The sequence below is a fragment of the Pezoporus flaviventris genome, unplaced genomic scaffold (assembly GCF_033815535.1).
Source record: "Pezoporus flaviventris isolate CSIRO_AGI_PZ_B2104156 unplaced genomic scaffold, CSIRO_AGI_Pfla_v1 ptg000034l, whole genome shotgun sequence".
Taxonomy (NCBI): Eukaryota; Metazoa; Chordata; class Aves; order Psittaciformes; family Psittacidae; genus Pezoporus; species Pezoporus flaviventris.
In genome coordinates this window covers 2765322-2835129 of record NW_026892582.1, presented here as the reverse complement: position 1 = coordinate 2835129, position 69808 = coordinate 2765322, and the positions used below count along the sequence as shown (strand labels likewise).

Genomic DNA, 69808 nt, shown 5'->3' with positions numbered 1-69808 from the left:
AGGGAAGGGAAGGGAAGGGAAGGGAAGGGAAGGGAAGGGAAGGGAAGGGAAGGGAAGGGAAGGACAGGCAAGGCAAGTCAGTGCAAGGCAAGGCAAGGCAAGGGCAGGCAAGGCAAGGGAAGGCAAGGCAAAAAAAGGTAAGGCAAGTCAAGGCCAGGCAATGCAAGGGAAGGCAAGTCAAGGGAAGGCAAGGCAAAGAAAGGCCAGGCAAGGACTGGCAAGGAAAGGCAAGGCAAGGCAAGACACGCCGAGTACGGATAAGGCAGGTTAAGTCAGGTCAGGAAATGGGAAGGCCTGGCCAGGCCAGGCCAGGCCAGGCAAGGCCAGGCAAAGCAAGGCCAGTTAAGGCCAGGCCAGGCAAATCCAGGGAAGGCCAGAAGGGCAAGGCAAGGCAACGCAAGGCCAGGCAACGCAAGGTAAGGCTAGGCAAGGCATGGCCAGTCCAGGACTGGCCAGTCCATGCAAGGCCAGGTAAAGGCCAGGTAAGGCAAGGTAAGGAAAGGCAAGGCCCGTAGAGTAGTAGCAATGCAGGACAGGCAAGGCCAGGACAGGCAAGGCCAGGACAGGTAGGGCCAGGTAAGGAAAGGCCAATGCAGCCAAGGGCAGGCAAGGGCAGGCAAGGCAATGCAAGGCAAGGCCAGGCCAGGTCAGTCCAAGCCAGTCCAGGCCATGCAAGGCAAGGCAATGCAAGGTAAGGCAAGGCAAGGCAAGGCCAGATAAGGCAAGGCCATGCAAGGCAAGTTAAGACAAGGGCAGGCAAGGCAAGTCAAGCAAAGCAAGTAAATGCAAAGCAATGCCAGGCTAGACAAGGCCAGGAAAAGCCAGAAAAGGCCAGGCCAGGCCAGGCAAGGCCAGGGGAGGCCAGGCCAGGGATTGTCTTGCCTTGCCTTCACTTGCCTTGCCTTCACTTGCCTTGCCTTCATTTTCCTGGCCTTGCCTTGCCTGGACTGGCCTGGCCTGGCATGGCCTTGCCTTGACTTGCATCGCCTTGCCTTGCCTCACCTCGCCTGGATTGCCCTGGACTTGCCTTTCCTGGCCTGGGTTGGCCTGGCCTTATTTTGCCTTGACCTCCCTTGCCTTGCCTTGCCTTGCCTTGCCTTTCCTGGCCTTGCCTTTTCTGGCCTTGCCTTCCATAGCATTGCCTTGCCCTGCCTGGCATGGAATGCCCTTGACTTGCCTGGAATGGTCTTGCCTTGCCTTGCATTGCCTAGCCTGTCCTGGAATGGCCTTGCCTTGACTTGCATCGCCTTGCCTTGCCTTGCCTGGCCTGGATTGCCCTGGACTTGCCTTGCCTGGCCTTCCCTTGACTGGCCTGGTCTGGCCTTGCCTTGCCTAGCTTTGTTTTGCCTTGCCTTGCCTTGCCTGGCTTGGCCTGGCCTGGCCTTGCCTTTTGTGGCATGGCCTGGCCTGGCCTTTCATATGCTGGCCTGCCCTTGCCTGACCTGGCCTTACCTGGCCTTACCTGCCTTTGCCTGATCTTACCTGGCCTTGACTTGCCTTGTCTTGTCTTGCCTGGCCTGGCCTGGCCTTGTTTGTCCTGGCCTTGCCTGGCCTGTTTTTGCCTGGCTTAGCCTGGCCTTGAATTGTCTGTCCTGGTCTTGCCTTGCCTTGACTTGCCTTGACTTGCCTAGCCTCACCTTGCCTTGCCTTGCCTTGCATAGCCTTGCCTTGCCTTGCCTTGCCTTGCCTTGCATAGCCTTGCCTTACGTTGTCTTGCATTGCCTGGCCTGGCCTTGCCTGGTCTGGTTTTGCCTGGCTTAGCCTGGCCTTGAATTGTCTGTCCTGGTCTTGCCTTGCCTTGCCTTGCCTTGCATAGCTGTCGTGGTTTAAACCCAGTCAGGCAACTTGTTCACTCACTCCCAGTGAGTGGTGCCGGGCTGACAGCAATCGAGGCCCCCCACCCTCCACCGGGGCTCTCCCCTTCCCCGCTCCCAGAGGAACGGGGAGGAGGATCAAAAGGGTGCAACTCCTACCGGTTGAGACAAGAACAGTCCAGCAACCAATGTACAACACAAATCACCACTGCTACTACCAACTACAACAATGATAAGGGAAAATAACAAGGGAAGAGAATACGATACCACCGGCCAAGAAACGAGTCCCACCCGGAAGCCGGTGTCCTTCTGGGTAACTCCCAGTTACCCCCCACCCCGGGCATGACGTGCTGTGGTATGGAATACCTCCTTGGCTAGCATGGGTCAGGCTCCCTGTCTCTGCTTCCTCACAGCTTCCCCTCCTCCCTGGCAGAGCATGAGCCTCACAAAGTCCTTGGTCAGGGTAAACATCACTTAGCAACAACCGAAAACATCGGTTTCACCAACATTGTTCCCAGGCTGGAAGTCAAAACACAGCACTGCACCAGCTACCATGAAGGAGAAACATGACTGCTACTGCTGAACCCAGCCTGCACTGGCCTTGCCTTGCATGTCCTGGAGTGGCCTTGACTTGCCTGACCCTGCATTGCCTATCCTGCTTTCTGTCCTGACTCTTCTGCTGAGGGAGCAGAGTCCAAACGTTCGTGCTTAACTCACTCAGCTGCTGCTCAACCGAGAGTGGGCACAGGAGATATTGGATTGAAATGGACTTTTACGAGATAAAGGGAGGAGTGAGAGCATTGTGTGTGTCACCTTTACAAAGCTCACTGTGTGCTGAAGATGCCCAGCACCTGCTTTCTGTCCCGGCTCTTCGGCTGCAGGAGCAGAGTCCAAATGTTCGTTCCCTGCTCTCATGCTGATCAGGCTAAACCAGGCACAGGAGATTTTGGATTCAAATGGACTTTTAGGAGATAAAGAGAGGAGCGACAGCAAAGTCTGTGTCACTGTTGCAAAGCTCGCTGTGTGCTGAAGATGCCTAGCAGGAGCTTTATGTCCTGGCTCTTCGGCTGTGGGAGCAGATTCCAAACTTTTGTGCTCAACTCACTCTGCTGCTGCTCAGCCTGGAGTGGGCACCTGAGAGGTTGGATTCAAATATACTTTGAGGAGATAAAGCGAGGAGCAACAGCAATGTGTGTGTCACCCTTGCAAAGCTCACTGTGTGCTGAAAATGCCCAGTGCAAGGTTTATGTCCTGGCTCTTCAGCTGTGGGAGCAGATTCCAAACGTTTGTGCTCTACTCACTCTGCTGGCGAGCAGTCGTGAGTTGGCATAGGAGATGTTGCATTGAAATGGAGTTTAAGGACATAAAGAGAAGAGTGAGAGCAGTGTGTGTGTCACCTTTACAAAAGTCACGGTGTGCTGAAGACATCCAGCACCAGCTTTCTGTCCTGGCTCTTCGGCTGTGGGAGTAGGTTCCAAACGTTCATGCTCAACTCACTCGGCTGCTGCTCAGTTGAGAGCAGGCACAGGGCATATTGGACTGAAATGGACTTTTAGGAGATAAAGCGAGGCGTGAGAGCATTGTGTGTGTCACCTTTACAAAGCTCACTTTGTGCTGAAGTTGCCCAGCACCAGCTTTCTGTCCTGGCTCTTCGTCTGTGAGAACAGAGTCCAAACGTTCGTGCTCTACTCTGCTGGTGCTCAGCCTACAGCAGGCACTGGAAATGGATTCAAATGGACTTTTAGGAGATAAAGCGAGGAGCAACAGCAATGCATGTGTCACCATTTCTAAAGCTCACTGTGTGCTGAAGGTGCCCAGCACGAGCTTTCTGTCCTGGCTCTTCAGCTGTGGGAGCAGATTCCAAACTTTTGTGCTCAACTCACTCTGCTGCTGCTCAGCCTAGAGGGGGCACTGGAGATGTTGGACTGAAATGGACTTGTTAGGACATAAAGAGAAGAGTGAGAGCAGCGTGTGTGTCACCTTTACGAAGTTCATTGTGTGCTGAAGATGCCCAGCACCAGCTTTTTATACATAGATAGATGATAGATAGATAGATGATAGATAGATAGATAGATAGATAGATAGATAGATAGATAGATATAGATAGATAAAAAAACAAATGAATGAATGAATGAAGGAATGTGAATGAATGAATGAATGAATGAATGAATGAATGAATGAATGAATGAATGAATGAATGAACGAGTGAATTGAAAAGAAAAAAATCCCCAGATTCAGCAAAGGAAATAAATGGACAAAGGAATTAAAGGTTGAATTAACGAATGTATGAATCCAAGAAACTTGTTAATGAATCAATTGGGAGGGCGGGGTGGCAAAGACCTAAATGCATGTCGGGACAAGGCGGGAAGCAAAGGCCCAGAGGCAAGCTGGACGCCACAGAACGGTGAAGTAGGTCCCAGGAGAAAAAAAAAAACAACATTCGTGCTCTACTCACTCTGCTGCAGGACGTCTAGGAGGGGCAAAAGAGAAGCTGCCCACAATTGGACTTTAAGGAGGGAAAGCGAGGAGTGAAAGCAATGTGGGTGGCACTGCTGCAAAGAACACTAGGGAACTCAACAGAAGGCTACATCTCCTGCTCCCACATTGGAGGTGGCAGGCCAGAAAGCTGGTGCTGGGAATCACCTGCACAGAGTGAGCTGTTCTCCAGTGTCAGTAATATGGCAATGTGCACAGCCTTTATAATGTAAAGTCCCTCTTCCTACAGAGATTCTTTGATGTTCCTTTGCAAGATCCAGGCGCAGCACTTACAGACTCCAAACATCCAGCTAATGCACACAGATCTGAGGAGCCAGAGCAGAAAGATGCTATTCACAGAAGCAAGCAGGGATCTCTGCAGCAGTGTCACCAGCATGTCAAGTCACCCCAGGTTTCCTGCTCCAAACAGTAGAGGGAAGGCTCTCAAAGTGAGAACATGCAGCTCTGCTTCTCCAGTGGAGGAGCCAGAGTGGAAAGCTGCTCCTTGGCATTAGAAGCAAACAAGCACCACTGCAGCAGTGTCACCAGAATTTCAAGGCATCCCAGCTTTCCTGCCTAAAACAGTAGAAGCAAGACTTTGGAACCTCGAACATGTAGCTTCCGATTCTCCAGTGGTGGAGCCAGAGCAGAAAGCTGATCCTGGACATTCAAATGAAGGAAGGCTCCATCCCCTGCTCCCAATGTGGAGGTGGCAGGCCAGAAAGCTGGTGCTGGGATTCACCTGCACAGAGTAAGCTGTGCTCCAGTTTCAGCAACATAGCAAGGTGCACAACCTTTTTAATGTAAATTCCGTCTTCCTAAAGTTCCTCTCTGATGTTCCCTCGCCAGCTCCAGGCACAGTGCTCACAGACTCAGAACGTATAGCTAATGCATACAGATCCGAGGAGCAAGAGCAGAGAGCTGCTCGTGGTCATCAGAAGCAAGCAGGGAACTGTGCAACGGTGTCACCAGTATGCTCCTCAGCTTCCTTTCTAAAACAGCAGAAGCAAGGCTCTCAAAGTGCGAACAGAAAGCATCTGCTTCTCCAGTGGACACATTGCTGTCGCTCCTGGCTTTCACACCTAAAAGTTCATTTGAATCCAACCTCTCCGGTGCCTGCTGTCAGCAGAGCAGCAGCAGAGTGACTTGAGCATGAACGTTTGGCCTGTCCTTCCACAGCCGAAGAGCCAGGAGAGAAAGGTGGTGTGGGGCTACTTCAGCACACGCTGAACTTTGTAAAGGTGACACACACACTGCTCTCACTCTTCTCTTTATGTCCTAAAAGTCCATTTCAAACAAACATCTCCTGTGCCCACTCCTGGCTGAGCAGCAGTAGAGTGAGTTGAGCACAAACGTTTGGACTCTGTTCCCACAGCTGAAGAGCCAGGACAGAAAGCTGGTGCTGGGCGTCTTCAGCACACAGTGAGCTTTGCAACGGTGAACACACATTGCTGTCACTCCTCACTTTATCTCCTAAAAGTCCATTTGAATCCAACCTCTCCAGTGCCTGCTCCCGGCTGAGCAGCAGCAGAGTAACTGGAAACCGGACATGGGAGGAGAATGTGGAGGAAGCTGTGTGGGTCTAACCAATACTGTTGTGCCTAGGAGGAGTGGCTGAATACCACTCCTATATAAGTGAACTGCGTCACAAATAAAGTAGAAGTTTGCTTATCACCCATATTGGGTTGGCCTGTCTGCTTCTCCTCGCCGCTTACAGACACACACACACTGCTCTCACTCCTCTCTTTATGTCCTAAAAGTCCATTTCAATGCAACATCTCCTGTGATCGCTCCTGGCTGAGCAGCAGCAGAGTTGAGCACAAACATTTTGAATCTTCTCTCACAGCCAAAGAGCCAGGACAGAAAGCTGGTGCTGGGCATCTTCAGCACACAGTGAGCTTTGCAACGGTGACACACACATTGGTGTTGCTCCTCACTTTATTTCTGAAAAGTCCATTTGAATCCAACCTCTCCAGTGCCCACTGTCGGCTGAGCAGCAGCAGAGTAGAGTACAAACCTTTAGGCTCTGCTCCCACAGACAGGTAGGGATAGGCTGGAGAGTAAGGAACTCTGTCTGGAGACAGGTGGTCAGTTAATAGAGTTTGTAGGTCAGGGTCAGAGGGAGAACAGCAATGGGAGACATTACTGTTGTGATCTGTCACAGAGTGCCTGATCAAGAGGACACTGTGTATGGAGTGCTCTGTAGACAGATAGGAACAGCTTCATGCTCGCAGGCCCTTGTCCTCATGGGGACTTCAATCATCCTGATATCTTTTGGAGGGACAGTACAGCCTGGCACAAGCAATCAAGGAGGTTTCTTGATTGTGTGGAATACAACTTCTTCTGCAAGTAATAGAGGAGCCGAAAAGGAGAGGTGGCATGCTTGACCTCCTGCTTACCAACAGGGAGGGGCTGAGTTGGAAATGTAACACTCCAGGGCAGCCTTGGTTTTAGCAATCATGAGATGGTCGAGTTCGAGATCCTCAGGACAGTGAGAAGAGCAATCAGAAAACTCACTGCCCTGGACTTCAAGAGAGCAGACTTTGGCCTCTTCAGGAACCTGCTTAGTAAGGTTCCATGGGATATAGCCATAGAGGGCAGGGGGGCCCAAGACTCTTGGTTGATATTCAAGGATCACCTGCTACAAGCTCAGGAGTGTTGTGTCCTGACTAGAAGGTAGTACAGCAGGAGGGCCAGGAGACCTCCATGGGTGGATAAGGAGCTGCTGAGGAAACTTAAGAGGGAAAAAAGAGGCTTATAAAAGGCAGAAGCAAGGACAGATGGCCTTGGAATAATATAGAGATGCTGTCTGGAAAGCTAGGGGCCGCACTAAGAAAGCTAAGGCCCAGTTACAATTAAACTTGGCTAGGGACGTGAAAAATCCAGGAAATGATTCTATAGGTACATTGTGAATGAAAGACAAACTAGGGACAACATGGACCCTCTCCGGAAGCTATCAGGAGAACTGGCTACCCAGGATTTGGAGAAGGCTGAGGTTCTTAATGACATCTTTGCCTCTGTCATCACTGGTAAATGCTTCAACCATACCACCCAAGTCTTGGAAGGCAGACACAGGGACTGTGAGAATAAAGACCTTTGGCCCACTGTAGGAGAGGATCTGGTTCTAGACCATCTTAAGAACCTGAACGTGCACAAGTTCATGGGAGCTGATGAAATCCATCTGCGTATCCTGAAGCAGCTGGCGAATGAAGTTGCTAAGCCACTGGCCATCATATTTGAAAAATCATGCCAGTCAGGTGAAGCTCCTGACAACTGGAAAAAGGGTAATATAACCCCCATTTTCAAGAAGGGGAAAATGGATGACCCAGGGAATTACAGACCAGTCAGTCTCAGTTGTGTGCCTGGCAGAATCTCGGAGCAGATTCTCCTGGATGGCATGCTAAGCCACATGAAAAACAGCAAGGTGATTGGTGACAGCCCAGCATGGCTTCACTGCCTGACCAGTTTGGTGGCCTTGCATGATGGGGCTACGGAACTGATGGACAGGGGTAGAGCAGTTAACGTCATCTACCTGGACTTGTCCAAAGCATTCAACACTGTCCTGCATGACATCCTTGTCTCTAAATTGGAGAGACATCAATTTGATGGATGGACCACTCGGTGGATAAAGACCTGGCTGGATGGCCACATGCAAAGTGTTCTGATCAACAGATTAATGTCCCTTTGGAGACCAGTAATGAGTGGTGTCCCTCAGGAACTGCTGTTGGGACCGGTCTCGTTCAATATCTTTGTCGCTGACATGGACAGTGGAATTGAGTGCACCCTCAGCAAGTTTGCCAATGATGCCAAGCTGTGTGGTTCAGTTGATACACTGGAGAGAAGGAATGCCATCCGGAGGGACCTTGACACGCTTGTGAGGTGGGCTGATGCCAACCTCATGAAGTTTAACCATGCTAAGTGCAAGGTCCTACACCTGGGTTGGAGCAATCCCAGGCACAGCTACTACCGATTGAGTAGAGAAGGGATTCAGAGCAGCCCAGCAGACAAGGACTTCGAGGTGTTGGTCAGTGAGAAACTTAACATGAGCCAGCAGTGTGTGCTCACAGCCCAGAAATCCCCCATGTCCTGGGCTGCATCAAAAGCAGCATGACCAGCAGGTCGAAGGAGGTGACTGCTCTCGTGAGACCTCACTTGGAGTATTGCGTGCAGTTCTGGTGTCCTCAACATAAAAAGGGCATGGAACTGTTGGAACAAGTCCAGAGGAGGCCACGAGGATTATCAGGGGCTGGAGCACCTCCCTTATGAAAACAGGCTGAGAAAGTTGGGGCTGTTCAGCCTGGAGAAGAGAAGGCTGCATGGAGATAAGGGTTGAGGGCTGCCTTGGTTGCAGCGACCACGAGATGGTGGAATTCAGGATCTTGTGTGGTAGGACCAGTAGAATAGCAAGTAGAATTGCAACCCTGGACTTTAGCAGGGCAAACTTTGGCCTTTTCAAGCAATTGCTAGGGGAAATCCCATGGGCAAGGCTGTTTGAAGGTAAAGGGGCCCAAGATAGTTAGTTGGCATTCAAGGATTGCTTTTTCTGAGCTCAAGATCAGAGCATCCTGACACATAGAAAGTCAAGGAAGAGGGCCAGGAGACCTGCGTGGCTAAATAGGGAATTGCTGGGTATGCTCAAGTGGAAGAGGAGAGTTTACAGGTCATGGAAGGAGGGGCTGGCCACTTGGGAGGAATATAAGGCTGCTGCTAGAGGATGTAGGAAGGCAGCTAGGATGACTAAGGCCTCCTTAGAATTAAACCTGGCGAGAAGGGTCAAGGACAGCAAAAAGAGCTTTTTCAAATGCATGGCAGATAAAACTAACACCAGAGGCAATGTAGGCCCACTGATGAACGGGATGGGTGCCCTGGTGACAGAAGATACAGAGATGGCAGAGTTACTGAATGCCTTTCTTTGTCTCTGTCTACTCTGCTGCAGGCAGTCCTGTAGAGCCCTGTACCCCTGAGACCTTAGATGAAGTCAGGTCAACGGAGCGGTTTGCCTTAGTCGATGAGGAATGGGTTAGAGACCAGTTGAGCAATCTGGACATCCATAAATCCACGGGCCCAGATGGGATGCACCTGTGGGTGCTGAGGGAACTAGCGGAAGTCATTGCTAGACCACTCTCCATCATCTTTACCAAGTCTTGGGAAATGGGAGAGGTGCCTGAGGACTGGAGGAAAGCAAATGTCACTCCAGTCTTCAAAAAGGGCAAGAAGGAGGACCCGGGTAACTATAGACCGGTCAGCCTCACCTCCATCCCTGGGAAAGTGATGGAACACCTTATCCTTGGTGCCATCTTAAGGCATATCAAGGATAAGAGGGTTATGAGGGGCAGTCAACATGGCTTCACCAAGGGGAAATCATGCTTGACCAATCTCTTAGCCTTTTATGAGGAAATAACACGGTGGATGGATGATGGCAGAGCGGTGGATGTGGTCTACCTTGACTTCAGCAAAGCATTTGACACAGTCTCCCACAGCATCCCCACAGCTAAATTGAGGAAGTGTGGTCTGGATGATCAGGTAGTGAGGTGGACTGTGAACTGGCTGAAGGAGAGAAGCCAGAGAGTTGTAGTCTATGGGGCGGAGTCTAGTTGGAGTCCTGTAACTAGTGGAGTGCCTCAAGGGTCAGTACTGGGACCAGTATTATTTAATATATTCATCAATGATTTAGATGAGGGAATTGAGTGTACTATCAGCAAGTTTGCTGATGACACTAAGCTGGGAGGAGTGGCTGACACGCCAGAAGGCTGTGCTGCCACCCAGCAAGACCTGGACAGGCTGGAGAGTTGGGCAGGGAATAACTTGACGAAATATAACAAGGGAAAGTGTAGAGTCCTGCATCTGGGCAGGAACAACCCCAGGTTCCAGTATAGGTTGGGGAATGACCTGTTAGAGAGCAGTGTAGGGGAGAGGGACCTGGGGGTCCTGGTGGATGACAGGATGACCATGAGCCAACACTGTGCCCTTGTGGCCAAGAAGGCCAATGGCATCCTGGGGTGTATTAGAAGGGGGGTGGTTAGTAGGTCAAGAGAGGTCCTCCTTCCCCTCTACTCTGCCCTGGTGAGACTGCATCTGGAATATTGTGTCCAGTTCTGGGCCCCTCAGTTCAAGAAGGACAGGGACCTGCTGGAGAGAGTCCAGCACAGGGCAACTAAGATGATTAAGGGAGTGGAGCATCTCCCTTATGAGGAAAGACTGAGGGAGCTGGGTCTCCATAGTTTAGAGAAGAGGAGACTGAGGGGTGACCTTATTAGTGTATATAAATATATAAAGGGGGAGTGTCACAAGGATGGAGCCAGGCTCCACTCTAGCAAACAATGATAGGACAAGGGGTAATGGGTACAAACTGGAACACAAGAGGTTCCACCTAAACTTGAGAAGAAACTTCTTCTCAGTGAGGGTGACAGAACACTGGAACAGGCTGCACAGGTAGGTTGTGGAGTTTCCTTCCCTGGAGACATTCAAAACTCACCTGGACACATTCCTGTGTAACATTATCTAGGTGTTCCTGCTCCAGCAGGGGGATTGGACTAGATGATCTTTTGAGGTCCCTTCCAATCTCTAGCATACTCTGTGTGTCTGTGTGTGTGTGTGTGTGTGTGTGTGTGTGTGTGTGAGATGTCCTAGCAGCCTTCCAGTATCTGAATGGGGCTTTCAAGGATGCTGGGGCGGGACTGCTCTTTACAGACTGTAGTGATAGGACAAGGGGTAATGGATTAAAACTTGAACAGGGGAAGCTTAGATCAGATATAAGGAGAAAGTTCTTTACTGTAAGAGTGGTGAGGCACTGGAATGGGTTGCCCAAGGGAGTTGTGAGCGCTCCAACCCTTGCAGTGTTCAAGGCCAGGTTGGACAGAGCCTTGGGTGACTTGGTGAGGTGTCCCTGCCCATGGCATGGGGGTTGGAACCTGATGATCTTAAGGTCCTTTCCAACCCTAACTATTCTATGATTCTATGATTCCTCTTCCAAATGAAGGGAAGAGTGGCCATAGTCGAATACCAGCTGGTTTTTGAAAGGCCCAGTAACCGGAGGCAAAGGCTCCAGCAAGGGTACACTGACCCAGTGCGATTGCAAATTTCACTAGCCAGAGAAAGACAAAGGCATCAGCTAACTGGAAGATGATGTATGTACAGTACAGGCTTTGTCCTCCATAAGAAGCAAAGGTACACCAAGCACCTGGACACAATTAGTCACCTTGGTTGTATATATAACCCCCATTTCAAGAAGGGGAAAATGGATGGCCCGGGGAATGACAGACCAGTCAGTCTCACCTCTGTGCCTAGCAAAATCTTGGAGCAGATTCTCCTGGATGGCATGCTAAGGCACATGAAAATCTACAAGGTGCTTGGTGACAGCCCAGCATGGCTTTACTAAGGGGAAATCCTGCCTGACCAGTTTGGTGGCCTTCTATGATGGGGCTACAGAACTGATGGACAGGGGTAGAGCAGTTGATGTCATCTACCTGGACTTGTGTAAAGCGTTCGACACTGTCCCACACAACATCCTTGTCTCTAAATTCGAGTGACATCAATTTGATGGATGAACCACTCGGTGGATAAAGAACTGGCTGGATGGCCGCACACAGATAGTTGTGGTCAATGTCCGGCTGGAGACCAGTAACGAGTGGTGTCCCTCAGGGATCGGTGTTGGTACCGGTCTTGTTTAACATCTTTGTCGCTGACATGGACAATGGGATTGAGTGTGCCCTCAGCAAGTTTGCAGATGACACCAAGCTGTGTGGTTCGGTTGATACACTGGAGGGAAGGAATGCCATCCAGAGGGACCTCGACACACTTGTGAGGTGGGCTGATGCCAACCTCATGAGGTTTAACCATGCCAAGTGCAAGGTCCTGCACCTGGGTTGGAGCAATCCCAGGCACAGCTACAGGTTGGGCAGAGCAGAGATTCAAAGCAGCCCTGCGGAGAAGGACTTGGGGGTGTTTGTTGATGAGAAAATGAACATGAGCTGGCAGTGTGTGCTTGCAGCCCAGAAAGCCAACCGTATCCTGGGCGGCATCAAAAGGAGCAGGACCAGCAGGTCGAAGGAGGTGATCCTGCCCCTCTACTCTGCTCTTGTGAAACCTCACCTGGAGTATTGTGTGCAGTTCTGGTGTCCTCAACATAAAAAGGACTTGGAACTGTTGGAACAAGTCCAGAGAAGGGCCACGAGGATGATCAGGGGACTGGAGCACCTCCCGTATGAAGACAGGCTGAGGAAGTTGGGGCTGTTCAGCCTGGAGAAGAGAAGGCTGTGTACAGACCTCATAGCAGCCTTCCAGTATTTGAGGGGGGCCTACAGGGATGCTGGAGAGGGACTGTTCATTAGGGACTGTAGTGACAGGACAAAGGGTAACGGGTTAAAACTTAAACAGGGCAAGTTTAGGTTGGATATAAGAAGGAAATTCTTTCCTGTTAGGGTGGTGAGGCACTGGAATAGGTTGCCCAGGGAGGTTGTGAATGCTCCATCCCTGGCAGTGTTCAAGACCAGGTTGGATGAGGCCTTGGGTGATATGATTTAGCGTAAGGTGTCCCTGCCCACGGCAGGGGTCTGGAACTAGATGATCGCTAGGTCCTTTCCAACCCTAACGATTCTATGATTCTATAAGGGAAATAAAAAGGGAAGAGAATACTCATCGCTACCCAACCCGACCAAGCAGTGAGCTAGCCCTTCCAGGTAACTCTCAGTTACATCCTGGGCATGGCGTGCTGTGATATGGAATACCTGTTTGGCTAGTTTGGGTCAGGTGTCCTGTCTCTGCTTCCTCCCGGCTTCCCCTCCTCCCTGGCAGAGTATGAGACTCAGAAAGCCCTTGGCCAGACTAAACATTTGAGCAGTAACTAAAAACATCGGTGTTATCAGCGCTGTTCCCAGGCCAAAAGTCAAAACCAGAGCACTGCACGAGCTACTAAGAAGGAGAAAAAAATGACTGCTACTGCTGAATCAAGGACAGTATCCACCCCTTATTCCATACCATTCACCTCATGCTCAGATCCCACATTTTCAATATACCATCACTCTTACATATATATATGCATTCACACACACACACAAACAGAGAGAGAGAGAGATCATTCCTTAGTGCATGGACCAATCGCTGTAAAGCTGCTGAGTCCATTTGGTCCATGATGTCGGGTTCTATCCCTTCTAACAGTCTTTTGGGGCAGGAGAGGCTGTGTGCAGTGTTGGATCGTTGCCTGCTGATGCTGATTCTTTCTTTACTGCAGAACTCGTCTGGTTTCATCAAAGTTCATTCTTGGGATGATGGTCGGAGGGAAGTCAGGGCCAGTCACTGGTGACCAGAAGACATCTAGTTGGTGAGCTATAGAAGTATTACATAGCAAGCAACAGCATACAGTTGAGTTCATTGGCTGTTTTCCCCTAAAATCAAATCTCCTTGAGGTATACATCTGACTTCCCCATCTTCCCGCATTACCCACCAAGTATACCTTGGTCCCTGAGCAAAAGTAATCCCATGAGTGTGTTTGCCTTTACCTGAAGCAGGAATAACCCAGACTATCTTCCCAAGCAAATTCTTCATGTGCACCACAGGAACTTTGTCCCCCTCTACAGCACGTAAAAGTTCTGACTGGGCTGGACCAGCCCTGTTGGCAGATCCTCTGGTGTTGACCACCAGTGTGTATCCCAATGATTGAAAGTTCCACCACCCATTGCTCTCAGTGTCCTTCGTATCCCTGACTCCAAAACCCAAGGGGTCGACCTCGAGTCTCCTGGAGCTTTCTGCCAGAGGCTCCAGGTAGGACCGTTCTCCCCAGCTGTGGTGTACAGTACATTTTTTACATCTGGCCTGGTCCGGATTGGTCCAAGGTCTACTGCATGAACTATCTCTCATTTGATTTGCTCAAAGGCTTGTTGTTGCTCAAGGCCCCATTTTAATCATTTTTATTCTGGGTCACATAATAGAGAGGGCTTACAATCAAATTGTAATTTGGGATGTGCATACTCCCGAACCCCACAGCACCCAAGAAAGCTTGCATTTCTTTCTTATTAGTTGGTGGAGACATTGCTGTTATCTTGTTGATCACATCTATGGAGATCTGGTGACATCCATCTTGCCGTTTTATTCCCAAAAATTGAATCTCCTGTGCAGGTCCCTTGACCTTACTCCATTTCATGGCAAAACCAGCTTTCAGCAGGATTTGGATTATTTTCCTCCCTTTCTCAAAGACTTCTTCCTCTGTATCGCCCCACACACTAATGTCATCAATGTATTGCAGGTGTTCTGGAACTTGCCCCTGTTCCAGTGCAGTCTGGATCAGTCTATGGCGGATGGTAGGGCTGTGTTTCCACCCCTGGGGCAGTCGGTTCCAAGTGAACTGGACATCCCTCCAAGTAAAAGCAAACTGTGGCCTGCACTCTGCTGCCAAAGGAATTGAGAAAAATGCATTTGCAATATCAATCGTGGCATACCACTTGGCTGCCTTTGACTCTAGTTCATACTGAAGTTTTAGCATGTCCGGTATGGCAGCACTCAATGATGGTGTGACTTCATTTAGGCCACGATAGACTACTGCTAGTCTCCACTCTCTGTTAGAATTTTGCACTGGCCATATGGAGCTATTAAAGGGTGAGCAGGTCCTGCTGATCACTCGTTGACCCTCAGGTCTATGGATCAGTTTATGGATGGGAATCAGGGAGTCCCGGCTGTTGCAGTATTGCCGGCGATGCACTGTTGTCGCGACTGACACTTGCTGTTCTTTGACCTTCAGCAACCCCACAACAGAAGGATCCTCTGAGAGACCAGGCAAGGTGGACAGCTGCTCAATTTCCTCAGTCTCCAAAGCAGCAATACCAAAAGCCCATCGGTACCCTTTTGGGACTTTAAAGTACCCTCTCCTGAGGTAGTCTATGCCGAGGATGCATGGAGCCTCTGGACCAGGCACAATGGGGTGCTTTTGCCATTTCCTCCAAGTCAGGCTTATTTCAGCCTCCAGTACAGTTAACTCTTGGGATTCTCCTGTCACTCCAGAAGTATAGATGGGTTCCACCCTTGACAGCTTGATATCAGGGTACACTGTGCACCGGTATCTACTAGAGCCTTATACTTCTGTAGGACTGATGTGCCAGGCCATCTGATCCACACAGTCCAGTAAATCCGATTGTCCCCTACCTCCACCTGGCTGGAGGCAGGGGCCCTCCAATAGTCATCACAACGTTGGACACTTAAGTCTTGTAGAAAGGGATTATTCTTCTTTATCACAGGAGCTGGAGTAAAATCAGCTCTTCCACTCCATCTGGGAACCTGCTCACCAGAGACTGAAGCCACAGCTTTCATAGGATGATCAGCCTTGACCCTTGTTCTCCTCTTCAATTCACACACCCATTCCTCCAAAGCTGAAGTAGGTTTTCCATCCCACTTCATCATGTCTTCTCCATGATCCTGCAGGTAAAACCATAGGGTGGCCCATGGCGTATACCTTCTATATCTTCTCTCTCGAACAATAGGATGCCTTTTGTTAATAGCTGAGACGTGTGTTGGTACACGTGAGGAGCTGGATAGATCAGATAGATCGTCTCTCAACTGTTTGAGATCCTGGGACAGTATTTCCACAGCTGAGAGGATGGAAGGGGTGAGATTGTCTTCGAACTCTCGGAGTTTATGAATCATTTCATCCACTGTTAGTGGTACTATGTCATTCCAGGTTACTGTTGCCAATGAATGGGCATATGATGACTGTGCATTCCGTCTGAGTTTTCGCCACATGGGCCATGTACATTCGACTTCATCTGGATTTAAGGGTATATCCCCATTATTTGGCTTGATGTTCCGAGGTCAAGAAGTCACCTCTTCTTCTTCTCTTTCGTCATGTGATGATGACTCCTGATCAGATGCTGGCCCGGGTGGTGAGTACATTGTTTCTTCATCTTGCTTCAACTTTCTTGCCTCTTTTTTGCTTTTCCTCTTGTGTACAGGGGCAACTGATATTGGTACAAATTGGTCCTCTGGTTTAGCTGCAGTGATTATCACTGTGGTTTGAGTAGCGACTGTACTTCTTACTGGGGGTGGTGTAGCTGCTGTGCTTGGAGCTGGAGTAGCTGCGCTGTCTGTTGCAGTCAAAGTTTGAGTAGTGACTGTACTTGTCACTGAGGCTGGTGTAACTGCTGTGCTTGGAGCTGGAGTAGCTGCACTCTCTGTTGCTTTGCCCTCAGATCCAGGGACATTTTTTTTCTTTTGAAGGTGCTGAATAGTGTTGAACTAGGCCCTGTAAGCATAGGCCAAGCCCCAGCACATTGCCATGATTTGTCTGTTTCTGGTATGGCCAGAATGACTGCACACCTCATTTAAGTGTTTTATTAATTTTTCTGGATTTTGCACTTGTTCAGTGGTGAAATTCCAAAGCACTGGAGAGGCCCACTGACCTAGATACTTGCCCATACTATCCCACACACCCTGCCACTCATGGCTGTCCAGCCTCGGGGAAAATCTCTTGGTCCTCCTATATCATTGTCTAACTCCAGACAAGGCCCAAACCTGACTGCTTAACTCTTGAAATCAGATGAAATGGTCGTGGGTAAGACACACTATGTATGTGTGCCAACAGCAAACAGGTCTCAAGGGTATTTAAAGGCCATTCAAAACCTTCAAAACTCCCCAAAGATGCTGTAAATGGGGGGGGGAGGGCTGGGAGGGTAAAAGACTGTCTCCTTCACAGGTTGACCACCCAAGAAGGAGAAAAAAGATGTGTAATTGCTAAGCACTTCTATTATATAATCTCCCAAAGTATAAAGGTGGTGACCACACTGGGAACATAAGGCAGATCAGTTTCATGATCAATGATTTTATTGTATTACAAATCATTACCATAAAGTACAATGAGACAAGAACCTTAGCCTAGATCAACACTAAGACAGCAAATACCAGCTGTAAGTAAGGTACAACATACTGAAACTGTGAGATCAGGAACAACAACTTTGAGAGCCAATAAATCAGCATTGTGATGAGTGGCTATTAATCCCAAACAATGAATGCTTATCACAAATACGATTGGACACACTCTGGTCAGATCTGTTGTTATCTCAAGCCTTTGTGCCCCACCAAGAAGAACTGTCATGGTTTAAGCCCAGGCCGTAAGTCAGCCATGCAGTCCGCTCCCTCACTTCCCCCACTTCTCCCCCCTCCTCGCTCCCAGAGGGATGGGGAGAAGAATCAAAAGAATGTAACTGACTCCCACAGGCTGAGATAAGAGCAGTCCAGTAACTAAGGTATAACACAAACCACTGCTGCTACCACCAATAATAATAATGATAAGGGAAATAAAAAGGGAAGAGAATACTCATCACTACCCAACCCAACCAAGCAGTGAACTAGCCCTTCCAGGTAACTCTCAGTTACATCCTGGGCATGGTTTGCTGTGGTATGGAATACCTGTTTGGCTAGTTTGGGTCAGGTGTCCTGTCTCTGCTTCCTCCTGGCTTCCCCTCCTCCCTGGCAGAGTATGAGACTCAGAAAGTCCTTGGCCAGACTAAACATTTGAGCAGTAACTAAAAACATTGGTGTTATCAGTGCTGTTCCCAGGCCGAAAGTCAAAAACACAGCGCTGCACGAGCTGTGCAGGAGAAAAAGGAGAAAAAATGGCTGCTACTGCTGAATCCAGGACAATTGCCCCAAGGCTTGCTTGTTTACAAAGCCTCATAGCTTGTTCCCAGAGTGTTTCTCATGCAAATCCTATTGCCTTCACCTCCCACAAATTCCTAATCCCTTTCTTTTTTAGGGTATCAGTATGGTGGGGAATTGTTTGAGATGCACCTAGCGACAGCAGTACGTTGATATTGAAACACCTGAAAATAACCCTGACAGAACATTTGATAATTAGTTCTAGTTTCCAAAAAATACTTAAATTCAACCTCACACTCAAGTCAAAACAGAAGTATTTTTGGAGCTTCATAAAGGTCATCACTGTGCCAAAGGCAGCCAAGCCTCTGCTTTGAAACCTGGCTGGTCTTTGTGAAGTTTGAGGCACAGCTTTCAAATCCTTCTGCTGCCTTTTGAGAACAACAAAAATAGAAATCCTCCTGAATTCAGGAATATTTTCCCAAATACACCTGTATTTCTGCATCTTCCTTTCTCACCCAGTAAACAAAACTGGTTGATACTCCCCTGCTCACAGGACACTGCAGGAAAAAAAACTGTTTTAAATCTCTAAATTGCTTGAGCAAAGGAGTCTTAGCTGAACATGAAGCACTATTTTCAGATTTAACACAAGGAATCATTACTTAAGATAGGCACATTTTCTCATATTGCATTTAATAGCGATTAAGATATACAATTATTACAGCTTTCACAGCAGGAAGTATTTGTAACACCTACCTCTGGGTCATAAGTCAGGTTTGCATACTTGAAGGGTGTTTGATTAGCCATATAATTAGCCATTACATGACAGGTTCTCCTGATGCAGCCAGAAAATTGAATGAGGTATTTTCAGGAGGAATCACAGAGCTGTTTTGAGCAATGCAGGAGTCTGCAGTGGGTAACCACGAGCTCTAAAGCACTTGTGCAGGCAACAGAAAAACTGCTGTTGCTATGCAGAGATGTGTATGAAGAGTCACAGACAAGACTGAATACTTTCATTACTTACAGAACTAAGGCCGACTTCATCCCAGAGCTGTATAACACGGCCAGAATGGGCAAGGGGAATAACCTTTAAGGTTGACTCAGTCTCTCCTGCACATCTACCTCTGACAAGGCACATTATGCAGTAGTAGCTCTTTGAGAGTCTGAATTTTGGAGTAAGTACACACAGAGCACAAGGATAAATCAGCACTGTCCTGCACAGCAATAACTGACCCTCCTGGCATGAGAAAGAACAATTTGTTTGCAAGAAGTGAATGTCCCCTTTCTGACACCTTACCAAAGCCTTGCCTTTCTGGGAACAGACAGTAGCTGCTGTCAGGCAATTTAGAGGACTCAGGGCACTCTGTGTTCTCTCACTCCTTTCCTACATTATTCTATACAAAACACATGTGGAGCCCACCCAAGCTAAATGAGCAATCATTAACATCAGGTCTATAAAGCATACAGACAAGAAAGGGCATATTCACTCTTTGCTGAGGTTCCTTTTTCACCCCTTGAAGCCAAGCTTATGTAGTACAAATGACCTTGTATGATTCTTTGCCTTGGCATGAATTTTAGTACAGTTCTTTCTAATGAAATTAAATTCACTGTCCAGTTGGTACACCACATGCAAATGTCTGATGAGGAAGAGTGCACTGGTGCAGCAAGTGCCAAGTGACCAAATAGTCCTTTTAACACTGGTTTGGCTAAGGTGAAATAGCAGAGAATCATCTGGTCTTGTAGACCAGAAGACTGTTCCTCCAGAGAGGTACACAGACAGAAGATACACAGCTGTCACAGCCCCATAGGAAATACAAATTGCTATGAGTGTGAAGGTGACGATTGGGTAGAACAACATAGACATTATATAGCCAGCAGACCTGTGAAAGAAACAAAACATGTCAGTAAGATGCCGCAATTTAAGAAACAAGCTTTTTATTAGTCCTCTTCTAGCATCATCCTTTTTACTCTGAGCTACTCGTTGATAGTGGTAGCATAATCTAGAGCTGGGATCTCAGAATACTGCAGGTTCTTTCTTCAGATGTCTTTACATCTTCACTTTGTCGTTTCTACCACCTCACTTTGATCACCAGCACCACAATCAACATTAGCAATTTGCCATGTTCCAGCCTGTCTTCTACTTCCTCCTTCTCAATTATTGCTTCACAGATCCAGCTCTTTCCAGGCCACAAACCCATTTCAATCACATCTTCTTGTTCATATGCTCTTCCCTCAGCTCCTACATAACCGAAATTACCTCTTGCTACTTTGCATTTGAGGATTCTGTTCCCAGTCCCTTTGCTGCCTTAAGTACTGACTATTTTGGGGCAGTGACATTCAGTTTGTCTTTAATGCCAGGACCTGCTAACATCTTCCTGTGACTACGTGACTTTCCTTGCATGTGCCCTCAATGAATGGTGCCTGCCTTTGTCTGCTGGCAGGCAGAAAGAAGAATGACCTTTCACTGTTGGCAGGAACCTGAGCGCATCGGCTCCTACTCCTCCAGGGACTCCTCTCTGCAAGCGAGTAGATACAGCCCTGGTGGGTAAACCAGCCACAGTGACCTCAGAGGTGAGCACCTCCAGCTGGGTTACCTCATGGGATGGGATTGCAGAGAGCAGAGGTTTGTTCACTGAAGCTTACAGATTGGTTCTCTTCACATTCTAGCCACCTATCTCTTCCTGTTACTCTAAATTGTCTTTCCAGTGACCCTGTAAGCTTATCACAAGCCTTTTTGTCTCTTAGTATTTCCTGCAGGATTGACTTGGCATTTCTGATGCTATGTGTTTGACAGGGGTCAGTTTCCAAAATGTAAGAGCAGACAAAGTTACCCAGTTCCTGCTGCTAAACTAGTAAATGCTGGGGAGAGCTCAAGGGAACTGTCATGTGCAATCAGGAGCTGAAGAGCAACACATCGATTTCTGTCTGAGTCTAGAGATGTAGAAGGCCAGTAAGAGGCACACAGGAGAAACAGTCACTAAATACTAGCAGTGTGCAGCAGCTCATGGGAGGCCCCTTGGTTACCACTGACACCATGGACAGAGTAACGAGTGTTAATTGTTTGCACCTATGCATTTCAAGACAATTGCAATATTTTTGAAAGAGTAGTTAAAAGGTATTCATAGAATCATTTTAGTTGGAAAAGACCTTTAAAAGCATCAAGTCCAACTGTAACTTAACACTGCTAAGTCCACCACTAAACCATGCTTCTAAGTGCCATCTAAGTATACTTTGAATAGGGAAGGAGGGCAGGAACAAAACAGTCTCCAAAATCTTTGAGGAATAGTCTCTTCATTATTGAGAGTTCTTGAAACTGGCCACCTTAGGGACAGCAGATTGTTACTGGAAAGAAGCTGAGAGATCATGTAAGGAAACTGCATCTTCTTACAAAAACAGGTCAAGCTGTACACCAATAGTTCTGAAGCTGGAGCTTCATCTATAGGACTAAGAGCAGCAAAAAAGTGCTTTCAGTTTTCATCTTTAAGTGTACCTCAGCCCTCCCTTGCAGGGTGAAATTCATCTCCTCCCATCCTCACACACTCCAAATTCTGGCAGCTCCACAAAGACTCCAGGAGACTCAAGGGCAGGCACTCAGCAGGAAAATGCGCAGAAGTTCACCAGTTTGTAAAATGTAGCTTGATTTCCAGTCTTTAGCAGCTTGTTTTGTATCTCCCAAATACAGGGCATGGGCTGTTAGGTTTACAGTAATTTCAGTCATACTAGGAGAGGGAAAACTCTAACTTCAAACCCGGGCAGATGGAGCTTGTCTAGCCTTGTAAGGCCTTCCATCTAAGAGAAGGACACTCTAATCAAACCCGGGCAAATGGAGCTTGTCTAGCCTTGTAAGGCCTTCCATCTAAGAAAAGGACACTCTAACCAAACCTACGACCTGAGGACTTTGCTGTCACCGTCCTAGCTAGCTAGGCCCTGGCAGATAAACCTCAGGTGTAAAGGGTGGGGCAAGTTCTGCACAGGCTGTTCCTCACCTAAAAAATCCACTGCGCAGGCCTGAAGGGTTTACTCAGGCGAGGGACAAAACAGCAGGTGATAAGGTGCACTGGAAACTGCAGACCCAGCCCTGCATGCAGGCAGTTCAGGACACTGGTTGCTCGAGATTGACCCAGGAGATGACAGTCTTGTTTGGAAACATCCTGTATGATCAAGCAGCTTTTTTTCCAACCGGATTTGCCTATCCCACATTGCCCTTTTAGTCCTCATCACGCTTGTAGTAAGCATGGGTAAAGCCCTTCCCAAATCTTTGTTCATGAAGCCAAGCCATCATCATCATCATCAATTGCACACAGTGCTTCACTTCATTCATTACCCACAAGAGTAAAAACAGCACCCTCAAGTGACCTTTCCATGCTGCTGAAAAACTACAAAATGTTACCACTAGCAGGAAGTTTACGAACTTCCTGAAATCTTTCTACCTGTCAAGGTTGTGAACAAAAGTGTTGCAAAGCAGTAAAAGTGCTCCTGGATTTTAATGAACAGGAACTAAAGACGATAATTCAGTGCCAAAATTAATTGCTATGCTTAACTGCACAGTAGCATATGACAGGAAACAGGTACCTGGCTGAATGCAGAACTTCAGTATTTCCTAATCCCATTACAAAAATCTTAAATTCTGACTCCTGAGAACCAAAACATCAACAGAGAGGGCAGAAAACGAAAAGCAAGTGCACAGAGATAAACTCAGAGCTAACTCCATGTGCTCTAACAGAGTCCTACTTCCAAGGTCTATGAGACCTTAGCCTATTTGCAGTGAAATCCAAGGGTGTGTTAAGTCCATTTCTCCTTTCTTACATTCCCATTAAAACAAACCCAAACCAAACTCAAACCAGAACTAAGAGTTGGCACTGGATAAACCAGGAACCACTGTGAATGAAGTCTATCCAGATTTCAGAAAACACAGAATGAAGAGGCCTCCCAGCTCTCACATCCTGCTCTGCTTTCCTCTGTACACAGAGCTGAAAAGAAGAACCTTGAACTACACCATATTACAATGTCTGGTCATGGAATTGTCCTTTTCTCTCTGCAGATTTATGCATGTCCAAAAAAAAAGCTTGATTGGAGCCATAACGATCCAGTCTTTCCTAAATTAACAGCCCCAGCCAAAACAACGCCACTCCTCTACCACTAGTAGTCTCTCTGGAGACTCTCTGGAGACTGTCTCTCTGGAGACAGTCCAATGACAGAGCAAAGCTGGCAGCTGTAGGTCTTAGGCTCCTATTAACAGTGCCCCACACTTGGCACACACCTCCTTGCACCGAGGATACAGGGCGCCGCTAATAGCGTATGCACTCTTAAGGCAGGGAGCTGGGAGATAAAAAACGTTTTACTGCAAAAGAGAAAGCTCTTATAAGCACAATCTAAGTAACAGAGAACTGTATGCCTCAGTATGATTATGACCTCAACACCACAGAGTATTGTTACTGGAAACAAACAAAAGTCAGATTTATCAAGAACCAAACCAATAGGCTGCTTCTGTAATTCACACGCACACACTCCGCACCACCACCCTACTCCCCCCCCGCCCCAGTAGTGTTTTGCACTACTGTCCATGAACTCCATAGAATTCTCTGCCCTTTCGTACCCTCGCTGCAGCTGTCAATCTTCAACCCCATTTCATAGCTTGGGGGGAGGGGAAATTCTACACGCCCAGAGTTTGTCAGAATGGGCAGGACCCTGACAGTTCATCCCTAACAAATGCTGCTTTTCATAACAAGCATTTTGCATATTTACACTCTGATGATGTTCATCTGTATTATTTTGACACAATAAATAAAAAGGAGATGAAGAGTCAACTTTTTCCTGAAGAGTGCAGTTTTCTGACACATACACCTCTAACATGTAGATGTACTTAAATCAATAGGCTTGTCTCAGCTTTAGCTTGGCATGAGCTCCTTTCCCCTCATTTGAGTCAAAAAAACCAAAGAGACTAAGACAGTACAGGTTTGGACAAATGATTTTCACCTTCTAGTTGTGCTGCTGGAATCACACAAACTTGCTTTAAGGTTAGACAGCTGTCTCAGAACATTTCATCTCTTAGTTGTGTGCAGTGCTTGATTCATAACCCAGATCTTGTTTAAAGAGTCAGCTTTTGTCTGATTTCTATTTGTGTCACTTCAAATCCTACTGCTGCAATAGGAAGTAAAATAATTCTCTGGACTCCACCTCTAGAAGGCAGAGTCTTAAATGCCTGAAGCACACCTCCTCTGACCCTGAGACACATCCATTAATTCTGAGCGCCTCAGAGGGTTAGACAACATTTAAACCAGCCCAGCAGTAGTGGATGGTTACACACAGCAAGACCTGTCACCTCCGGGTGAAACCGAGTTTTGTGGAGGGAGAGGAAGACAAAGGGAAGGTATCCCTCAGCTGTGGCATGTCTGGAGGTTTGCAAAGGGACAGGGGAATTGGCTTCAGGTCCCACAATTTTGACACAGTCTCAGAATCCAAACCCAGACAGTCAGAGATGATGTTCATTTGCGATCCCAAGTATTATCAGTACCCCTAGCCATCAGAACTGCTTGTGGCAAGCTACCCCTGTGGTGCTCAGAGCCATAGACTTTCTTCAGGACAAAGTTTTTGTTACACACATTTCAGCAGCTATTTTTGATATGTTTCTCCATGAAGGACTACATAGGCAGGTTCCTCTGAAGTTGGTCTCAATACAGTTCAGCTCAGTTAAGTTAATGTAGCTTGTCCCAAGCACTGTGAGAAAGGAAAGCAATGTCAGCCCATGATGAGTTCTAGACTAAGAGCACCTATGTTTTTGTCCTGGGTTCAGCAGTAACAGTCATTTTTCTCCTTCTTAGTAGCTGGTGCAGTGCTGTGGCTTTGACTTTCAGCTGGGAACACTGATAACACCAATGTTTTTAGTTGTTGCTCAGTAATGTTTACTCTGACCAAGGACTGAGTCTCTGCCAGGGAGGAGGGGAAGCCGGGAGGAAGCAGAGACAGGACACCTGACCCAAACTGGCCAAAGTGGTATTTCATATCACAACATGTCATGCCCAGTATGTAAACTGGGGGGAGTTACGTGGAAGGGCTAGATCACTGCTCGGGTCGGGCTGGGTATCAGTTGGCAGGTGGTGAGCAGTTGTATTCCCTCCCCTTGTTATTTTCCTTATCATTATTATTATTGGTGGCAGCAGTAGTGGTTTTGTGTTATAGCTTAGTTACTGGACTGTTCTTATCTCAACCCATAGGAGTTACATTCTTCCAATTCTCCTCCCCATCCCTCTGGGAGCAGGGGGAAGAAGGGGAGGGAGTGAGCAAGTGGCTGAGTGGTTCTGAGTTGCCGGCTGGGCTTAAACCATGGCAGCACCCAAAACAATACATAACAGCAAATGTCAGTTCCACATATGCAAGGTGAGTTCCAGCAGCACCTGTTTAAAGCTGAATGGATGCCACTGCCAGGTAACAGCCAGCTCCTCGTGATCTTGACACAGAACACTTTTCAGACTGGAGTTGTACCTTTATGTGAACGCTTACAGTCTGCTAAGATGTGTGTAAGAAACAGAACTATTCACAAGGCCTGCTTGGAATGATCATCGAAGGACAATCTTCATCACGTAGGGCTTGAGCAACAGACTAAAAAGGGGAAAAGCAGGAATGCTAAATACATAGCAGAATTAACTACGTGGGTTTTGTTTTTCACCCACTCTGAGAAAATGCCCCAAACTGGACTCTGTAGCCTCCTCCCAAAACTTTACTGGTGGAGCTGCAAGACACATTCATGATGTGAGAATCCAACCTCTCAACGTGATTTGGGAAAAGACTATTTTTCACTTTTCTAGTGACGAAAAAGAAAAGACCTGTTCACTTTGGATCGGCAGGTAAGGCAGTAATGACTGGGTGATCATTCCTCGCCTCCCCCTTACTTTTCTCTGACAGAAGAGTGAGAATTTAAAACAACTAACATAGCTGAATTGCAAGGTGGTTTAGAGATGGGAGAAATAACACAGTACGTTTGAGCCCAAAATTAGTTCCATGAAAGACAGACTCTTTTCCTAGCTAAATTACTGAGGAGCTCTGCATAACTCAGGAGCCCTACATAACTCATGATACTTAAGAACCTGTTTGAGACACTCTGCTCTACTGCTGTGGAATACTTAAGTACTAAAGGATATTTGCCACAGTACCGCAACCACATGGATAGCTGCAGATACTGTTGAAGCAAACAGGAATCACTTCAGTAGTTAGCAATTTGATGTGCATACAAGACCTTCATCCAAGACAAAATCACTTTCAAAGCATACATATGGGACAACTCCTTATATGGTGAAATCAGAATAATTCAAAGCTTTGCTGTAGCTCAGTAAAATCATACGCATTACACGTTGCTTGAAGAAAAAAAATGTATTCCATCACCTCCTGATCCATACAGACCTTGCGTTGACTCTTAAAACCAGGTCTGCAGAACTGCTTCAAGTTATTCTACTGACTGGGTTTGTATCTGTAGGAAGCCTGAACATCAATGTAGGTCACAAACCTGTCTGGGCGTTTTGAGACACAAAGCTGCAAGAAAAGAAGACAAACTGGGGGTAGAGAAGGGTAAGGAAAGTCAGTGCAATCACAAAGCAAGTAAAAAGACCACTTGTGAAAGTGCTCTGGTTTATGGAATTGCCTTCATTATGGTTTACTGCAGCATTTGGAAAGGGACACAATGAACTTGCGATTCCCTAGCTGAGTACTTCTCAAATTCTTTGGTAAATACTTTGAAAGTGCCTTACCTGGCACAGTGAGCACTGCCTGTATCTCCATTGGCTCCACACAGCCTGGTGGATCTGCAGAGCTCCCAGTCTGCTGGGGAAAAAAAAAAAAAAACACACATCTTTTTTTTAACAGAAAAGAAAAAAACATCTGCCAGGTCCTCCTTTGCTCCCCTCAGCAGCCGTGTCCTGAGCAAGGAGGTGCAGTTGCTGCTGTCACAGTACACACATCATGTCCTTCCAGCACATTTGTAAGGAAAAATTGATTTGAAAAGGCCTAGTGCAGCTGAAATTGTTCAACCCTTCTATGGAGTCAAATTCTTCATTCAGAAGAACACATTAGCATTCTTCAGTCAAATACAGCTCCACGGTTTTGAGTAAATCACTCAGAAGTGACTTTACTACTGTCTACTGATGAATCTCCCCTGGTTTACAAAGCAGGAAGGGTGCACGTGCCACAAACAAAATTCTCAGCACTTGAGGTACACCCATTATAAACCAGATTTATGTGAGAAATCAGGCAAGGTCTGGGGTTTGATGGAAACATCCACTCACAAGTTAGGATTCATGTTATGGAGAAGCAGTTGTACTGTTGCCCCTGCAGGCTCTGCTGGGCTCTGGAACCATGCAGGTGTACAGCTGGTCTGACTCCTTAGTGCTCCTAAACACTCCCGTGTAGTCTGAAGTCCATCTATTCAGCAAGTTTCAGCCTTTTCCAGAAGGCTGTTCACTGTTTCCAGAGCTGTGTTAACCAAACATGCTTTGCAAAGCTCTGCTGTCCAAGTACCAGAGGACATCATGCACAAAGCTGTCCTTCATCTCAAGGGATTCCATCATATATGATTCACCTGAAGGACTTTTGCAAAGAGATCTTATACTAATCCTCAGAACAAGGTGGATGCAGCAAGAAGTCTTTTTACACAGGTACTACAATCCTGCGCACTACCCACAGGCCAAGGAACAAAGAAGTTTTGTCTTGCTGGGACAACAGACTAACAAGTATACACTTTAACCTCAGCTTCCCACCTATGAAACAGGCAACAAAACACACTGTCTATGGATCCAGTGAACTGTAATAACAGTTTGCAAATCCAGTGTCTTACTCAAGAACTGAAGCTCTTCCCACACCAGTTACTGCTTTTTTTCCCTCCTGCAGGACAGGAATGAAAGACCTTGTTTGCAGTTCAAAAGAGGAATTATCAAACAAACCTTTTCACAAGAGACCAGAGAATTAACCATCTGCAGGAACAAACAACCAAAACCATTTTCTGCTTTGGAGATGTTGTATGTTTGGAAATAAAATAACCACTCTGCTCCCCCAAACTCTCCTTCAACAAGTATTTCACCCTACTCCATTCACGACCACTGCGAACTTGCCCACAGCCCCAGTCAAATCCCACACAATGACCTCAGGATTTCTGAACAGGCTGCATTGTTCCAGTAACAGAGTCTAAAGACTGCAGGGTAACAGCATCAGTGTCTGCATGTGAACAGATGGGGATTCCTGGAGCAAACCTGCTGCTGACAGAGAAAGTTTCCATTCTGGCAGCAGCTGGTCAGTGTTAAGAGGGTTCTTGCTCTTCCTTGATGGAGATTTCCATCTCTTCAGCTGTGTGAAATAGTCCATACAGTCACACTAACTGATGAGCAAGAAACATCTATCAAGGGATCAGGAGTAAGGGCAAGCTGGAATGGAAAGCATTTTTAAATGATAGTCAAATAAAGACAATTAATATTTGGAATCAGTAAATTGGTGACCATGTAACAACCCTCATCCAAATTAATACCGGACCTCACTGAATATTTTCAAGATGGCCCAGACCAGACTCTGTCACCTGGAGTTTAGTTACACAGTTCAATTACTCTGGTAGCAAAGCTGGATCAGAGCAGCCCTTCACCTAAGTCCTCTGACCTACTGCATGCCATATGCTGTTGCCTTAGAAGATGGAATAGATGAGCATAACTGTGCAACTGTTCAACAAAGCAGGTCAGTGAAACTGTCTCATGCAAAAAAACACCAGGAGGATGATGTTAAATTGCTAAATCCAGCTAAACAGACTACTGTGTTTTTTTGTGACCTCTTATCCAAAACACTCAATCTTGTGCATTTCTGTTTATTTTTTCTGACCACCATAGGCTAGAGAGACTGTGTGCTACAGGTCATCTATAAACCAACCATGTTACATTTTGAAGGATATGAATTTTTAAATCAAACAAATGTACGTCTATTTCTTAAGCACCATGACTAAGAGGCAGAGAAAATATGTTATCCCGGTATTTCACTCACCTGTGTTGTAGGGCACTGTAGGTTTATTAACACTACAGGGCTGGCACATTTCAGAATGTTGAACAAAATGGTCTTGTTCTTATGGAGTGGACATAAGATAAATAATGTTATAATTATGAGTACTTATACATGATACCATTCAAAACCTGACAGCATATATTGATATTTAAATTCCGTTATTGTAATTGGTCATCTTGCAAACACAAAAAAAAAACAAAAACAAACCAAACCCAAACCCACCCCCCCAAAAAATACAAACCCTAAGCAGACCCTGGGTGCTTCATGCCAAGACATCTCTGAAACCAGAAGCATTTGGTCTAAAGAGCTATGCGAACAGAAGAATGCTAACTTTTGAGAAGGTGTTTTCACAGCACGGTTTTAAGCTGAAACAACCCAGGCACTGTTACAGGCATCTGTAGTCCTGCCTCTGAGAAGTGAGGTCTGTAAAATACCCTTGCAAAAACTCTGCAGTCCCTCTGCTCGCACTGAACACACTGCGTGCGCACTGCGGGCAAAATCACTATCTGCAAACGCTACACTGTGAAAGCTGTCTGCTTCTGGCTGGTCAGAAGGTGGCACCAAAATCAATCAAAAGCTTTTTACGGCTGAAACCCGAAAGCAGCTGGCCAGGAAACAGAATGATAGCAATAGCATCTGCTCCTAACCCTGACAAACCTCCTGTGATGTAAAGAAGGGACAGCCTGAGGAGTTTGCACCCCAGATCCTCACACTTGACAGCTTCTGGAATTTCACTGCACATTCAAATTCCCTTTAAAACTGGGATTAGCTCAACTGCCTGACATTGTACAAGATTAAACTGTTTTCCCCAAGGTCTATGTTGCAGTGCACTGGTAACAAAACACACATCCTGGCAAAACCAATTTCACTAACATTAGCTGTGATTTCTTCAAGTCAACAGAGTAAACTTTTGGACTGAAATGTCATCCCTCTTCAATAGCTTCTTGACAGTGCTCATAATCTGTGAGCTTCTCAAAGCCATTAATGAAATATTTTTTTTTTCCTTAGGACTTATCCCATTTGATGATTTTAACAGCAGGAAAGAGAGTTTGTGTGTAACATAAGAAAACAGCCACCGAGAACTAGGTCTGTGTTATTTATAATGAAATTGTTCTGTATTCCGGGAGCACACTGTGCTCTGCAGGAGGCAAAACACACTTAGAGATTACATGGGTGGATTACAGGTAGACAGAAAGAGGCCTAAGGAGGACTCGCATGACAGCACAAGGTAGAATTAACTTGACTACACAGAATTCACTAGAGTCCAAATGGGATTTTGCATGAGCTGTGAGTGCTGGCTTGGTTTTTAGCTTCTCTTTTCTATTCCTCAGTGTGATTGCTATGAATGCTTGCTCCAAGCACAAGACTCAAAACACAGAGACTGTGATCACTTTCCAAGGAAAACATCTCAGACTAAGGCCTTCGGGACACAAGAAAACCATAGTCCTGGGTTAGCCTTTCACAGTGCTTACTTTCAGGACATCAGAAAAATCAGACAATGGCATCACTGAAGGCATGATGAGCACATCCCACACCTCCACTTTTAAGGACTAGAGCGACTTGTTCAGAGGGGCCTCCTGGCCTACTGCCACGAACACTCCTGCTTTCCCAGTAGGTTGTGTAATGTGTCTTTTGGCTTATATTTTCATAAGAAACTCTTCAACGTAGCCAGTAAGTGCAAAAATGCAGTCTCAGCAGCTGTATTATTCTCCAGCAATCGTATAGATGGAGGGACAGGAACTGGAAATCTGTGGACAGGAACTGGAAATCACATTGTAAAAAACTAACCAAAGGGAAGTCTTGATTAACAAAGAGAAAGAAGGAATGGGAGTGTAACAACGCAGAAGAAGGAACGGGAGTGGATGATAACAGACACGCATCTGGCTACACACCACACAGTGTACAGACACCGTGTGTCTGAGGCTCCCAAACCCACTTTCCCACTGCTTCGTACTGACCTCAGAGGGCACAAGAGCAAATTGGGGGTGAGAAGGGGAGCAGAGAAGGGGTGCAGTGAGGGGAACACACAACACAACAACTTTTGCTCCTAGTTTTAACTCTTCAGGAAGTTCGCTTCTCCAGAACCTGCTGTAAAGAATCTCAGTAGGTGGAACAGGTCTTCTTACACTATTTAGTCTGTTTCCTCTGTAACAAAAACTTGGGAAGATATGAAGTCCTTGCTCTGCCTCTGTTCCACTCCCATCTCCTGATCCTTCCCTTCTGAATGCCCTTTAGACAGAGGCTTCCTCACGTTTTTTCCCCATTAGAAAACTAAATGGGAAAAGAAAGAAGAAGCAGAGAGCTGTTACCAAACACTAGCTTCTGGTTTGCTTCCTGCAGAGCCTCCAGCTTCCTGACAGTGACAAGGGCATAAAGGGTGCCTAATACTTACTTTTTAAAAGGGAGAAGTTGAGGGGAAAAAAAACAAACTGTCTTTTACAATTCTGTTTCATAAAGCACTTAGATTTTTCAGGGGAAACATCGATGTGACATCTTTCCTTCCTGAGCAGCTATTTCCATGCAGAAGAGCTCTGTTGAGATCAACGGATTCATTTAACTCTCACAACTCAGGATTTAAAACCACTGGGAAAGAGAGACAAGCAAAGCAAGCCACTTGGCAGATATGCCAGGGAAGGTGTGCTTACAGCTGCCTGCCTCCCAGACCTCTCAGTCTCCTCTCTACTGGCTCTGGGTAAACACCAGAAATAAAACCCTGACAGGTTTTCCTTATGGTCTTTTCTGTTACTTGGTGCATGTTGAGAACAACTGAGAACCAGGCAACAATGCTTTAGGACTACTCTTGCTCCAAGGTGGAGAAAAGAATTAACTATCCAAACTTGGGTAGTTAGAAGCTGTGCCAGCTGCTCACTTGCTATGCAATTAGTGATGCCATCTTTAAGCTATGTTGATCCTTTACCAAAAATATTCTCTGAATGATGAAAACAACTGTATTCTGACAATAATTTGGATTTACACCAAATTGCACCAAGCAACTCATCTATTTCCTACCTTTATGTGCTACAAAAATACAGGAAGAGTATCGCTGTTTCTTCACCTTCCCAAGAGAAGCCCCAGCAGACAGAGAAACTTGAAACCTCACACCTTATTCACACTGCATGAGTAATAGAGGTATGTGAATGCATCCAGTACTCACTGGGGGCATCCTTCTGACTGCAGAACTGCCAGTAGCTGTCAGTTAGAGTGTCAGTGACACTAGATAATGGTCCATAGTGGAGCATACAAAAATAGAAAAGTACTGCTTGTCCGTGGTAGCTCCTCTCTGAAAAGCTCCTCTTTGGCTCCCCTCTGGAAGATGCGCTTTGGCTCATCCCCAGAAAAGTCTCGACCCTTGGAGACCTTCGTAGATATAGCTGGCCACTTCTTCCAATGTAGGCTGGACCCCTACATCAGAATGAGTGTGCATTTTTGCTAGTATAAAAGCCCAAGCCTCATGCGATGCTGGAAGGGAGAACCTCATATCACCCAGGCCAATGTTGCCTCTGCAGGGACACCCTCTAAGGTTAAGCCTGCCACCTCTCACTGTGTTGATGTTTCTCGGAGCTGGTTTCCTGGTTGTCATCACATGTTCTTTGGGGTTGGTAATATAACCAAACATCAGACATGTCCTTTACTGTATCTTTTGATACCTCTGCATTTTGCCTGTATTAATAAACTAGTTATGATTCTTTATTGTGTTGCATTTCCCTCAACCCAGAATCCTCAAACTCTGAAACAGTTAGATAAATCATTTTCCTGGGGTTGCTGTGCACCCAAACTCCAAACATACACATTATCTTTTAACATGTTACTCAAGTGTACACAGTTAACAGTTGAAGCAGACCAGCATGAAAATATATCACTTCTAATGCACCATTTAATCTCTGTTGATAGAGTTCCTAATGAAACACCAAAACATAAACCAAACTAAACCGAACTAAGAGATGGATGAATCAGGAAGAAAGCAAACCAGTCCACTTTTTACCTTCAGGGCACGTGTATCTGGCTTGTATCCAAAATACGACACAATGGAATTAAAAACTGTATCAAAAGGCGAAAGAAGAGGAGTTAACTATGTAGACAAATCTGAGTGCTGACAATATTTCAATGGCATTGAATTCATGGGATTAACCGGGGGTGTGACGGATACAAGCAAGGTGTGACCAAATCTAATGGATCCCATTTGCACGAACGCATTTGCATGAATGGAAATAAACTCTTGCTTTGGAGCTTAAAACATTTCCTGACCTCTCACTTGGCAACTTTCCCATTTTTCAGTTATTAGGTCTGCACCTGGCAACTTGTGTATTCTATGGACCTGCCACAACCATGGTACTGAATGGGGAGAGGTTTATATTGAACTTTTAAACTTCTTTTTTTCCACTTTGAAGCATGATTTCTTGCCAAGCCATTTCTACCTGCACCATGCAAAATGCAAGAGATGGCATTTTCTTGGCCTCCATCCCTGGACGTCCCCTTCCCCCCACATACCCCCCTTCAAATACTTCTCACTCACTAGAGAACTCAAGCAAAAATCTGTCCCATGGTTCACATTCCATCCTGCTCATATTGCCAGTGTTAGAAGTGTTCCAGTTTTTCTGCAATGTGCATTGCCAGAATTAAGTACATCAAGCTAAACAGAGTTCTGATCATTAGGTATTAAGAACCTATTTTGTCTGGGGTACTACAATCCTTTCTCGGAGTTGTGTCCACACAATTGCATTTCCAATTGCTTTGAGTGGACACATACTAAAGAAAAGTGACTGGAAAAATGGTCCTGAAGTTGTGAGCTTCTTTTCACACATTCTACACTTTCCTGTCCTGAGCAACACACAAGTCATTAAAACCTAACTGATGAAAATGAGAGGCTTCCTTTACCTGTTAAATATTTCCTGATCTTTTTCCAACATGAAAGTCCATGACAAAATTCCTCATACTCAGTGCTTTCAGGGGAAGATTTTCTCATAGCCAAAGTAATTATTACAGATTTAGCATTTTAATGCACTCGAAGAGTTGGAAAAGACTTGCAACTGACTTTCAGCTGTACAGAAAATCTGCTGTGATGTGCTTTCCACCTAGTTTGAGTAAGCCACAAAACAAATAAACAAAATCACCTCCAACACTTGCTGATCAATGTTTATCACTACCCAGGTTTTGCCAAAGAATAAAGAGGAGGCCATGAGGATTATCCTCTAAAGAAAGTTGGGGCTGTTCAGCCTTGAGAAGAGAAGCTGCATGGAGACCTCAGAGCAGCCTTCCAGTATCTGAAGGGTGTCTAAAAGGATGCTGGAGAGGGACACTTCATCAAGGACTGTATCAATAGGACAAGGGATAACAGGTTCAGACTTAAACAGGGAAAGTTCAGGTTAAACATAAGGAAGAAGTTCTTTACTGTGAGGGTGGTGAGGCCCTGGAACAGGCTGCCCAGAGAGGTTGTGGGTGCTCCATCCCTGGCAGCGTTCAAGGCCAGGTTGGATAGAGTACCGAGTTTTGGGGTGTATCCCTCCCCACCATCTTCCCCTGCCCCAACCCTTGCAGACCCAGAATCTTGGATTATTTTGGGGCAACCACAGTGGCTCCAGCTCCACAAGCACAGTCCATCATGGAAAGGCCTTTTGTGGGGTATCAGACCCAAATCATGCTGTTAGCCCCCTTTCTTCAGAGGACGCCCCCATTCTTTACTCATCTGCTCTCCTGCTGAATCATTGCCCCCCCCCCCCCCGCCCAGTGACACTGGGGTGCCGCAAATGACACCATCCGTCCCCAGATTCCCCCACATCTCCCTTTTCATTTCACCCCCATGAAACACCTGCAAAACAATGAGGAAAGCTGCTCATCACTTTAGTAACTGCCATTCACACAGGTACATGCACCCCAAGAAAAGTTCAGAAGGAAGAGGGGGCAGCACCCACAGCCCCTGTCCCGCAGGCTGCAGAGAATGGTGCCACTTCTCTCACTCAGGCTCTGCTCCACGACATCCCCTCACCAACCCCGTTCTGAGACGGGCACTCCAGGGCACCATGGTCCTGGTCCCCATCAGCCAGGGGGTACCTATTGAGCATCATGATACATCTGCAGTAAAAGGCCTTGAAGGTACTTTTCTTTCCCGCCCCTCCATGGAGCTATAGACAGTGCTACCAATGACCCTCGAATTCAAGCCCACTTATCCACCGATGACCGTTTACAGGTAATGTAAAAATAAGTCTGAAAATATCTACTTCTATCTACTTTTTGTGTTCTGGTCCCGCTCCTTGGTATACAGATGACACTAAGAAAACACACCAAAACCAAACTCCTTCTTTAACATCTGTTTCAAGACAGCCGTGTGCAGAGTATGTAAACAGAGTCCTGACAGGCTGGAAGCAAGCCCAAGGCTCTGAAACAAGGTGCGCAGAAGAGGGGGACTGTTCTGATGAGGTCAAAGTATGCCAGGCTTCCAGGCATGCCCCCCAGAACTGTTCTTCCTGGTGCTGCAGTGGCTGACCCCAAAAGGGATTTGTGCACCCTGCCCAGTCAATGTCTGAAATGCCTGTCACTTCCCATCTGGTTCTTCTTGTTATGAAACCTGAACACAAAATACTTCTTTCTGCCATGGTCCTCATTGAGGGAGACAACAAGTACAGTATTTACTGATGGAGGTGATGAGTGAGAGACTTGGCAACAAAGGCCTGAAGAAAGGTGAACTGTGCTTAATAGTTTAAATCAATAAAAACCCTTCCTCAGTAAAAAAACACTGCGCTGACTACAGATGTTATTCTGTTGCGCTGGTATGTTTACAAAGATAGATATGTTAAAAGGAAATTGATGTTAGAAATATACATAAAATATATTGATTGTTACAAATTACATATTGCGCTGTTCTATATTACCCATTTAATAGATAAATGAATAGTAAATTCTGTATATGCACATACACATAAATGAAATGTAAGAACTCTAGGCCAAAGTTGGTTAGATGGAAGGGAAGAAAGATATATTCATTCACACTGGAACACATGGCTGCCGTCACTCAATGAAGTTGTACTAAAAAGAACCCAAAACCCCAAGGAGGAAGGATATTCAACTTCTCATTGATTTCCTGTTACTCACTTTCTAAACAAAACCTGATCAACCGTGTCATCACCACAGTAATTTGTTGTTAGTATGTTACAAAAAAAAAGCTGTGACTGCCCAGTTCTGGAGGGGAAGTGCTCCTGGACTTTGTGATGGATTAAGAGTAATGATTGGTAGAGCTGGAACCCTCCTGGAATAGGGAACAACAGGATTTATGGATGCATGTTCAACAGTGCAAGTAGAGTATGTCTGTGAGAGACAAATGGACCATCTATTTCAAAGACTCTTTTCATTAGGCAAGATCTTTATTATGAGATGTAAGAACCATAATAGCAGATACATCAGAAGAAAATACTAAACGTTATACCACTTCTTTGTTTCTATAAAATAATGAAAGGGATAGAGTCGTCCATTATAAAAAACAACTGTGTTCCTCGTACCGAGTAAATGCTTTTATTTCAGGTGTGTTTTGTGGAAAAACCCAATGAAGGATATTCACCCTTTCAGTAGTGAATATAATTCAGACTAATCATTAAGAAATTAAAAACATGTGGAAAGCAGTGTTTTCTAATGCTATGGGAAAAACCAGAATCACCTCGCAGTCACAAAAATTAGAGCAACAGCCTGTGCAATACGTTACTGTTGCTCATCGCTCTGTCGAGGTGCATGACAACTGGCTTCATACTTCTTCAAGCCTTTCAAACGTATTGGCAAACTGTCTGGATCCAATCAAGAATTTCTGGCAGTCTGAACCAATCTCATTGCTAAATGGCACACAGCTGCCTGTCTCATCATCTCAGGAGTGCTCTTCTGCCTATGCTGTTCTCAAAAACACACCCATGCAGTAAAATAGGAATCAATTCTCTTCTGTTATTAAAATGCTAATATTAGCTATTTTCCAGCCTACTTCTGACCTCCTGATTCTTGACTTGTACACCAATATTCCATCCTGAATTCCTTCATCCTAAGACTGCTTTGGGCTGTCACCTAACAGCAACCTTCAGTATAGTATTTTATAACTGGTTCAGAAATACCCTTTGCTAAAACCAGATCCAGTGCCTCTCCCGCATCCTTTCAGGAACTGAAAATGTCTTTGAGTTTTATAAAACCTGTGAATTACCCTATTACAATTTTCTACTACATACCAAAATTTGTTTTGCAATGTGATTTGTGATTTCCTTTGCATCCACAATGATAGATGATGGTAGGGAGGAAATTTTTAATCCCAAACATATAAAAGGACAAATCAGGGGGTTTGTTGTCATTTTCCCCTACCTTCCACACTATGCCAGAATTAATTTGGCCTATTTTTTGAAGGGAGAAATTTAAATTTTTATTAAAATAATTTTTATATACATTTTCTTTTTGTGTCTTTTTCTTTTTAATAAGCGGTACAGTTTTAAGAGTTACAAATGAAATGTCTCCTGCGTTACCTCTGAGATACGCTTCCACGTGAAGTTACTTCTGGTAACACTGTAACTGTGCAGGATGTGGCACATGAGGAGTTAAAGCTGGAAAAATGGCACGCTAGTGCTAGCAGCTTCTCTGTTTCTTTCTTTTAATTGGGTAGGCCAGAAAATGCCATGATTTCGCTAAATGCTCCCTTACACCCAGGTACCGATGTTACGCAACTCTGCTGCCAGCAGCCAAACTCCCGCACACTCAGGGTAAGGAAGAGATGTACATTTTTTTCCCTGCCCTAACATAGATTTTTCCCCTCTGCCTGTGGCCCTGGGTGCTCTGAAGAAGCTGTGCTTCCTCAGGTGCTTTCATATTGTAGGGTTAAAAATGAAAAAGAGTAAAGAAGAGCCACTGCCCTCTTTCTTAGAATGCGACTCTGCTCAAGTAAGGGCTGTGGTAGCGTCTGAAATTGAGCTTGTGAACCCAAATGGAAGGAAACTCATTTTGAAATTCTGATAAAGAAACATTTTAAGTCCGGAGCGGCCGGCGGGGGGAGGGGGTCTCGCGGCTGCGGGAGCCTGTGGAACCCCGGAGCAGACCCTGCCCGGCCCCGCGGAGGGCTCGTGCGCCCCCTCCCGGCCGCAGCATCCCCGTGGCCGAGCCGCGGAGCTTGGACAGCGGCGCTCCCTGCCCGAGCCCTCCCCGAGGAGCCTGTTCCTCACTAGAACCCTTTTTCCCAGCGGCCTCGCCGCTTCCAGGCAGTTCCCGGACCCCGTTCCGGCCGCTCCCACGGCGCCGCCCTTATTTATCGTGGGCAAACCCCCTTCCTCGCGGAGGGCCGGATCCAGCCTTCCCCGTCCTCCTCACGAGGGCTGGTCTTGGGTAATGCCGCTCCGCGAGCCTTTGCGGAACCTGCAGTGTCAATATCGCTGGGAGACAAACCTCCGGGCCCCGCAGCAGCCACACTATGCTCCTCCGCACCCTGCACGCTTGCATCATCCTTTATCCCGCAACCCAGCAATAAAGGGATGGCTCCATCCCGTCAAGTGCTTCGTTTTATTCCAATCCGCACGGAAAGCAAACAAACAAGATTCCTGCATTCCCTACACTGTGCACTGTTAATTCTGAACACAAATCGTGACTGCTCAACACTCAGTCCCATGGCCAGACCAGACAACGCAGACAGCAGGGGCCAACTCCTCCCACCCCAACCCCAGACAAGCCACCCCTGAAGAAAAGCAACCCTCAGCTACAGACTGCGAATCTGCCCGTGGCAAGGAAATGGCAGCGACCACAACTAAGGCCACACGGAGCTGGGGAGCAGAAGCAGCTCCGCACCTCCTGCTGACGGGAGCACTACAGACCCGGGAACAAGGAAGGGACACACACGGAGGGAAGGACCCACATGGAAAACTTGGCAATCAGCAGCTGTAGGAGCAAGGAGAGGGTTGGTAACCGACAGGAACTATAAATAAATAACTAACTCGCCCACCAGCCAGAGCTCCTTAAAAAGACAAGAACAAAGTTGTGAAGTTAAAAACCAGACCTAGAGCAACAAGAGAAACGGTAAAATCTCATATCACTAAAATCACTATTAACATCTGTACAACAAACTTTGCTCCTGTAGAACTGTCGTGGGTTAAAGGGGACAGAGCATAAAACTAGACTGGAAAGGAAAACACTAACCAGCGAGGAGCGAGAGCAATGCCAGTGGCACCGTTGCAAAGCTCACCATGGGAAGACAAGGCCCAGCAGCAGCAGCTTTCTGTCCTGCCTTTCAGCTGTGGCAGCAGAGGCAGGACATTCATGCTCTGCATCCTGTGCTGCAGGATGGCTGGGAGCGGGAGTGTAGAGATTGCACGTAATTGGACTTCTAGGTGAGAAAGACGAGAGCGAGAGCAATGCCAAAGGCACAGTTGCAGAGCTCACTGTGTGGAGACGAGGCCCAGCAGCAGCTTTCTGTCCTGGCTCTTCAGCTGTGGGAGCAGGGGCTGGATGTTCGTGCTCTGGGCACTGCGCTGCAGGACGGCCATGAGCACGCACCGCAGAGGTTGCACACGATTGGACATTTAGGTGGGAAAGCAAGGAGCAAGAGCAATGCCAGTGGCACCACTGCGGAGGTCACTGTGTGCAGAAGAGGCCCAGCAGTGTGAGAAACAGTCTCTAGATAAAAACTTAAGCTCAGGGTAGACACAGCAGTGAAGCAGCTATTTATTAATGTTTGTGCAAAAACGGGTGTCCTGGCAAGTACGCACACACAGCAAAAGCAGAACTATGATTTTTACTTCCTACCCCATCTCCAAGTTCACTCCCTTGTTTCCCCATTGGTTGGGTACTCCAAGGTTTACAGCCTGTCTGACGTGTATAATCTACATGCTAAATGTCCCGCCTCTGCTTACACCTCCCCTTACTCCATTTCATATGCCCCTTCCTCTTATATCTCCTTTTATGGTTCAATTTCATAACTCTCTTGGCAGACATGTGGTACCCCAACTCACTCTTTAAGCCTGTGCCAGCTTAGTTTCCTAGGTTGTACAAAGATAGTATTCTTTTTTACCACAGTGTGTATCTTTCGTCCAGAGATGATATTGTCTTTAACCACAGGGTGTGTCTTTCTAAGTTATGGTGTCTCAAGCCCTTTGTTTCATTCCCTTAGTAACTTAGCCCTAGCCCCAATATTGAAAAATCTTAACATTGCAAAGCCTTAATATTGATCTTAGAGTGCTAATATTGTAAAGCCCTAATATTACAAAGCCTCATCCCCAATTATATGAAAACAACACTGTTTCCCTCACAATTCCCCCTTTCTCTTATTTATACTATTGCTGGTTTTTTGCACTTCTTTAAAGAATTGTCCTGTATGTCACTTCCAGTCTGGATAATGTAATTTCATATTTTTCTTCTGAAGATAAGTCATCCAAATCATCTTCACTTTTCTTTTCTTTTACGGAAAGTATTTTATCAGAGTAGGGTGGTGGTCCCATGAGCATTTGTTTTGACAAAGTTGTTCCAAAAGGAAGTTGTACAAGTCTTCCTACATACGGAATTACACAGCATACTATAGCTATTAATATTACTGCTGATACAGAGGGTGGACCATTGTACAGGGGGGTTGTACAAGGGGGTTAGAGGAATTTGTTTAAACAAAAGGACTATCTGTTGTAAATGCCTGCTAAGCAGAACAGAGACCTCCGGTCCTGTTAATAAGCAGACACCTGAATCTACTGATAAAGGGGAGAAGCAGAGGATTTATGGCTGGGACACTGATCAAACTCTACTGATAAAGGGGAGAAGTAGAGGATTTACAGCTGGGACACTAACCAAACTCTAAGGCCACACATAAAGACTAAAAAGGTGAAAAGTGCAAGAAGAGGAAGACTCATTTACTTCATCTTGAAGACCCCTACCCAGAGGAGGAAGACTCATTTACTTCATCTTGAGACCCCTGCCCATGAGCAGAGGGGGCACTGCGCAGGCGCAGAGGACCTTCTGGCTCATTATAATACGAAGCGGGGATAGGACATGAATATGTATAGGCGTGTTGTGCAACCTTATGAATATATATAACTTTAGAGAATAAATGTACAGGGAAACAACACTGAGGTACGCATGACTTTGAGGAATTATCCCCGTGCGTCTCAGCGCTGAATAAAAAGCATACCTACTTTACAACTTTTAACGAGTTGTGGAGTCAATCCGCGCATCACTGCTACTGTATTTAGGGAAGTAAAAATTGGTATCACTATTCCCCTCTATTTTCCAAAATAGGATTCTAACCATCCTGTTAATGAACTATCTATTCTCTAATTTTCAGCCAATTCTTCCACCAAGGTAGCGAGGCCTTGTATGACCCTGGTCACAATTCTGTTTGGTGCTGTATTATTTGGAATAAATGTGCAACACCTATTCTTTAGCATTATGCATACTTCTCATTTTTCAGCTAGTATATCTAAACCTATTCTATTTTCCCATGTCATTCTGCTGGTAGCATCTAATTGTTTTGCAGTTCCTTTTATGGCATCCCTGTCATGATACATAAACTTCTGTTGATTATAATAAATATAATTTATCTAATCTATATTTATATTGATTGTAGCTTACCAAAACACACACACACAAAAGATTCAAACCCTGTTGCTCCCAAGTTCCTAGCTTTGTATTCATCAAGAACTCCTCAAGGGACTCCAACTGAATCAATATAGGTTCTTTCACCAAAGGATGTCCCTTCTCTTTATGCCTTTATTCCTTCTCTTTATTCCTTTCTCTTTATGCCTTGAGGAGTTTGTTTCCCTTTGAAATGCCATTGCCAATTGAACAATTGCAGAGGATCCCTTCCAGTTCGGAGGAAGTGTAGACCTTAGGGTTTTTTTTCCCACAGCACCACCATAAGTTGGCTCTTGGAATTTTTATAGCTGAGTAGTTTGCACCGTTGCGGAGGTCTGTGTCTGCACAAGAGGCCCAGCACCAGCTTTCTGTCCTGGCTCTTCGGCTGTGGGAGTAGACGCCGCACGTTTGTGCCCTGCACTCTGCGCTGCAGGACGGCCGGGAGCAGGCACCAGGGAGGTTGCACGCAATGGGACTGGGAAAGCCAGGAGCGGGAGCAATACGGACAGCACCATTGCGGAGCTTCGAGTGTGTAGAAAAGGCCCATAGCTGAAGAGCCAGGACAGAAAGCTGCTCCTGGTCTGGCTGCAAGGCTGGGCAAGGTAAGAGCTGTGTGGCGGCTCTGCCCTGGGGCTTCGATAACATTCCACAGCACCCCGAGGCCATTCCACAGCTCACTGGCAGCTCCAGCTTTTCCTTCGAGAGCCTTTTCCTGAAGAAACCTGGCTGCTGGGCTGAGTTTCTGCTTCCAGCCGCTCGCTTCGCTCCGCTCAGGGTCCCAGCGCTGCGGACCGAAGAGCAAGGGCGCGGACGGGGAGCGGCGTCCCGGTGGTGGGAAGAGCCCGTCACCCTGAGGCTGGGAGGACGTTTCTAGCCAGGCCCTGGCAGCGACAGCCCCGTTGCTGTGGCAGCGAGGGCCCTTCAAGGCAGACCCTGCGCGGGGGGGGGGGGAGCCCCTGTCGCTATAGTAACGGGGGCCTTCCTGTGCGGGAGACTCACATCATGGCGGCGCCTTTGCTGATGGCGGCGCGGTGCGGTGCGCGGGCCTTCGGCACGGCCGGTGAGACACGGGCCGGGGAGCCGCGGTTCCGCACGGGTGGGCAGCGGGAGCCGCTCGGGGCTGGAGGGGGGGCAGGAGAGCTCGCGGACGCCTGGGTTCCCCAAGCGGGCTTGGGGTGGCGCCGGCCCGGCCCGGCCCGTGCTCCTGCTCTCCGCCCTCCGCGCGCTCCCTCGGTCTCGTTTCCCGTCCTGTGTATGAAACGGAAACTCTCTTCGCTTCCAGCCGCTCTCCGATGGATAATTTGAGGTGTCTTTGCTCCTTCTGAAGCCGCTGAATTCTGTCGCAGCTCAGGCTTTCACCTGTGAGTCAGGACATGGTGTGTGGGAAAGGCTCTTTTTTTCTCTCCTCGGCTCTCGTCTTTTTTCTCTCCTCGGCTCCCGCACATAGGATATCTTTTTCTTGCATGCAGCCAGCCTCCTTCACAGCAGCTGCCCTGCAGGACAAGGCAGCGAGTACAGGTGGCTTCAGTTTAACGTTTCCTTCGCTTTCCAGGCATCTAACCACTGCCGGAGCTCTCCTCCCTCCTCAACACTTTGAATTTGTTTCATTTCGGGCTCCACTGATGAAGTGTTTGGTGACCTCCTGAGATGAATGGTAAAATGGACCTTCTTTGCAGCTGGAAGGGCAGCATCTCTATCCTCTTCCTCCCCTCCCACGAGCAGGAGGTGCTGGTACAACAGTCACTGATCTCTGAGAGGGCTCCAGCTGTGAGGGGGGATGCAGCAGGGAGCAGAGCATGGAGTAGGGTTGCCCAGAATCGGAGACCATTGAATAGGGTAGACATCAACCCGGGGAGGCCAAGTGAACTTCATTTCTTGCTAAAAGCTTCTGTGATTCCTGGGTGTGGTGGAGAAATCCCCCTTTGTAGTGCCTAGCTCAGTAATATGCCTATGGCCATCATCCTAATCTCTTTCTGTTGGGTTTTTCTAGTGTCCTGTTTTCAGCTATGATGTCCTGGAATAGAGAGAATTTTCTTCTTAGTAGCTGGTACAGCTTTTTTTCCATTTCCCCTTTTGTTTTTTTATACTCTCTCCCCTTCTTATTTCTCTTATTATTACTATTATTAGTAATATTAGTAGTAGAATATCGTACTTTAGTTATTGAACTGTTCTTATCTCAACCCATGGGTTTTTACATTGTTCCTGTTCTCCTCCCCATCCCTCCCAGGGGTGAGTGAGCAGCTGCCTGGTGCTGAGTTACCAGCTCGTTTCAAACCACAACATCCAGACAGAATTCCTGGTAAATTTCCTGAAGCTTACCAGCCAGCTGATCTCCTGGGAATGCCAAAATCCAGTTCTGGACCAGGGAAGACTACTGTGCAATGTCCTGGGAAATGTGACTCCTTGGAAGGAGGAGTAAAATCACAGGAAAGCAGCTAACTCCTGAGAAAGTTAAAAAGGAGATTTTACTTTTCTTTTCACAGCCTGATTGTAAATGAGCAGGGAATATTTTCATCTGGTACAGGAACAAAAAAATTATTTGTTCCTGAAAATCCTTTTCGTGTTCCCTTTTTGGGGAAATATTTTTCTGGCTACCTGTTGTCCCATAGGTGATCCCTGGCCCCTCTTCAGGGTGTGATTACATCGCTAATAGCAGCAAGAGCAGCCATGCTGCTGCTTCCCACCAAACACCATTTGGCTGTTCCCTCTGCAAAGTGTTCCTACTGGGTTCTGCTTAATCTCTGTGTAAGGAGAGCAAGAGTGGTTGTATTTGAGATATGCTGGTTCCCAAAGTGTCCTGCTCTTCCCCGGGCCCTTTTCTTCTCTGCTTGCAAGGAGGCCCTTCCAGAAAGATTCCCATCTGGTACGGCTGTGGGTGAACTATGTGTCACAACATCTGCTTTTAGGGGGCTGCCACTGGAAAACTTGACTTTCAGCCAGGGTGGAAGAGGGATGTCTCTGCAGTACCTTGTCTTAACAGCTGTGGCCTCTCTTTCCAGAAAAGCCAGCTATGGAAAAGAAGGCACTCTCATCTCCTGCTCACCAGCTGCACAAGAACTTTGAAGGTAGGATCTCTCTTCACTTCAGCACGTAGATACATGGGGGCAGCTGAGGACTCTGCCCTTGCTCTTTGCCCTTATATCCTGGGTTCAGCAGTAGCAGTCATTTTTCTCCTTAGTAGCTGGTGCAGTGCTGTGTTCTTGACTTTCAGCTGGGAACAACGCTGATAACACCGATATTTTTAGTTGTTGCTAAGTAATGTTTAGTCTGACCAAGGACTTTCTCAGTCTTGTGCTCTGCCAGGGAGGAGGGGAAGCCAGGAGGAAGCAGAGACAGGACACCAAAACTAGCCACAGGGGTATTCCATACCACAGCATGTCATGCCCAGTATAGAAACTGGGGGGAGTTACCCAGAAGGGCTAGATCACTGCTTGGGTCAGGCTGGGTATCAGTCGGTGGGTGTTGAGCAGTTGTGTTCTCTTCCCTTGTTATTTCCCTTATCATCATTAGTGGTAGCAGTAGTGGTTTTGTGTTATACCTTAGTTACTGACTGTTCTTATCTCAACCCGTGGGAGTTACATTCTTTTGATTCTCCTCCACATGTGTCTGGGAGCAGGGGGAGGAAGGGGAGGAGTGAGTGAGCGGCTGTGTGGTTCTGAGTTACTTAAACCAGGACCCCATAGTTTGCCTAATGTGTTAACTAAAGGCTTGGCTGGTCAGTGAAATTTGGGTCCTTCTCTCCTATGATGCTGATGCAGATCTAATCCTACAGAGATGACCAAAGGAGAAAAAAAGATGCAGCCGTTGTGTCAGGAGGAATTCTGTCCAACTTCCAAGCAGGGGCAATAGTTCTCTGGCACAGCTGAGATCTGCTTGTCAAAGGCTGTGCTTTAACCAAGATTAGTATCTGTTCAAATTACAGATGGGTTTTGGGTGCTTTAGGTGAGCTTTTTTAATCCCCTTTTTCTTTGCCTAAACAGTGTTCAAGCATTAAAGCACCCAAAGTTAGCATTATTTTTTCCTAGGAGAAAAAGAAAAAATGTGGAAAAACTGAACATAAATGTAACTCTTGAGTGTATGAAGTGCAGGGAGACTCAAGGGTGTCCCAGGTCCCTGCAGAACCTCCTTTCGTGGCTTTGAGCAGATACGATCTGCTGTCCCCATGTGCACATGGTAGGGGATAGAGCTTGGCTTAGCACAGAACTGTTCTTCTAAATAACATTGGGTTTATTTGTTTTTCTTATTATTCTCCTTTCCTATGGGATAATTTCCAAATTTAGATGATCCTTTGGCAGGGCTTTTATCTAATGAGGAGCAGGATGCTCCCAAAAAGCCATCTTCAACTGGCACTAAAAGCAGCTCTGAAAAGAACACAGAACAGAGCAAAGAAAAAGGTAAGCAGAGTTGCTTGATGCATTTTCTTTGTATTAAGTGAATCAGCAGCTGGCTGAGTTTGTGTGAGGTCCAAACTGATTGAATTGAATTGAAAGCCACCTAGTCCATCTCTTATTAATAATTTATAGAACAACTTGGTAACGGGGTTAACTGTGACCCAGCTCATTGAGTGCTTGATATTTTCAGTTTGCCACAGGTTTCAGAAATGACCTTTCCTCTCTGGGAATGGAGGTTCAGATCTCACATTTGACCTCATCCAGCCTTTTCTGCATGTTGCCAGATGAGAGCGAGTTTTCTGGGTTAGGATTTGGGTTGCTGAGAGCATCACCCATCCATGCCAAACCACAGTTGGTGCACCTCTCAGTGGGATCCATCCACACTGTGGCTGTGTTACTGGCACTCATCCCTCTTGTTCCTGCAACAGGGACACTAATCATAAAACAGTTTCAGTTAGGAGGGACCTTAAAGCTCATCCAGTTCCAACCCCTTGCCACAGGCAGGGACACCTACTACAGCAGGTTGCTCCAAGCCCTGTCTAACCTGTCCTTGAACACTGACAGGGATGGGGCAGCCACAGCTTCTCAGGGCACCCTGTGCCAGGGCCTCACCACTCTCATAATGAAGACTTTTTTTTCTAACACTGAAGCTAAATATCCCTTCTTTCAGCTTAAATAGTCTGATAGTCCTCTAAAAATCACTGTTCACCCTGATAAATCCACCCCGCACACAAGCAGCAGCTAGTAGATTAGGGCAAGGACTAAGGTGCCTTGGTGGAGCAGGACTTTGGGTGACAAGGGGCAGGAATTATCTGATTGGAAACTTGCAAAGGTAAAGGAGCTCCTGGTGTTAGCCAGAGCAGAAAACTCAGTGATACCATCAGTGGATGCATGGCCACAAACCAGGCAGTAGCACATTGCCACTTTGTCATTTATTATGAGATGTGGTTACTTGGAAGAGTTATTTAAAAATTACTTTTTAAATGATCCTGAGTGATAAGAGAAGTCAGGGATGCTTTGATCTCTTGTTAAACAAAAAAAAAAAAAACAAAACTCTGATCAAATCTCCTTCCTTGCTTGATCCCATCCACAGAGCCACCTCAGATGCCCCTGCATGCCATGGCACCAGTCCAGAGGAGGGAGCTCACATTTGAAGATGATGATGAAGACTTGATGGATGCACTGGGATTTGGGAGTGGCCCAAAAGGAGGTGAGAAGTAAGGAGAGAAGGCAAAAGAGTAAGGACAATGAAGAGGTAAAGTAGGGGATGTCTTGTGTGTTGAGATGGTGCCACCATGCTGGGTAGGGGGCGCTGGAGCTTCTGCCTGTGGCTCCCAGAAAGGGACAAGAGCAGCCTTGCTTGGCAGAGAAGAGCCCGAGCCCCCTGGCAAGGCTGTGTGCTGAGGATGAATCCTGCCCCTCAGAGAAATCAGTCTGCCACTGTGTCCCTAACAGAGAGGAGCTCTGTGCAGCCCACTCCATGGTAGATGAATTGCTGGGACAAGGCTCCATGGACAAAAATCATGAAACAGCCAGGCAAGGGAGAGCACGGGGATTTCAAACCGGATAAAAAAATACCAAAACCAGCCAAGTGAGCACAGCCAGGGATGCTGGGAAGGTCTGCAGAGGTGATAGCATTGGCTTGGGAGAGTGAGATTGATTTTTGATGCCCTTGCAGGGAAAATACCCTTTCTTTGCAGGGATGCTAATGGGCTGTCAGGCAGTGCAGGGAAAGGTGCAAAAAGTGTAGTACTTTGGCCTTGAGGCAGCCTGGGAGCATTTGCACAGTAGCCATAACTCCATTGCCTTTGGACATGGTCTGATTTCCAGCAAAGAAGCTTTTCCCAGCCACACTGAGGAGGCACTTGCTCATGGGTTCCTGGGGATGATGGTTCCAGCTGTGTTTTCCCAGAGGCAGCAATCCTAGTGGAAATTACAGGGGAGGAAAAGGGCTGGTGCTTTTGCAGATGGCTGTTCCTCTGGGTGCTGACTCAAGGCTGCTTATCTGAACAGAGAAGGAAGATGGATGGGACAAGGAGGATTTTGACTTTGGAGCATACCGGCCCACAATGGCCTCCATGCCCAGTGGCCAGCTAGGGAGGAGGCAATCTGTGAGGTATTGTGCTCTGTGAGTGCATGGCTGCTTCCCCTGTGACAGAGCAGGCAGAGTCCCTTGGGTCCCCTGGCAGGCAGGTATGCAACTGCTAGTCCTTGCAGCAGGTTTTCTGCTGAGACCATCAGTGAAGCAAAACCAGAACCTTGCCACAAACCTTCTCCAGCCAGCCAGAACCCTGTGTGGGGCAGCAGGAATAGAGGAGACTGGCTGGGTTTGAAAGATGAGGCTTTTATGGATTCAGAGCTGTCGTCCCCAATGAAAGCCAGTCCCACAGTGAGCCACCCCAGCCCTGCCACAGCCAGGCAGCACCGCTCCACCAGCCAGCTTCCGGCAGCAGAGAAGGCAGTACCTCAACCTGTCCCACCAGAGGAGGAGGAGGACTGGCTGATGGCCCTGTTGGCTCGCAAGAAAGCCCAAGCACAGGCAAAGACCCAGGAGAGAAATGCCAAGCCTTCAGAAGCTCCAGGCAATGGGCTGGATCCCCGGTCTCCTGTCAGGTGAGGTCATGATTTGTGGCCACAGCTCTTGCATCTGTACCACATGTAGCTGCTCCAGTAGGACCTCTCAGAAACCCTTGGCTCCAATTAAAGAAAATATTTTTAAGCACTATCTTAGTCTGGCTTGGGGTAATAATGCAGGGCTTTATTCTGCTGATAACTGCCTGCAGTCCCATGAAACCTCTGTTCTCTCCTTCCAGTTTTGGCCAAGATTGCACACACTGCCCTGGGTCCTGCTTTGGTCACTGGGAACTTTGTCACTGGGAGGGAAGGAAGCTGTGAAGGACTGTCAGGCTCTTGCTTGTTTGATTACAGTGGGACAGCCAGCTTCAAGCTTCTAGAAATGCCAGTCAGGATAATATCCATGTGCCTCTCCCTGAGCTGTGACACTGCTGTGCATCACTGGTGTCTCTGTACCCATCCAGGCAGCTGGTCCCCTGGCTCAGCACCGCAAAACAGGACTCAGCTCACCCGTTGGAGTCTGTGCAAGGGGATCCCACCAGAGATGACAGCGCCCTGGGTGTGTTTCATGTGGTTGTACAATTTGGGCAGCAGTATGCAGAAAGAGTCCCCCTGCCCTGAAAAAAAAACGCCCCAAAACAAGGCAGGAGCCGCAACATCATTGCCCTTGGCCATGTGAATGCTGCCCAGGCTTTGAGCAGTCGTTGTCAGAGAGGGCTGCCAAGCTGCAGGATCCCACCATTCCCATTTTGTGACATGGTGGGGACATGGTGCTGAGACACACTGAGCTCTGCAGTTCTGCTTTTGGGGTTTCAGAGGGCTGCAAGGGACTCGCTGTCTCTGAGCTATGGGTGGGCTTAAGTTTGTGCTGTCCTGTGTCTCTCCCCTTTCCCTCCTGCTGTCCCCATGCTCATCCCACTAGTGCTGTCTGCTGGAAGACCCCCTGCTGCTGTGACTGAGGCTGTGCAGCAGTTCATGGGCCACTGAAAGTGACTTAAAGGAGCCAGCCTTTTCCGTAGGTGATGGAGATGGAGCTGTGCTTTGCCCCCAGACTTACTCTGCAGAGCAAAGTCCCATTATTATTGTGCATGAGGTGGGGTAGGGGTGCAGATGTGGACAAGCCAGTCTGAGTATCCATCCCCATCAGCAACCACTGGAGGGAGGGAGCAGGATCCTTCTTGCTCTGCCCATGAAGTCCTCATCCTTCTGGGAGGGGATGGTTCATTTCACATCTGAATCACAGGCTTGTCCAATTTTCAGTCCCTACAACCACGATCCCACAAGAGCAGAAGATGCCAGTCCCTGCTGTGCTCACTCAGGTAGGTGCTGGGGCTGTGCCCCTGAGAGGTGCAGGATCAGGGCAGTGATTGTGAGCCCTGCCCACCAACGCACTGTGATCCAGCTCTGCCCATGTACCCTCAGCAAGAGGAAAGGTGTGCCCCACTTTGCCTCTCTGGGAGCCTGTGTACATGGAGGCAAAGTGTGTGGAGAGCCCTGAAATGCCACAGGTTGTGTTTATCAGGCCAAAGCACATGTGTTGTGAATGCTTTGTAAATCACAATGTATTTACAACCCTGTGTTGCCTGAGCAGCATTACATAGTTCCCCAGGCATATATATATAGAAGATAAGTAGACAACAGAGGCTCCAGTTGATAGAAGACTTTCTTCAGCTGTTTTTCCCAGTATGGTGGTGAAGCTGCTCTGAGATTGTTTCTAGACAATGGAAGGGAAATTAGAGTTTTGGTTTTTGAAGCCTCCATTTCTCATTTAGCTTAGCCTCTGTGCCTGCCCTTGTGGCAGAACACACGCTTTCTCCTAGAGGGCTCATGGTTGTATCCTTGAGTGTCTCCCCAGAGAAGGAAGAGCCCAGCATGCTTGTGTCTGGGGTAGAGGCTGCTTGCTGGGTGTCAACTGGAGAAAAAGGGCCCAGGGCAGCAATGGGCTTGGGCTGGAGAAGGATAGAGGAGGGACAGCAGAAGGCTGGGGGTAGATTGCCATTCCCATGCTGGGAGGAGGTGCTTTACCTCCCTGAGAGCATCCCTGTGTCCCTGCATTTTGCTGCACCCAGGGCACATCTGCAGAGTGCCCCACAGTTGCAGGTGAGGCTCGTGCCTTCCTTTGGGGGCTGATGGCCCCACCACAAAGCCACTGATTCCAAAGAGCCTTAATTTTCTTTCTTCATCTTCTTAGGCAGATTCTGCAGCCCCAAGCTTGCTACATGAGAGGAGGCTGGGAGCTCCCACAACCCAGCTCTACAAGGATGCATCAGGCTGTCATGCAGAGCTCCTCAGGGCCCAGGCCCGTGTGGCAGAGCTGGAGAGCCAGGTGAACCCCATAGCCTGCTGGATGCAGACCATGGGAGACCCAGGGGAAGGAGAAGGGGTTGCGTCTGCTTCAGATAACATCAGGGTGATGGGAGAGAGGAGAAACCTCCCTGTCCAGGGATGTCTATGGTCACTAAGAGCTGCTGTAGATCTCTGTCCCTGCGGCAGCACAAGGATCTTCTCTGGGTGCCCAACAGGTCCAGATGCTGGAGATGGAGCGGACTCAATACAAACTGATGCTGGAGAGTCTCCAGCAGCGGCACCAGGCAGACCTGGATCATCTCGAGAGCACGTACAGGTATCAGGCTCTCACCTCTGCTCCCCTTTTCTGTCAGGTCCTTGCCTGCAGCCCCATCCATCTCCCCAGACTGGGAATGCTGGGGCACTTCCCAAATCTATCCATGGGACGTGCAGGGACAAAACCGTGTCGATGTGGACCTAGTGGGGGCAGAGAGCAGCCCATGGGTGAGCCGAGGTGGGGGTCCACTCTTACCAACACTGTCCCATGGGTGACAAGAAGGAGGGGTCAGTCCCATTGCCAGCACATTGCCAACCAGGACAGTACACTGGGCAGTAGCAGGGGGGTTCAGGGCTCAGACTGCAGGGTATCTGCATGTTTCCCCATGCACGCAGTGACACTGGTCTGCTCCTAAATCCCTGTGTACACTTTGGGTGGAGGGTGATGGGTATTGACATGAAAGTAACACTTGCTCCTTGCTGTGACCTCCCTGGGCCGGAGCCAGGTGAAGATGCTGGGTAAGAGCAGCATGAGCAGCACACATGGGGCTGGTAGTCCCAGTCTTACCAAAGGAACCAGGGAGCAGTTTGGGAACATAGTGAATGGAGAAGTCAGAGCCTAGAAACACTGGGTTATGGGTAGCTCAGTGGCTTTTGGAATGAGGATTTGCTTTGTAGGTAGAAATGGGGAGATCTGGCTGGGCACATTATTTTAAAGTGAATGCTCTGAACTTTGAAAGATGCTGAATGTATCGTTTTGCCTCCCCCAGATCCCTTTTATTCTGGTCAGTGAGTCGCTGCTGACCACATAGTTTGGGTCAATGAGAAATCAGGTTTTGGTAGAGATGCCCATAACTGCCAAAAGCGGTTCACCGAAATGTGGGTGCCTGTCATGGGATGCCCCGTAACAGACTGCCATGCCAGCTCAGCTCCTGGGACCTGGCTCTCAGCCCCACAACCAGGCCTCTTCCACAGTTCCTGTCATGGGGAGCACTGGTTTGAAATAGCCCATGGCGGGCTCCTTCCCTGTGTCCTGCAGGACATTGGTCCAGGAGATGCGCAAAGACTACGAAGAGCAGCTCCAGCAGCTGAAACGGCTGAAAGACCTGGAGATTGATGCAGTGACCAGTTCGACCTCACATACCAGGTGCTGACACGTGGTGCCATATCCCCATGAGTCCCTTGCCATGGAGTTCCCCGCTCTGCGGGAACCAGCATGGAACCATGGCAGGAGGTGCCATCCCCTCTCCCACCCACTGCTTCCAGGGGTGCTGATCTGTTTAATATCCTATGGTACTCTAAGCAGCAGCTCTGTCCTACCGCTCTGCCATGACCCAGAGAGGTTCAGGGCAGGGCTGCCCAGCGTTTGGCCCACCACGCATCCCCTCCTCCATCACGGTGAGACTAAGTGTGTCCCCTCCCTCCTCTCCGCAGGTCTTTGAATGGTATCATCGAGCAGATGGAGAAGTTCTCCAGCAACCTGCATGACCTCTCCCACAAGGTGGAGGCCATGCACCAAACCACATCCCAGGAACTGGCACAGCAGTGGGACAAGCAGCTCAAAGGTACTTCTGTTCCTATGTGCCAGAATGTCTGCAGGATCCCTGCCAGGGCTGGGGACACCCAGAAAACAGGGAGAAGTTGCCCCAAGTCAGCCAAAGAAGCTGGGGGCCAAGGCCTGTTTTGGTCACTGGACACCTCCGGGTCTCCCATTTCAAAAACAGTGTCCTGGGGGTGCACAGAAGGTGATGAGCATAAACACATGCAGCTTTTCTGTGAATGTGGTGCAGACAGAGGAGGGCTTCCCACCTCATGCTGCTCAGGGCCCTGCTGCTTCCTCTCACCAGTGCTCGAGGACAGGCTGTCACAACAGAAGAGGGACATGGAGGAGGAGCGGAGCCAAATCCAGGAGGTGATCACTAGAATGGAGTCCAGGCTGAGTGAGCAGGTGAGCTTGCATTGTGTTTGTTGCCCAGGTCAGCCCTCCTGTCTGGCTGTGGGATGTATGCCTTGCCCATTGGAGGTCCCTGGCCTGGACCCTGTGAGTGGCATCTGTCTTTCCTCTGTGTCTGAACCCAGGAGAGATGGAGGCTGGTGGCAGAGCAATCCAAAGCAGAATTGCTGCAACACTCACTGGAGGAGCAGCGGCGAGGCATGACCCAGCAGCTTTCCATGGAGCGAGCAGAGCTGGAGAGGGAGAAGGTGAGGAGGGGCAGACATCTCCAGGTGCTTTCTGCATGTCCCTTGAGTCTGATCAGGGCTGCAGTGTAGAAGAGAGATTTGGATACTGGGCTGTAGCATCCTTCCTCTGCCCTCTGCCTCCTCAATCCCACACCTGGTCTCACAGTGAATCACAGTCAGACCAACCCTCTTGCACACAGATGCAAGAGGCTTCTGTGTGTGCATGATGCGCACTGGTTCTCGAGGAGCATGGGGCCAGAGCTCTCTATGCAGGGTTCATGACAGGTGTCATAGGCTTAAACAAGCTTGTAGACGTTGTGTGGTGTTTGGTGGCAGAGATGAGTTAAAGGAGAAAAATACTGTGGCAAATGGGACTTGGTGCTTTTCTCTTCCTCTCTTGCGATGCTCTCCAGAGTGCATTGCTGGAGGAGCGACAGAAGCTGAAGCGCGACATGGACCGAACCCTGCAGATGGCCTCCCAGAGAGAGAGCACCATCATGAGCCTGGCCAAGGTACCACAGTAGAGCCCCTTCCTGTGGCCTCCAGCGCTGCTTGGCAGGCTCACGGGTGGGTCCTGCCTGTGAGGAGGCATTCAGCGTTGCCTTCAGGTGTTTAAGACCGAGACTTGACTCAGGGTGCTGAGAATCCAGCTGTTCCAGAACAGCCTACGCCACCCTGTTTTAGAGGTGGGCTTAAGCATCAGTTTCTGTCTCCCCTTTGCAGGTGAGGAGGCTGGGCAGCCAGCCCAGGTGCAGCTGCCTCCGTTGTAAGTCTGGCAAGATGAAACCCCTGTGCTGGGTAAAGCAAAATCTCCCTGTACCATGGAGATGTGTCCAGTGCCAGTTCTGCTCCCCACTGGGGCTGTCCAGAGGGCATATGTGGCACAGGCAGCGTGGCAAAGCTGCATTTGTAAGGACTAGAAGGGTGAAAAATACTACATTCAGGCTGAATATTTCCACTTCTGACAAAGTGCCATGCCTTGAGCATGTTTTAGGGTATGCAACATGGTGGGAGGCTCTGTCCTTTCTGGGGAAGGAGTGTGTTTGTTTATCTGTACAGTCCAAGCTGTGCCAGCCCTGCCCCCCAAAGGTGGGTGTATGAGGACACTGCTTGGGTGCCTGGTGGTGCTGCTCTGCACCCAAAACTGGCACACATGAAAAGCTCAACAGGGCTGGTGATGCACTAGTTTTCCCCATGCCCATGCTAGGAGCAGGCAGAGCTGAAGATCCAGAGCCGTGAGCTGAAAGTGAAGGAGAATCACTTGTTGAGGGACAGGGAGCTGCTGGAAGAAGCATGGCAGGAGCTGAGGCGTGAGAAGGAGAAGGTGAACAGGGCCGCACTGTGCATCCAGAACCGTGAGGAGGAGATTAAAAGCACGACCAAGGCAAGTGGAGCATCTGCACTGCAATTTACAACTGTATGGGGGCCAGCAACAAAGCTGGGGTTTCCCATCCCTCCCAAAGTCGTGAATCCTAATCCTTTCCTGGGAGGGGGACAAGGGGATGCACAAAGGAGCCCTGCCTCAGGGCAGCGAGGGTCCCTGTCCCCAGCCTCTCCAGCTGCTCTGTCTTGCAGCTCTCATCCCAGAAGTATGAGGAAGGGGAGCGAGCCTTGCGGGAGGCACGCAGGGTAGAGTCCGAGCACCAGAGCAGGCTGCAGGTCATGCAGCAACACTTGGAGCAGCTAAAGCAGCAGGAACAGCGTCTGCACCAGGCAAATGCCCCAGATCTTCCCTTCTTGGCTTGGGGCTGCCATACCAGGGGCCTGGACCTTTCCCAACAGCTTCTCTCCTGGGGATGGGGCAGGAGCGGCTGAGCATGGCTCGCCAGAGGAAACAGCTTGAACAGCTACGTGAGGTGCTACCCAGGAACCCTGTGATGCTGCAGACTGCGGGCAAGGACCTCGGTGCCCCTATGACAGGCCTTTCCACCACACTGCGTAAGACTTCCTGCATGCTGCTGGTGGGAAGCGACATGCTGGGGGGCAGCTGCACTTGTATTCCGCTTCTCAGGAGGCTTGAGGTGTTCCTAAGAGCTGTTTTAGTTCCCCTGTATATAAACCTCAGATATGACTTGGCCTCCTTGTCCTCTGAAGGAGCTCATCTGTGCTCTCTGAGTGAGGGCATTGCCTGGAAGGAGAAGGAGGGGTGAGGCAGGTGGGTTAAACCTCCTGCTTGCACTGGGAGCTGGGGAGGACCCTGCTGCAGGGACATGCAGGCAGCAGAAAATGAAAAGGGATGCTCTGTTGTCTCCTTAACAGCGCAGGCACTACGCAATGTTCCAGGCTTTCTGCCTCCTATCCAGGAAGCCCTGTCCATGGCCAGCCCCACTGACCGCTACATCAACCTGCTGCTGCTGAACTACAGGGCCCAGCAGGTGAGGTGGTAGGAGACCACGGGTGGAAGGAGCTTCAATCAGCTGGGTTGGAGCAGGCTGGATGAAGCCTGGTAGTGATAGGCTGGAGGGTCTCCTGAGATCATTTCTGAGCTGCTGGGCTGGCATCTTGAGGGGCAATACCAGAAGCAAGGATGGGTGGATCCTCACACCTTGCCTCGGGTTCATGGAAAATATCCTTCACTTTATGGGGTTGCCCCTCTTCTCACCCCATCCCTGGGTGGAAGAAACTAGTTCTGCTGGACTCTGGCTTTGTGATAACCACGTCCTCTCCTGTCAGCTCCCGGATGGGTCCTTCTCCAGGCAGGGATGCTCTTTGAGACTTCCTCTGTGTGAGGTTATGGGCTTGTGAGGTGGGGCATTACACCCAGGGGGTACCACAGACAGGTACCTGCCCACATGAAAGAGGGTTTGGGACACTCCCCTTACTCATGAGTGACACCTTGAACTGTGACCCCGTTCCTGTGGCTCTCTGATAGCAATCCTATCCATCCTTCTCAGGACCACCGTTTCTTAGAAAATGAGCGTATCTTCCTGGAGAGCCTGAAGAAAGCGCCCTACACCGCTTGAACCCTGTCATAGTGAGGAGGAGGCAGCCCTACACACTACTCTGTGAATGGCTGTGTCCATCTTCTTCAGGAGGCCACCGTGCCCTCTGCATGGGCTGGGAACGACAAACATTAAATAATCCGAGTTTTCATGGGGGAACTGTCCTTTTCTTTAAAAACAGTCTTGGCATGTTCTGAGTGTGAAATCCCTGAGGCTGCAAGGACACACTTTGTCTGGCCTCCACCGCACAGGCCAGTGCCACTGGCACTTCCTGGGAGGCAGTTGCCCTTGTGGGCAGGATTCAGTTGGTGTGCTGCTGGCTCTTGCGTAGGACTGTGACAACCAAGCCATTAGAGGGGGTGGAGGAGGTCTGGTCTTGCTGCAAGGCTGGGCAAGGTAAGAGCTGTGTGGCGGCTCTGCCCTGGGGCTTCGATAACATTCCACAGCACCCCGAGGCCATTCCACAGCTCACTGGCAGCTCCAGCTTTTCCTTCGAGAGCCTTTTCCTGAAGAAACCTGGCTGCTGGGCTGGGTTTCTGCTTCCAGCCGCTCGCTTTGCTCCGCTCAGGGTCCCAGCGCTGCGGACAGAAGAGCAAGGGCGCGGACGGGGAGCGGCGTCCCGGTGGTGGGAAGAGCCCGTCACCCTGAGGCTGGGAGGACGTTTCTAGCCAGGCCCTGGCAGCGACAGCCCCGTTGCTGTGGCAGCGAGGGCCCTTCAAGGCAGACCCTGCGCGGGGGGGGGGAGCCCCTGTCGCTATAGTAACGGGGGCCTTCCTGTGCGGGAGACTCACATCATGGCGGCGCCTTTGCTGATGGCGGCGCGGTGCGGTGCGCGGGCCTTCGGCACGGCCGGTGAGACACGGGCCGGGGAGCCGCGGTTCCGCACGGGTGGGCAGCGGGAGCCGCTCGGGGCTGGAGGGGGGGCAGGAGAGCTCGCGGATGCCTGGGTTCCCCAAGCGGGCTTGGGGTGGCGCCGGCCCGGCCCGGCCCGTGCTCCTGCTCTCCGCCCTCCGCGGGCTCCCTCGGTCTCGTTTCCCGTCCTGTGTATGAAACGGAAACTCTCTTCGCTTCCAGCCGCTCTCTGCAAGCGGGCAGCCCCGCTGGGACCGATGCCCAATGAACATATCGACGTCAGCAACTTGGAAGCGCTGGAAAAATACCGCAGTTTCACTCGTTACTTCAAGTTGGCGGAAAAGGAGAGCAGAAGACCCCGGTGGTGGAAGACGTACCGGCAGCACACCAGTCCCCAGCCAGGTACTCGTGGAAGGAGCTGCACATAATGGTTTTGCTGCTAAAGCTCAGGAAACTGGGGGTGTCTCTGCAAAGAGCTGATTATGTGCTTTGGCACGAGGCTTGTCCTGTTCTGATGTTTTTGTTTGTTTTGTTTCAAACTTTGCAGTGCACAAACGTCTTCAGGGGAAAGGGGGCTACAGTTTTCTGAACGGAGGGAGGCTGGCCACCTTCCAGAAGATGTTGAGCAGAGTAACAAAGTGATTCGTGGGAATCCCAGGGCCTAGAGCTTTAGTCTTGCTGCAAGTAGCACAGTTCGGCTACTCTGCTGAGCAGCCCCAGCGACCAGACCTGCTCACCAGCTGGGAAACCCACAGGGTTGGGAATGCTATGAGTTGGGGAAGGAAGGAGCAAAAGTGTAGAGATGGAGGGGGAAGGTGGTAGAATTGAGTCCTCTGTGTCTTGAAGTTTGCATCTCTCTCACACTCTCTAGGGTGCTGCAAGGGGTTTGTGTTTGAGGTGTTCGCATTTTTTACATACATAACTTTTTCATCCCTTTCTGAAGAGCCAAAGACTGACATCAGTCTGCCGCATGATAAGCTGCTGCGGGCAAAAGAAATCAAGAAAAGAAAAAAGATCCTGAGGGAGAACCACCAGAATACTGAGATGGAAAGAGCAGCCCGGCTCCGGACTGGTCTGTGCCCTACCACCTCTTCTCCCTGCCCTGGCTGCAGTGGGTGCCCAGCTGCCTCCTGCAGCGTTTCTCTCTCCTTGCAGTGCTGATTCCCCTCAACGAAGTCAGAGCTGAGTGGGAGAAGAGCAGTGGCCCATTCCACAAGCAGCGTGTAGCAGAGCACTGCGGGATATTTCGTGACTTGTTCAGGGGAGCCACGTTCACCCCTTGGGTTACCTTGAGGGTGGAGTACAGCCAAGAAGATGAGCACCTCGTGCCAGTATACTATGGGAACATGGTAACTCCATCAGAGGTGTGTGAGGGGAGCGGAGAGCAACCTCAACCCTATGGGAAGCCTCTGTGTTTCTGTCAGATGCTTCTAACAGGCATTATTTGTTTTGGGGGATTTCTTTTAAAAGGGTATTTCCTCTGTGATGAAGGAAATCTGTTTCCTGGACATGAGAAGGACAGAGCTTTGCAACAGGATCACTGTCTACCAGCAGGCTGATGTTTATTAACACTCCAGGGGGCTCTCCATGTGAAGCTGGGTGGCATGTCTGTGTTGCATCCTGGCCTTGTCCACAAGAAGTTCATGTTCTTTGCCTTGGAAATGGTGATCTGGTCTTAATGAAACCTGTTTGAGCAATGTATGTTCTTTTTATGTTGTTCTTAGGCTTCTGGTCCCCCTGCAGTGTCATATGAGGCAGATAAAGGCTCCCTCTGGACCTTGTTGCTCACAAATCCAGGTGAGTAATGAGTTCTTTAATAAAACATGTTTAAACTGGTTATTTCATTCTGCTTTTGGTTAGCTTCTGTTTCCTTTGGGAAATAACCAGAGATGATGTGATACCTGCTAAGCAGGGACATATTACATATGCAGAAAAGGCTGTAGCCTCCCCAGATCTCTGGCTGAGAGATGGACAGTGACACGTCAAGACCTCTGTCACAGTGTAGAGGAAACGATTCCCTGGCTCGCATCTTTTGTTTACCGCCAAACTCCTCTCTCCCTTGTCAGTCTGCCTGGGAGGCAGGTTAGCTGACATTGTTTGAAACCAAGGCACAGTGAAGTGAAGCAGATGGTCAAGAAGTTCTATTAGTCTTGGAATTACATCTGTAGAGTTTTTTCTCTTCATTTTAATCCCAGTCCTATTAGAATGAGTTACTTTTGTGATAGGAGAGGAATGCTGGGAGGTCTCGAGCTGCACCCTCTGTTCAAAGCGTTTACTCTTTGGGGTTGATACAAACACCAGGGTGCCCCTAAGTCACCTTTCTTTGTTTTTTTTTGTGTTTGCAGATGGACATCTAAGAGACACAGACTCGGAGTACCTCCACTGGCTGGTGTGAGTACATCAGAGGCATGTACTGTTTAGCCCAGGGAAAGCCCAGGCAAAGGCCAGGCACAGGAGGTAGAAACTCTTCCAGCATAGCTGGGGAATAAACATTTACTACAGCAGTTCAGTGGCTTGCTTTGGTACTCCTGCCATTAGCTTTTTTGCTCCTGTGTTTTGGGTTCTGCTAAACATGCAGAACACCGTTCCAGGTGTTGTTGCTGTTTGGCATTCAGATCGCTGGGTATGAATTTTCTTCCAGTGAAAGCAGCCTCTATTATCTGTTCATTTGTCAAAAGGGGCACCAGTGACATCAAAATGCTGCACAGAGTGATTTGCAATTCTGGGTTGAGTCTGCTGATTCTAATGAAGGGAAATGAATGGGTATATGAAGTAAACTTCTTTGTGTTCAGGACGAATATCCCAGGCAACGACTTTAAGGCAGGTAAGGAGATCTGCCACTACTTGCCGCCCTTCCCTGCCATGGGAACTGGCTACCATCGCTTCATCTTCCTCCTCTTCAAGCAAGACTGCCCCATAGATTTCAGTGAGGATGTTCGGCCGATGCCGTGGTAATTCAAGCTTTTGCTGGGCAGTTTTGCACTCCATTGGCTTGGCTGTTAGTGCTATGATCACATGGTTGTTACTGCTGTAGGAGAGCAGTTCCTTTTAATCTGCAGGGTTGTTTGGAGCTGTTTTGAGGTTTTGTGTCACCTGAAGCCACAATCTCAGCCCTGCAAGCACTGTGGTGTCCTGTTTCTTTAAACAGGCTGTTAAGAAAGTGGTTTGTCCTGCATGGGGCAGGAATGTGCATGGAGCGGGAGAAGCTGTGAGGTTTACTTTTGGTGACTTCCTTTTCATAGAACCCTAGAAAGGTTGGGTTGGAAGGGACCTTCAGGTTTATCCAGTTCCAACCCCCTGCCACAGGCAGGTACACCTTCCACTAGAGCAGGTTGCTCCAAGCCCCTGTGTCCAACCTGGCCTTGAATACTGCCAGGGATGGGGCAGCCACAGCTTCCCTGGGCACCCTGTGCGAGTGCCTCAGCACCCTCACAGGGAAGAAAAGAGGTTATATACCTCTGTTTTATAGACTCGGTGGTTATGTGGGGAAGTAGTTGTCTACCATGATGCTGCAGGAAAAGAGGTTTACCTCGGATGTTGTGCTTATGTCTTGTTTTCCAGCCACAGCCTCAAGATGCGAACCTTTAGCACATTTGACTTCTACAGAAAGCACGAGGATGCAATGACCCCAGCAGGGCTGGTATTTTTCCAGTGTCAGTGGGACAGCTCTGTTACTGAGGTCTTCCATCAACTTCTCAGTAAGCAATGCAGTGTGTAGAGGTGCTGAAGAGAGCCTGTTGGTGGACTGGGACACGGTCCTGGGAGTAGGTGCACAGGGTTGCTGAGTGAGCTGTGACTGGATGCTCGCACTTGCTCTTGGCAGTTGTCTAGAATCTGTTACAGCACAGACTGGGTACTTACTGAGCCATCATCCCCCAAACAAACAGCAATCTAAAACAGCCTCTCAAAGAATGTTTTGATTGAGCATTTTAAAGTAACAGTGACAGAGCCTTCACCAGCACGTGCTTGACCAGCCCTGGTCCTGTGTGCACATGGGGGCCCTTGCTGGTGAAAGGGGATGTCTGAGGTTTGGGACTGAGCCATCTTGCTGACGTTCTGCATTACCCCTTTCCAGATATGAGAGAGCCTGTGTTTGAATTTGTGCGGCCGCCCGTTTACCATCCTCCGCAGTTGAAGTTCCCGCGTCACCAGCCTCTGAGGTACCTGGACAGATACCGAAACACTCAGGAGCCCACCTACGGCATTTACTAGGGACCCAGACACTTCTTGCAGCACTCAGGCATAAGCTGGGTGCCGGCCAGGCAAATGGAGCTGCCAGTGTTCCTGCATTCACACAGCTGGGGGCATCTGCACCTCTGGAGGAAGACAACAAAGTCTCAGCCCCCCAGCTACTGGTTCACCTGTGCTGGCAGCGCTGGGAACTGAACAGCTGGGGGCGACAGGGCTTGCACTGCTGGCAGCTGCCTGATCAAAAGGCTACTTAAGATGGATGAAAGCAAATCCATGGCCAGGCTGAAACCTTGCTACTCGTTGTATAGGAGATCTGATCAGTATGGGTGTCAGGGTAGAGTCCCCCCAGAGATGCCTTGATTTGCTTCTCTGCAAAGATCACAGTTGCACTGCTGCCTGTTCATGGAATGAAATGAGCCAGGCCAGCCTGGATTTTCTTCTTTTGGAGTGCTGCAGTTTAGGACTGTTAGCTTTTGTTTGTGCAGTTCTCTTAGAGATGAGTTTGATTAAACACCCTGAATGAGGCTGGTGAGAGATGTCTTTATTGGGAAGAGCTTAGTATTTTGACCAGCTGGCATGGAGGATCTCTGGAGGATCTCAGAGGGGTGGACTAACAATACAATCACATAACAACCTTAATTTCCTGAGTCAAAACACTTGGCATAGCCAAGGACATGAGTCCTACCAAAAGGTGTCCCTTCTGGGGAGGCTGAGGAGTACAAACCCATCCATCTGTCCCTGTGATGTTGCGTCAAATTTTTACCCCCACTTAGGGACAGAGTTGGAATACCTTGTTAACTATTACTGTACAAAGTTCTGGGGGCAGGACTGTGTTCAAACCCTGCATTCCTTGCTGTGATGTACTGCTTATTTCTTGGTACCAGGTGACCCGCTGCTTAGTAGCAGGTCTACAAAACGTTGATTGGTATCAAGCAGAAGAACAGGGCCCTGCAGCATCTGCCCTCTTTCGTGTTGCTCCCCAGTGCCACAGCAGCACCAGCCACCAGACCTCATCTGGTTTCCATGCCTACTGGAGTCACCCTGAGCCTCATCACCCACCTTGACCTTTTGCATTTTTACTCACTGATTTATGTTTCCAGTGGAGAGACTCTGCTCTCTGCTGGGCTCTTTCTGAATCCTCTGATCACATGTTCAAACACCCAAATACCAACATGCTGCTGCGACTGCCTCTTCCCAGCTCTGGTTCACAGTAACTTTTTCTGAAGTTTCCCCCTTCATCAGGAAATAAGAGCTTCCAGCAAACAACTGAGATTGTGCTGAAAAATTCTTCCCTGTGAGGGTGGTGAGGCACTGGCACAGGATGCCCAGAGAAGCTGTGACTGCCTTGTCCCTGTCAGTGTTCAAGGCCAGGTTGGACACAGGGGCTTGGAGCAACCTGCAGTAGTGGAAGGTGTCACTGCCTGTGGCAGGGGGTTGGAACTGGATGAGTTTTGAAGGTCCCTTCCAACCCAAACCAGTCTGTGGTTCTATGACTTGCCAGCTCCCTGAAGATCACATCTCCAAAGGTAAGGAGATAAGGTTTAGATTGTAAGGTTGGAAGCTTTTCTCCTGAAGACAGGGTAGAGGTACGCAGTGCATGGGCATCACTATCACCTCCAGGCAGAATACCTGAGCAGAGGCAGGTTGCTCAGGTGATACCTTTCCTATATTCGGAGTACTGACATGCACAGATGTTGCAAGGAACTTAGTAGGAAAAGGAGTGGTGGGTGTGCATGGGCATGTGCAAACAGCAGGACGTGTAGTTTAAAATGGAAAGATGCAAAGGCAGAATGTAGCCATGTCTGGCTGCTGGCATGTATCATAGCCCTTGTCACTGCAGAAGCAAGCGATGTGGCGGCAGCAGCAGTGGGTGCCCCTCTCTGTTGGTTCTGTGGCTGGATGATGTCAGGACCACTGTGCTGCAGTCTCTCTGCCAAGGAGGACTGCTATTCTCTGCTCAGGAGACATGAGGATACCAGGAAGTTCCCTCAAAGGGCAAAAAAGGGCAAAAATCAAACTATACATCCTTTGTATACCCATGCAATGCATGCACCAAAATACACATTGCTCTGATGCTTGTCAGCCACTTGTGTCTGTCTGCCTGTGGTGGTGCTGCAGTGTTTCATTCTCTCCAGGGCCTCCTGCTGTACTTCACAGCCCTCCCTCTCCCTGAGAGGTGCAGCTGTAACCCTCCCCATCTTCCAGGTGTGTGGCATAAGCCAGTACGGTGAGGGTGCACCAACTGGGCGTCTCCTTTAAGAGCATGCCTGGCTCAGAGCTTTGACCCGCCTCTCGGCTCCTCTTCTGAGCAACTAAGTTTCTATTTCCCCAGCTTGTCACCCTGATCTGTGGTGCAGGCAGGATGGCATCACCCACCTCGAAGAAGCTGGAGGGGAAGTTAGTGTGCTCCATCTGCCTGGAGCTTTTCAGGGTGCCTGTGACCTTGCCTTGTGGGCACAACATCAGCAACCACTAGAAAAAGCAAGAACAGGAGCCTGCCTGGGCAGAGAGCGGCTACACATGCCCCGAGTGCCGCAGGGGCTTCAACCAGCGGCCAGAGCTGGAAAAGAATGTCACCCTGTGCAGCGTGGTGCAGCTGGCACGGGATGGCGTGGCGTGGGTCTTGGACACAGAGAGGTGTGAGATGGCCCGCGGTGAGCTGTGCCCACAGCATAGGCACCTGCTGGAGCTGTATTGCAAGGATGAGCAGCGGTGTATCTGCTGTGTCTGCACGGTGTGACAATGCCAGCGGCACCAACGGGTGCTCTTTGAGGAGGAACACTCAAAACAGCAGGTGAGAATGATGGGTGGCAAGACTGAGGCAATGAGAAGGGTCAAGCAGGGGAAGTTGTGGCAGCTCGGGCATGGCACAACATCCACCTCGCTGTCCTGTGCCCTGCTGTGGGGACATGGTGAGCCTCCATGTACTGCCCTGTGCCTGGCCTCAGCTGAAAGGGGGACTGGCATGTGCTTTGATCAGACAGATGTGACAGGACAAGGGAATGGCTTTAACCTGCCAGAGGGGAGATTGAGATTAGCTCTTAGGCAGAAGCTCTTCCCTGTGAGGGTGCTGAGATGCTGGCACAGGGTACCCAGAGAAACTGTGGCTGCCCCATCCCTGGCAGTGTTCAAGGCCAGGTTGGACACAGGGGCTTGGAGCAAGCTGCTCTAGTGGAAGGTGTCCCTGCCCGTGGCAGAGGGTTGAAACTGGATGAGCTTTAAGGTATCTTTCAACCCAAGCCATTCAGTGATTCTGTGTCAACAGCACCCAGCTGCTCCCTGACAAATCTGAGGCTGTCAAGAGCAGCAGAGAGCTAAATAAATCCAGCAGCACCAGATGAACAGTGCCGTAGGTATTTGTGACCCACTGATCTAGAGGGAAAAGTTAAAAAAGGGGTGAAAAACAGCCTAGGATTTCACTTCTCTCTGACTCTAGATGCAGCCTCTCCCCTTCTCAAGCCTTCTCCTTCCCTGTGGGCCTTGTCATGCAGCCTGGAGAGGGCTCCCTGGTGCTGGGTAGGGGGCAGCATGCTGCACCACAGTACATTGGTGCTTCATTTCACAGGCTCTTTTGAAAGAGTCCATGGAAGAAGCCCAGAAGGAATCAGAGAAGATCAAGCAGGTAATGCAGAAGCTGGAGGAGCAAACACTCAGCATCAAGGTAACACCGTGGCTGCCTCTGTGCCAGGTGCAGGGGTGGAAGTGTGCCAGCTCTAATGCCTCCTCTCCACCCAGGACTCTTCCGAGGGGCTCAAATTGGTCATTCTGAGCAAATTTGCCCTCCTGAAGAAAGCCCTGGAGGATTGCCAGTGGCAGACAGTGGCCAAGATCGAGCAAGAGCAGGCTGTGGCACTGGGACGTATGGGGGAGGACTGGAACCGCCTGAAGGACCGCCTGGACATTCTTAGCCAGCACAGGGAGAGGGTTCAGCAACTCCTGGGCTGCCCTGACAACAGGACCTTCCTCCAGGTACCATCCCACAGAACTGCACACACACAGAACCACAGAATGTTTCGGGTTGGAAGGGACCTTAAAGCTCATCCACTTCCAACCCCCTGCCATGGGCAGGAACACCTTCCACTAGAGCAGCTTGCTCCAAGCCCTGTCCAGCCTGGCCTTGAACACTGCCAGGGATGGGCAGCCACAGCTTCCTGGTGCTATATCCCTTCCCATGCCCTTTTGGTGAGGGCAGATACTTGGTCATCCCCATTCCCCAGGAGAAACACATCCTCAGCTTGGCTTTGGGATGTGATGGGGCTGCAGGGAAGTGCTGTTTTTGGGAGGGGTCCCTGAAAATTTGGGGGACAATGCTGGATTGGAGTGGATGGTGCTTGCTCATAGGGCCATGGGCAGCATCTCCCACCCCCAAACCACTCTGCAAGGCTCTTCTACCACCAGCAAAACAGTCTTATGCCGCAGCTCCTCTGCTCCCCACAGCTTCACACTCACCCTGCAACTGACCCCTGCGCACCAGCCACAGCTGACAGCAAATGTTTTGGGGATGCCCCCATCACCCACTGGAGAGTGTGTGGTTGGGAGTCAGAGCTTCTGATCCTCCTTAGGCCAGTGCATGCATATCTGTGTGTCTGACCACAGGAGTTCCCCCTGCTCCCATCTCTGGAGAGCCCAGAGGTGCTGCTCCCAATGGACTTTGATGTGGTTGGCATGGTCAAGCCCATCACCAAGATCCTCAACAACATCTCCAGGCTTCTGCTGGAGGACCTGCCCAGCTCTGTGGCCCCCAAAGCCCCTGACCCTGTTGTCCAAGGTAACTTGTCTGATCGCAGAGCCACCCCAAAGGGCTCCAAGTCATCCTGAATCACTGCCTGGCCCATGTCACTATTCTGGGGACAGGGCTGCTGGGCACAGAGGGTTGGGATGGGGACACACATCATGTTCAGCAGATGGATGTCAAGAGAGGAGGGAAAGAGCTGGGTGGCTTCCCTCTGACTTTCTTCCTCGCTGGCAGTGTCAAGTTGCAGTGGCATGTGACCACTCCCAGGCTTGTATACAATAGGCTTCCTCCTCCCATCAAAGCCAGGGAGAAATAGGTTTTTGGGTGGCATCACTCAAAATACTTGTCCCCATCCTACACAGGCCCAGTGCATCCCCAGGCGATGGTGGTGAAGGTGGCAACCCACCTCCCTGATTGCCTGGGAGCAATCAGTTCCGAGCTGAGCTTCTGAAGGGTGAGGAGAACATGGGACTCCTAAGGGACAGCACTCCCCTGGGATCCCAGCAGGCGAGGGAGGTTGGTTGTGGCTGCGGGGACAGGGGCTCCTTCCCTTGTTCTTCCAGTCCCTCTCCCTAAACTCGGAGAATGGTGGTGCAGGGCTGGGGTGGATGGGCTGGGGGATATTGCACAGCTGGGAAAGGGCCATGAGGAGGATTAGGTGCACCAGGGAACACTTTCCCATGAAAATGGAGGCTGCCAGTGCCTGGCATTGGGTCAGCCGCTGACCTGGATCTTGCCTCATACCCATCCTCTCCTTTCACCTTCCTGGGGTGTCTCTGCCTTCTGTTCCTGATGATCCATATGTAAACATGGTGCTTTTCTGCAGGCAATGCAGCAGCTGGCAAGTGATCACCCCAGGCTGGGCCATGAGCTGCCCTGCATAGCACAGCACCAGTCCAGAGCCCTGCCTCAGTCATATCCAGGCATATGGCCCCAGTGCTGCCAGCCACAGTCCTTCATGTCTTCTTTGGGCCCATCCCACTCTAATTCCTTAGGGATTTCCTCTTTTCCCATTTCCTCCTTGTCGGGAAGAGGGCTGGATAATGTTTAGGGTATGTTGGTCATGTCACTCTTGCCAAGAAGACGATTGAAATCCTGGGACCTGTGAAGATTCCTTCCATCAAGCCCCCCAAAACATTCTCGGGGTTATTAATTGAAAAAAAAAAAAAACCAACGAAAAACCAAAACCCAAAGTTATTTCTGGGCAGCAGCCTCAGCTCAGCGTAGCTGCCAGGCTGGGGTATTGCAGGAGGAAGATGAGGTGCTTGCGGCCAGTGAATACCCATGGCTCAAGAACTTATTGCAGCCAGTGCAGAGGAAGATGACTCCCTACAGTACCGTATTTGCTCACTTAATGCCTGGGTTTCTCCCCCTCTCCCCACCCACACCCATCTCTTGCTCTTAAAACCAAGCACATCTCTTCCAAAATGATGATAGAGCCATGGCTGCTCACTGGCTTTGAGTCAGACTGTGCAAGAAAAGCAGGAAGCGCTGCATCTTCATTCCTCACCAGCTATTTCTGGGCTGTTTCATTCTTTCTGGGAAGTGGGCAGGCAGGTATTGTGTCTCATCCTGCTTCTCCTCCCCTCCAAACACACTACAAATTGCTCCCTTCTATTTTGGGAGCCAGCCCTATGCAGTTTAAACCACAGCACTGCTGGGGAAGATCATGCCAAGGGCATAAAGGTCTGATGAAGCATTTCAGCCCCATTCATGCTGTTGCTCTTCCCAGACCACCGCAACCTGACCTTTGATCCCAGGACGGCCAACAAGTACCTGGAGCTGTCAAAAGGCAACTGGAAAGCCAAGCACAGCCCCATCACCATCTGTAGGTGGCAGGAGCAGGAACCCCGCTTCGAGCCCTGGCAGGTGCTGTGCAAGCAGGGCTACAGCCATGGCCACCACTACTGGGAGGTGAAGATCTCCAGCCACTCCGTTGTCCTGGGGGTGACCTATCGCAGCCTCCCCCAGGAGCGGAAGCAGGCACACAATTTCAACATTGGTCTGGACGGGGGCTCATGGGGGCTGCAGGTGCTGGAGGATTGCTACCTGGCCTGGCACAAGGGCCGGCTGCAGAAAATCCAGGAACAGCTGTGTAGGAACCTGGGGGTCAGCCTGGATTATGACAAGGGGCTCCTCTCCTTCTACGGGCTTGGGGAGAGGACATGGCTTATCCACTCCTTCCATGATGTCTTCACCGAGCCCCTCTATCCCGTTTTTTGGCTGTGTGAGGGGCGAGCAGTGGAGCTGTGCTGGAGGGATTAAGCCAGCACAACCATGTGGCTCTGCAAACTAGACCAAAAGCCATAGGCTGGTGCCATAGCTGAGCTGCAGCCAGTGGCTGTCACAGTGCGAGTGAGACCCCAGTGCCAAGTGGGGTGCAGTGTTTTAACAAGAGCTTATGAGGACACACATACAAATGAACCCTCTGATTTGCATGTGCAAGTATCATGCAGATAGCCCAGTTAGGGCAGAGGAAAGATTGCAGGGGCCAGTTACTGTGTGAGGTGTAGATGGGGTGAGGTGGGGAGATAGGGAGGGTGAAAGAATGAGTTTTTTTGTCTTTTTTCCACCCTTGCCCAATCTCCCAAGCCTAGATTCGAGGTGAGGAGAACCCTAGAGAAGAGTGCTGTGGAGAAGGGTGCTGTTGGAGGGAGCCCTGTGCTCATCCCAATCCTCCTGTTTCCCTCTTGCCACTCTTGGACATGGCAGAACAACTTTTTTTTGGGTGCCACGCTGCATTTGTTCAATGTACAAAGCTATTTTCCCCAGTAAAGCCCTATTTTACTATTGTTTTGACCTTTATGATGGTGGAAGCCGTGGGACCAAGCAGTGGGGGGGGGGTGGGGGGGGTGAGCTGGGTGCCCTGCGTACCTGTGCTCAGCACTAGAAGGTGCTTTATTTACAGTAGCACTGCAATGAGGAAACCTGGTTTGCTACAGCTCTGCTCCAGGGTTGATCCAGCACACAATAAAAGCTGAAGCTTTGATTGAAGCTTTCCCAAGGGTGAGACTGCAGGTCCGGGATCTCCTCCTCTCCCCCAGAATGCTGGTGAAGACTAACAGGGTGAAACTGGGCACTGGGTTCAAAGGTGCTGGGGACATGCAGGGCAATGCCTGGGGAGTGAATCACATCAGCTTGTTTCCTTTGGGGAAAAAAAAAGGGTTTAAAAGGCTCAATTTCCTTCAGGGACAGATGTGTTTTGTTGTGCTGTGTTTCCTCCTTTACTCCTCACCTCCATGCTCCTCCCAGCTGTGTCCTCAGGTGGGACCTTGGCCCAGCATGGACCTGGGAAGCCAAAAAGTTGTATCCTCTACACAGGATGTGTCTGGAGATGCCATGTTTATCAGACAGATCCTCATGTTGGGAGCACTTTGGTGCCTTCCCATCCCAGCCTGGTGCCTGCCAGGTGCAGAGAAGGAAAGGACAGGGACAGAGGCAGGACCTAAGTGCTGCAGCTTTTCCTGGACATGGGAATGGCTGATGTGGGGCCATAGGCATGAGGGTGGTAGGAAAGCACCTGCACCTATTGTCCTGGTTTAAGCCCAGCTGGTAACTCAGAACCACGCAGCCGCTCCCTCACTCTTCCCTTTTTTCCCTTTTGCTCCCCAGAGTGATGGAGAGGAGAATCAAAAGAATGTAAACCTCATGGGTTGAGGTAAGAGCAGTCCAGTAACTAAGGTATAAGACAAATCCACTACTGCTACCACCAACAATAATAATGATGATAAGGGAAATAACAAGGGGACAGAATATGACACTAAAAGGGGAAAAGAAAACAATAAACACAAGTGATACCCAGTACAATTGCTCACCACCTGCCAATTGATGCCCAGCCCTACCCAACCAGCGATCTGGGCAGCAGATCTTGGAAGGGCGATTGGGATGGGCTGGCAACAGCTTCCCTGGACAGGAGATTTTGCAGGTGTGCAGCAG

General features: G+C 48.9%; 3 protein-coding genes and 2 long non-coding RNA genes across 5 annotated transcripts; 3 read left to right on the top strand and 2 right to left on the bottom strand.

Moving 5' to 3' along the window:
* Positions 1-25910: 25910 nt before the first annotated feature.
* LOC133273658 (uncharacterized) lies at positions 25911-29084 on the bottom strand. Its single transcript, XR_009744911.1, has 3 exons — positions 28872-29084; positions 26606-26678; positions 25911-26390 (listed from the first exon to the last, which is right to left on the bottom strand). It is a non-coding gene; the product is annotated as an uncharacterized LOC133273658 (long non-coding RNA).
* A 6660-nt stretch (positions 29085-35744) lies between these two features.
* LOC133273628 (uncharacterized) lies at positions 35745-37538 on the bottom strand. Its single transcript, XR_009744901.1, has 2 exons — positions 37085-37538; positions 35745-36758 (listed from the first exon to the last, which is right to left on the bottom strand). It is a non-coding gene; the product is annotated as an uncharacterized LOC133273628 (long non-coding RNA).
* A 6837-nt stretch (positions 37539-44375) lies between these two features.
* Positions 44376-56288, top strand: FBF1 (Fas binding factor 1). The gene is given in 22 exon segments (XM_061462017.1): positions 44376-44509; positions 45725-45838; positions 46929-47052; positions 47291-47351; positions 47353-47403; positions 47405-47426; positions 47849-47951; positions 48053-48448; positions 48874-48968; positions 49670-49728; positions 50601-50735; positions 50932-51032; positions 52011-52118; positions 52406-52536; positions 52819-52919; positions 53051-53173; positions 53566-53664; positions 54360-54536; positions 54728-54875; positions 54878-55090; positions 55412-55527; positions 56047-56288. Coding segments are annotated over 22 exon segments (2601 nt in total). The 5' UTR covers positions 44376-44454; the 3' UTR covers positions 56116-56288.
* A 402-nt stretch (positions 56289-56690) lies between these two features.
* On the top strand, positions 56691-61666 carry MRPL38 (mitochondrial ribosomal protein L38). The gene is made up of 9 exons (XM_061462016.1): positions 56691-56946; positions 57169-57348; positions 57890-58018; positions 58102-58310; positions 58671-58743; positions 59292-59337; positions 59739-59897; positions 60508-60644; positions 61022-61666. The coding sequence occupies exons 1-9, from the start codon at positions 56889-56891 to the stop codon at positions 61156-61158; spliced, it is 1128 nt and encodes a 375-aa protein (XP_061318000.1). The 5' UTR covers positions 56691-56888; the 3' UTR covers positions 61159-61666.
* A 1810-nt stretch (positions 61667-63476) lies between these two features.
* TRIM65 (tripartite motif containing 65) lies at positions 63477-68671 on the top strand. The gene is given in 7 exon segments (XM_061462015.1): positions 63477-63931; positions 64703-64798; positions 64873-65106; positions 65734-65905; positions 66235-66299; positions 66302-66326; positions 67605-68671. Coding segments are annotated over 7 exon segments (1557 nt in total). The 5' UTR covers positions 63477-63499; the 3' UTR covers positions 68138-68671.
* Positions 68672-69808: the final 1137 nt, after the last annotated feature.

Excerpts from the sequence above, each read along its gene's own strand:
- MRPL38 (XM_061462016.1), top strand. The coding sequence starts at position 56,889 with ATGGCGGCGCCTTTGCTGATGGCGGCGCGGTGCGGTGCGCGGGCCTTC. Across the intron at positions 58,019-58,101 it reads AGCAGCCCGGCTCCGGACTG|TGCTGATTCCCCTCAACGAA; the intron begins GTCTGTGCCCTA and ends CTCTCCTTGCAG. Across the intron at positions 58,744-59,291 it reads CTTGTTGCTCACAAATCCAG|ATGGACATCTAAGAGACACA; the intron begins GTGAGTAATGAG and ends TTGTGTTTGCAG.